The 72,089-nt window shown below is 47.6% G+C and overlaps 2 protein-coding genes, 1 long non-coding RNA gene and 1 other non-coding gene across 4 annotated transcripts in view; 3 read left to right on the top strand and 1 right to left on the bottom strand.

The window, feature by feature from the left end:
• The first annotated feature begins 16,555 nt into the window (after positions 1 to 16,555).
• On the top strand, positions 16,556 to 19,568 carry LOC122372681. The gene is made up of 2 exons (XM_043350193.1): positions 16,556 to 18,698; positions 18,735 to 19,568. The coding sequence occupies exon 1, from the start codon at positions 16,556 to 16,558 to the stop codon at positions 18,695 to 18,697; it is 2,142 nt and encodes a 713-aa protein (XP_043206128.1). The 3' UTR covers position 18,698; positions 18,735 to 19,568.
• Positions 19,569 to 20,380: 812 nt separating this feature from the next.
• LOC122372683 lies at positions 20,381 to 22,008 on the bottom strand. Its single transcript, XR_006254909.1, has 3 exons — positions 21,859 to 22,008; positions 21,441 to 21,551; positions 20,381 to 21,116 (listed from the first exon to the last, which is right to left on the bottom strand). It is a non-coding gene; the product is annotated as an uncharacterized LOC122372683 (long non-coding RNA).
• A 26,946-nt stretch (positions 22,009 to 48,954) lies between these two features.
• Trnak-uuu lies at positions 48,955 to 49,027 on the top strand. Its single transcript has one exon. It is a non-coding gene; the product is annotated as a tRNA-Lys (tRNA).
• Positions 49,028 to 58,307: 9,280 nt separating this feature from the next.
• The window catches only part of LOC122372680 (zinc finger protein 316-like), a 61,647-nt gene continuing 47,865 nt past the window's right edge, over positions 58,308 to 72,089 (top strand). Inside the window, exons 1-2 of the mRNA XM_043350192.1 lie at positions 58,308 to 58,602; positions 70,595 to 70,679. Coding sequence (XP_043206127.1) covers positions 70,598 to 70,679 — 82 coding nt within the window. The 5' untranslated portion in view covers positions 58,308 to 58,602; positions 70,595 to 70,597. The remainder of the gene's footprint in view (positions 58,603 to 70,594; positions 70,680 to 72,089) is intronic.

Here is a 72,089-nt window from a genome sequence, read left to right on the forward strand (position 1 = left end):
ACCGGCGTGAGCGGGCGGCCGATACCGAGCGCGGGCATTGCATTCTCCACCACCCACCTCCCCGCCGCCACCGACTGTACTGTTTCACGTCGTAGTGGGTAATCCATGTTGCATGCACTACTATGTTGCAACTGCTCAATCTTCGCGTACATGCTTCATACCTTGTATATTCCCATATCTTCGGCTATGTATTGTGGGCTTTTCCTCACCCAAAGGCATCGTTGAACTGCACAATACATAGACCCATAATCACAATGACGCCTTTGCGAGCTCGAACGAAGCGTAGAAATATGCGTAAGGGCTTGCTCACCTACCCTGGCCATCCTAGGCAGTTCTCCCCTATGCACCAAACTGTACGGTAGATTCAGAAAAGTGCTTTAGGGAGGGCTTACACTTGATGTTTGTTTCAGGTACTCTTAACAAGATGGATGATGTAATAATATTAAGTGATGATGACTATACTCCACCTGCTGCTCAGCAACACAGGAAAGCCACATCAGACAGCAAGATAGATCAGACTGCTCGCTGTTCGCTGGCTGCCGTGACCAAAGCTGACCAAAGGCCGAACCCCGGAGCCGATGACGCGGAACCGCCCGAACCCCGTGATCGGCACTTGTCGACCGGCAACTGCTCCAAGTCGGTCGCAGATGACCGGACTGCCCGCCCCAGACGACCGGCTGGTGCTGTCGGCGGGGAGGAGGCCAACCCGAAGCCCAAGTGTGCCCGCTTGGACTCCGGGCGTCGCGCTGACCAGAAAACAGAAGAGACATCACAGTCGAAACCGGAACCGGAACCGGAGCAGGAACCAGAGCCGGACCCATGTAAAGATGGTCTGGAGGAGGTGTGCGCTCTGCTCAAGCCGCTGCTGTCCGGGCCCGAGCTGAAGATAGAGGCGAAGGTGCGGCGCCGCCACGCTGCCGTGCTGGCGCTGACTAGCGGACATCCCGGACGAGTCCAGCACCTTATCGGTGTGACTCGGCAGTGTGCCGAACGGCTGCGCGCAGAGCCGGACCTCTGCTTCACCGTGGTGCGCGGCTTCCTAGAGCAGCTCGACCAGTTGAAGATCGCGGCATCTTCGGCGCAGAGCTGCTCCGCGCCGCGAGTGGCGGTAAAAGCAAACGCCGCCGCTGACAACACTGAGACAGCAGCGCTGCTGTCTCATTATTCGTCGACATTCTTCGTCGCTCGACGAATAATGTCGCAAAAACAGCAGACAAAGTTGAGGGAAACACGTCGACATCGACGTCACGTGGCCAAGTTAGAGAAGACGCTGCGCCGGCTGGAGCGCGAAATCGTGCGTCAGGATAAGCTGGAGGTGGACTGGGATGACGCCGCCTGCTCGGCTTACATCGTGGGTGCCCGCCTAAAGCGGCGCTACGTGCAGGTGTACCGCTACTACTGCCGGCTGGTGGGCGCCGCCGATGAGGCTGAGAAACTCGACTGGCGGCCCATCCGCTTCCACGGCACCGGCTACTCGGAGATCAACCGGGGCATCGAGAAGTTCGTCAACCGCACTCGCGAGTTCCCCGACTTCACGGACGTGCTGAGCCTGATCAAGCAGGCCAACCAGCGCTATCGGCTACAGCTCGGCCCGACGGCGCTGCACGACCTGGCCGAGGAGGCGTTTCAGCAGATTGGAACGCTGCTGCAGAAGAGGCGCCGCGCCGCGCTCGCCGAGTCCATGGATGCGCTGACGGGCACCGAAGACTGGCGTGGCCGCGATCCGTCGGCGACCGACCCGATTCTGGCCCAGAAGCTAGCTCAGAGCGGCGCCGAGGGCTCCAAGAGGCTCAATGAGAAGTTTAGTGACTTTGTACAGCGTCAGGAGACGATGGCTGCTGAGCGGCGGATGAAGCGCGCCGAGTCGGACAAGGACGAAGACGGGAGAGAGGAGGAAGAGAACGAGGACGAGGATGAGGATCAGGAGGACGAGGATCAGGAGGACGAGGACACGGAGGAGTCTGAGGTGACGGACGAGGAGCTGGAGGCGAACCGCGAGGAGCCGGCTGGCGCCAATACCTTCGGGCTGGATTATAATGATCAGGAGGGCGTCCCGATGGGTTAGAGTTGTCCGAAACAGTGGCTGTAATGGCGGCAAGAGATGGAAGCAGCGGATGGACCCGGAAATGGAGTGATGATTAACAGTGGGGAAAGACGAGTGATGCGCCTGATTCGCGTAGCGCGGTAAAGGTCGAAAATGGCGCAAAATCTGAGTCGATTGCTGATCTAGTGACTTGTCTTCAGAGTGCAGTGATGACATGGTTCCCGAATTCAAGAAAGTTGAACTGCCTGCTGAGTCTCTGGACTTTCTTCCTGAGCCTGAGCGAGCCAATGTCGATGTGGTGGAAGTGAAGGAGGACGTCAGTTCGTAGTGGAAGTGAAGGAGGACGTCAGTTCCGACGGCCCCGGGAAGAGGGCGTGACGCTGTCCCTGAGTGAGCGAATTTTCGCCGCCGCCGATTCATAGACAGGTCAATAAGAGAGATCGCGACTGTATGCTTCTTGTGCATAATGTGCTAAAAGTGAGGTAACAATAGCCGTTTTCACGACGGCCATCTGGTACACATCTGGTGCACATCTGGTGCAGATCAGGTGCAGATTTGGTCAAATCAGGTTCAGTGTGTCTCTTAGTAGCTATCAGCTAGAATTGCACTAACTGCTTATATGCCTGCTTTGTCATATTATCAGAGAGCATCATCGATTAAAACACTGAAATAAATTCATAAAATAAAGATATTTACTGTAAAAGAGATTAGGTGCAGATTTGGTCAAATCAGGTGCACTCGCCGGATAGCCCGTCGTGAAAACGGCTATTATCTACTTCTGGGTTTTAAGTCGGACGATCCGTCCTGCCCCCCCCCCCCTCCCCCGAGTAAGAAATCCGTGGCGACGCCCTTGTATAAGTGGATTTAACTAAAACTACTGAGCCGAGTGACTTATAACGATAAAGCTCCATCTTAGAAACGACGAAGGCAAAATGTCTTTTGATCTCGAAATACTCGCTCCCCTATCCCGGTCGTCACAATTCATCCATCAGACCCGACATGTCGGCCGACTGGTGACCCCCCCCCCCCCCAACGTTCGCCTAGATCCTCCCTTGCCTCTGTAGAGAGAAGGCCCCCGGGATCCTCCGCCCCCCCCCCCTTGGCCAAATCTTAGGTACGTGCCTGCAATTGTTTCGTGCATTTTGGGAGTATTCGTGTGGCTACACGACCTACAACTTTAAAAATAAAATTATGCTTCCAATGATATGCAGAATGCGGGGGTTTTGCGAAATACTACAACAGATATTGTTCTGTGACGGCCCTGCTTTACCGATCACGATCGCCTACTTTGTCGATACCGCTATCGTGGCCCTAGAGGCCTAGAAGAAGTCGAGGTGGTCCCTGAAACAGCCAAAAGGGAGCCAATAAACAGTCTATAATTTTTACAAAAAAACTTGACCCTTCTGAAATGAAGTGGGTAAAAAATGAGTACCTGGGTTTTCGGAAAGTGAGGCTCCCTCTAAGGAGCGCCTAAAACAGCTTAACAAACTAGGGGATAGGAATCTAAATACAGATTCAATCAAGAAATTGCATCTCTCATCAGCCTTAACCTTCGCCCCAGTGGGGGGCGGGGGCATATGTTACCACCCTGTCGCGTTTTTTGCGTGTAAATAAAAAACCGCGGCGCGTAGCGCCGCGCCGCTTGGAGTAGCTTTGGAGTAGCTAGCATGATGTTATAAGCGCCTACAATGTGTATATCTCGGATTTTTTATATCCGTGACCTAAGGTCAGGTCAGTGGAGTGACCTTTCCATTACAAGTCAATGGAGAAAAAAATGAAAATGCCTCTAGATCCGTGTGTACGCATAGGAACAGTCCAAATATTTCAGAATCACAATGATTCGGACCACCCGTGATAACTAAAGTGTCATTTTTGCTGATAGCCTCTAGAAAGGTCATCCGAAGTCATTTGAGGCTACAAACAGATTTTTGCCAATAACTCGCGATTGAAAAGAGCTAGAACTCTGGGGATGGCCTCATTGTGTTTGTCTTGTTGAGACGCATCGATTGATATGCAACATGACCTTTTCCGGTCAGGTCATGACCTTGACCTGAGGTCAAATTTTCAAATTGACCTTTCAAGGTCAAATTATAGTTCATTCGACGCGTCTCGGCGAGAGGAACACGATTCTGACAATAGAAATGTCGTGGCTTTTTGTAGTCGAAAGTTATTGTCGAAAAACACTTTTCGTAAAACAGCTATTTTTGGAATTTTTGCCCTCTGGAGGCTAAACCGTTGACCTGAGGTCAATTTTGATAATAACCTTATCAAAAGAAGAGTTCAAAAGCTATCGAATGCTTTTCCATGCGTTTTTCTAGCTATTATAGTTCCTGAGATAATGGCATGTTTTCTGAAAAATATAATGACAATTGGCAAATTTTGACCTTTGATGACCTCTGGTGACCCCAATATTGCTCTAAGATGAAAATGACCGTAATACTTTCAAACCACGCATTGAGAGCTATCGACTGCTTTTTACCGCTTCTTTCTAGCCCTCTTAGTTTTTGAGATAGAGGTGGGTGGTAACATATCCCCCCCCCCCTAGGGCGAAGTTGACTGAGACCGCCACTGGGGCGCGGGTTAAGTAAAAGAAGAACATACATATGCCGTTTCAGTGGCATCACTTTGCATTTGAAAAGAGCGGGAACATACACTGCATACATAGGCGGCGGAACGTGGGGGGCACAGGGGCACCGTGCCCCCCCTTGATTCTGGAAAGGGGGCACCAATAGCGAAGTGCCCCCCCTTAAATCTTGTACAATAACAGTCGGAGGTTTGCTCAAAGGTGAAGAACAGGGGTCGGAGGGGCAAGGAAGAAGGGTCACTAGGTAGGTATTAGTGCCTCCAATTGAAGAAAGAGAAGGGGTACTCATAGTGAGTGTCGGGCCTCTTTTTTGTAAGAAAGAAGCGCCCGCTTGAAAAGAGAGAGAGAGAGAGAGAGAGAGAGAGAGAGAGAGAGAGAGAGAGAGGGCACTCACAGTGAGTGCCCCTGTCACTGTCATATCTTACATAAGCCTTTATAATATTTTAGTTGAAACTGAAATAAAAGCAAGGATACTGATATTGTGAACATTCTATTTAATGGATTCTTACGGGTCACACCAGCGTGGAATTTTCGCCAACATTCTGAACATATGGCGATAGCTCGTCCTTTGAAGCATAAGCGGAGGGGGGGGGGGGGCACCTGAGCACCATGTCAATTGATTTATCAAGGAAGGCACCAATAGCGAAGTGCCCCCCCCCCCCCGAGTTTTATAAAAAAAAAATGTCAGATTTTTGGTCAAAGATGTAATGATGTAACCAAACAAACAATCCACAACGTCTTCACGATCACCAACTTTCAGTAGGTGATAGGGTTAATTTAGTATTCTTATATCGTTAGCTTGGGTCCTTTCGGCCTACTGAGTGCAATTCAGATCCGCCAAAGACGAGCGGATGGAGGCCATGGACTTAAAATTGAACACCGACTGACGTTCAAAAGGGACGACATCCATCCGTTTGAGAAAATATATTCCTGCCCGGGGCCGGGATGATTCAATTAATGTCACCGAGGTTTTTTTAGCGAAAACTCCGAGGGCCGTTAGGCCCGAGGTGCTTTTGCTAAAAAAAAGCGAGGTGACATTTATTGAATTCCCAGCCTTAGGGCTGGAAGGTATTTCCCATACCTGCCAAAAAGCTCACAACTATATGACAGTGACGTCAGCAGCCGTGTGGTTCAACGTGTTTATTCACACCCCTTAAACCACACGGCTTGTCATGGTAATATTAAAGCATTGCATTAAACTTTGAAAAGTGTGGTACGGTGCACGTGCCGTTTAAATGCCTGGATGTCTCGATTTAATCATGCAATGTAGAAGGTATGGGAAGAACGCGTCCCGGTGGGTCGTCCTTTCGATCAAACGCTCAACTCGGAGAAGTACACCAGCTTCTCCGTGTAGAGCGTTTGGATTATTCGTTCGTGTAGGCGTGTTCATTCTTTTAGGAGAAAAATAGAATAATTATATGTACTAAAACCGTTTTCGGTCAAATAAGAATATCACACAGCTTTAAGATAAGAGAATCTGTTTGCTTCCAGCGTTTGAGAGATTAATCCTCGCTCTTATTGGGGGGGGGGGGGTCGGATAGACCCACCCATCCCATTGGTTTCTCGAAATACCTCGCGTAAAAAAGTGGCCGATCATGGCAAAACTTTTAGCTTTCTCGGATCTCGAGATAATCAATTTTTCACATCCACATAGACTACTGTATTACGGAGTATGAGTATGGTATGGAGTTTAGTCTATGACATCCATTAAAAATGACATGACCCTGAACCCCATGACCCTTGACCTGTGGCCTGTGTCAAGGTCAAGTGAAGATCAGGTCAAAGTTATTGACCTAAGATGACCTTGGTTCACTTTTCGGAGCCCATCATGTTACTAGGGTATAAAAGTATTTTTGGAGATAATGTCGGATTTGGCAACCATTTGAACATTTGCAGTTTTGGTGCCAATGCAGCTTGTTACGAAGCTGTCAGTGGTGGTTGACACCCACTTTGGATAACCGACTGGACACCTATTGGTCAACCTGACCTGACCTGACCTACCCAAAATACTTAAAAGGGATTAAGATTCACTACAAAATTTTGAGCCGGATAGAATTATTGAAATTGGGTGTTTGTTTTTTTCGAAGTTTTTTTTTAACGTCTGATGAAGCAAGGTGAAGGGCTACAAGCTAGTACAAAAGCATTGGTTGGGTGAGCTACCATTTCTTTTTTTGTGAAAAAAAAATATTCAACGTGTCATGACTTTGACGAAAAATAAGTGGCCTAAATCCGATGAGAAAACAGAAGTTGGGGGTACCCTAGGTTTGACCGCTCGAGGCAGTGAATCCCCCTCCCCCTTGTCTCAAATCGTTCCGCCGCCTATGAATGCATAAATGTGGTTGCAAAACGTTGAGCCGGAATACAAATACCTAAGCCTTATTTTATAAGCCTGAACTTGGATCAAGGGGGAGAGATCAAGTCATATCACTCATAGCCCGCTTTTCACCACCACGGTCCACGCTCCCCTCCCCCCGGTCAACACTTTTTCCACTGCTGGTTCCCCCCCCCCCCCCGGTCAGCACCTTTCGTCGCCGCGCCGCCCCCCCCCCCCACCGGCTTCCAGGGTTCAGCCCCCCCCCCAACCTATTTTGCGGTCCTACACCCCTGATAGAATTACATGAATACTTGCCTGGCGCCCCCTCCCCCTTCCTCCGGGCAGGGGACGCACAATCCTGACCACAAGAGCATAGGTAAATATCAGATACCTCTGGCAACAGCTCCTTATTAAAGATACATTGAATCAGGGATGCGACAACGGCGGGGTAGGTGCCGGGGGGGACTATGGGTCTGTCCCAGTCGCACTCTAGACTAAACTCTAAACTCCTCCAAGAGCAAGATAGAGGAGGTTGGAGCAGGGCCCTCATTGGCTTTGTACGGCTAGAGCTGAAACTGGGACAGGGAAGCAATCTTGGCCGGGAGTTTAGAGGTGTTAGGAAGTGCGACTGGAACAGACCCCATGTAAGCTAGGGCACGCCTTACCTTCGCACCTCCCCCCACCCTCACCCCCACTCCCACTCCCACTCAACTTGGCGCTGGCTCAATCATATCAATTAAGACAGAGTAGGTATATTTTATGAAAAATCCAGGATAAATAGCATGGCTTTTCATGGGCATACACAAAATAACATAAAATAAACGTACGAAAATATAAGCGACCGGTTCCGATGCAGAGTCCCCTCCAACGCAACTCGCTATCGAGGCGTAAATATGCGAATCTGGGCTGAATGTGGACAAACCTCCACTACATGGTTCATAACGTGGCGTGGGTCAAATATTGCACACTCAAACTGCGCCTAGCCGCTCTGTAGCTCGTGATAGGAAGTGGCCTGACAATGATTCAGTCTACCGCCTCGTTCAGATTGGCTATCTGGCTTCACTAATCCGAAGAAAGTGTGGATGTTGGTGTACTCTGTCCTGTGTCACGTGATCTCGACTATCGTCTGGGGGGAGGGTTCAGCTGAGCGCGCCGCCGTGTGCGGACGCGAGCGCTGCTCACTCCTCCCCGTTACTCCCTTTGCCTTTCCCCAGTGTGTGTGTGTGTGTGTGTGAGTTTGCGTGTCAGTGAACAGTTTGTGGTGAGGACCTCGCGATCAGAACTTCACTTAGCTGAAGTCAGTAACAACCCAAGGACGCTGACTCATGTCAGGGGGAGGGGGTACCCGCAGCCGTGTGTGGCGCGCTGACTTGAATTGTCCGTATGTATATAGAGTGAGTGTCCAGTGATTAAATCGTTATGCCTGTGTTCTACTGCCCTTGCATGTTTTTGTTCCAACCCGTCTCAGACTCTGGACTGTAATCGCCACGCCCCGTGTGGATTGTCCATGATTGTAATACATACATACATACATACATACAAGGGGAGCTGTTCGGCTGGTGACTCGAGAAAGGTCCAAACAGCACCAAACTCCAATCATGCAGACCTCAGAGTTGCTGCCACCAAGTTGAAAACAGGGAAGTTCTTCATCTGTGGCTTCATCAGTTATTGTAACAAACTATCCAAAAGCAAGAACACCTACAGTAGATTCTGTAGAAATCAGCTTGTCCCCCCCCCCCCCCACCACCCCTCTTGCATCGCCGGACGCCGGGCATGACCGTTCTGCACGTCCCCGCGTCGTGTATTGATAAGATATTGCGGTGGCACCACTGACCCTATCAACTAAAAGTGCCAAATTACAACAGGTCACAAATTACATCACATCTTTGGTTACATCTTTGGTAGGCATTTACTAGCACAAAATATGAGCGCGAATGACTATACACAGATAACCTAGGGTCGACCCACTGAATGGAAGTGATATTTTCAGTGAGTTGTGATGCATCATTAGTTATAGGATCCATATCAGCTGCCTTATCAGTACTCACCTTTCACCTCTAGTCTCGTGACCGATAGCAGTTTTTCAGTTCTGATAGTGTGTGAAGTGAGCTTGTCAGTGAGGGAGCTCAGCGACGACCGGTAGGACGTGTGTGTTTAGAAACACCTGAGGATCGTACACAGAACGAATAGTGGTAAAAACTGGAGCCGAGGATAACGAGCAGTGATGAAATTTTTACCTGGAAACATGCGATAAAAGTGAAAATTAGCGCTGAGGAAAATAGAGACTAATGAAATTTGCAGCTGAGGACAAACAAATAGTGATGATAGTCAACATGCTGGCAATCAGATATAGTAATGAAAATAAGTGCATAAAGAAAGTGGTAAAAATTATCGCACGACGCCGTTGAAAATATTGGCATTGTTTACCAAGAACAACAGAAATTGATTGGACCAATCGCCGAGGACAGTGAAAAGTGATGCAAATTAGAGCCACAGACAGCTGTTAGTGATGCCAATCAGAGCGATGGACATCAGACCAGGTCACAATGAACGTCCATTCATGACCCGTGAGCGTTCCGTCGGTGGAGTAGATCGGACTGAAATCTCCACCTCGAGCGGTCACATTTCGGTGACGTAAGCCGTGACCGAGCTGCCCGACCTCCACCGCCTGCGGGTGTGACCTGACCGCGACGGAGCACAGCGATGTCTGACCCAGGGAGGACGGCCAGTGGTGGCAGCGGTGAGGGGACGGCTACACCACAGCTCTCAGACGGAGCTCGGGTGATGGCAGCCTGCGGCGAGCACATCGATCTGGTGGTGGACGCATGGGCGTCGCCACCACTACGGACACTACGGACAGTGTCCGTACAAGTTTTGGAAGGCCCGGAAACTTGTACGGAATGTCCGTACAAGTTTGGTCGACCGCAAATGCAGTCTTCGCACATGTTTGAAGCAGCTTAAAGCTTATCAGACCCCTATTTGTGGTTAAAGTTACGATCCAAGGCCGCCCCAAAGTCAATGTCACGCAAGAGTAGGTATATAGGGTGTAACGAAATTATTCGGACATCTATTTTTTATTAGAACAGCCCGGCTGCGACCGCTAAAGCCGCGCTTTGCCAAGTGGTTAGGAGAGTTGCAAGATAGCGACAAGGGAACGACAACAATCAATCTGCAGATTGACTTGTATTCTTGGCAAGGCAGATAATAAGAAGACCCGCATCATGACCCACCACTCCACTATCCACCCCTTAACTTGGTTCTTCTGCCCAACAAACGGAAAAAGACAAAGCAATGGACGGGAAAATAGCTAGTGCACCACCTTTGGCCTTACGCCAAGACACATCCACTGCACTGGTCGAAGGAAGACATGAGCGTTTGGTGGAGTGGGCAGCTATTCGCGCTGTATTGTCCTTTGAACCGTCAAAGCGGCCTTGTGTTGGCTGCCAGTAACTCAAACGTGCCGGCCGTCACCGGCGTCAAACATCCGCCGCCAAGATCGAGATCTGGGACATGTTCAGCTTATGTGCGATGTTCCAGCTGTGCATTGTGTCACAGAAGACCACCTTCAGTGACGAGTATTACCGAACCAGCATCCTGGCAAACAAATAATTGGAGCCGCTTAACCGGACGGCACGGGAGGGCTCGATTGCTAAACGCGCACTGATGTTTGATTCAAGCTTGGCTGCCTTCGTGCAGGCTGGAGCGCTACATGTAAGTCCGTAGGAGAATGAGAAGTGACGCCGAGAGAAGCTCTTATCCTTCTGGACTAACGGACTACGACTTGGAAATAGTGGTCATCCTGATTTAATAGAATCTTAAGGATTTTTGTCCAGCGGGAGGTGAATAAGGGGACACCCGGCACCAGGACCGCCCAACTGTATGTGAGCACATGCTAATACGGCGTCTGTCCACATCAAACCCCGCACTGCTTGAAAACCTATTAGCTGGAATGTTCCAGGCATTTCTAATTATGATCTTATGAAAGGTGGCGATATCTTCATCAAAAGGAAAACCTCAGGCTGTCTTGTTTCTAAATTACAGCAGGAAGAAAGGTGACCGGATAATTTCGTTACACCCTCTATCCTTCTATAGGCTATTCTACTGATGCGTCAGTCATATTACATTTAATTATGTCACTTTTGTCATCCTGAGGCTCTAAATGAATGCTTAGATAAAAAAGAATGACAAAATCGTGGCCAGTGACTTAAAATACAGCAAATGAGACTGATCATGTGTAAACGTCAACCAAAGGCCATTCGAGGTCACATGAGGTCAACATAAAACTTGACCTTTTCAAACAACCTATGTCATTCGACGCGTCTTGACATGACCAATGCGTTGGTACCACTGCTTTAGGTCTAGGACCTTTTTTTGGTGAAGAAATCTGCAAAAAAAAAGCCGCAGCTCGGGGTCGCTAACATAACCTTTGACCTAATGTCGCTAACCCTTTGACCTTGTGTAGGTTGGTATCAAAAAATGTGTTTGTATTTTTTCACGAAACCACTAGGCATTCGGGGGCTATCGCAACTATTCGTCCGAGGTGTGGGGGGGGGGGGAGGGAGGACGAAAAATACCCTATCTGGGTCCGCGTGGGTTAACGCATCTGACGAGTATTACGGCTGACAGAATGTGTCCGTACAAGTTGGGGACCCGTAGCGACGCCCCTGGGTGGACGCGTGGTTTGATTCCTGTGAACTTGGAAATACTTGCTGTCAGGCATTGCACAGCATGATAGTGGAGCGGGACTCAAAAGTCGCCATCTTGTGGAATAGTCCTATCTATCGTGCAATGCAATCCCGTTACGTCAACTGCCAATGTTCACCGTTTAACTCCATTATGATGAGGAACGAGGTAGTCTCCGGTAGCATGGCGGAGCGGCTTCGGTCACCACAGCGACCACCAACATATCAAAGTAGCTCGGATGTGGACTTTATGATTGAGCTGGGTCCGGTGGACTGGGTGTTTCCCGATACTGCCAACAGCAGTTCAGTGGAGAATACCACTACAGGAGCGGCACCAACCGCCGATCTCGGAGGTCCGGACAGCGACCCGCCTCCTCGCCTGGTGATCACCGAGACAGAGAACCCCGGCTTCGTGCTGCTGCTGCAGGAGCGCAGAGACGACTGTCCTCACCAGGAGAGGCTCGTCTTCAAAGCCGAGGACGTGACAAATCTATTCGGTGACTTTCAAAAACTTGAACGTGGACCAAAGCAAAGACAGCAAAAGGCGTCAACGGGCCTGCTATATCTCATTCGGACAATGCTCCAGGCATATTTGAGGTGACAGACTATGACAAAGTCCCCTGTCTGCACGCCGCAATGTGGTTTATCCCTGACGACTTTTTCACCCGTCACCGCCAGCACAACTGGCCACCAGAAGCCGTCAGAGACAATATCAGACAGTTCGGCCTACACCTGGTGCCGGTGGGTGCCCCAGGGAGCAGCTCTGAAAGGTTTCAGTTCAGGATATCCTTCTCAAGGGCAGAGCTATTACTCGCTTCCTTGCTGACTGATCGACAACGACATGCTGTCATTGCTTTCAAGCTGTGCAGAGCTCTCGTACCAAACGGCAAGATGGTGAAGTCGTACTATGCAAAGACAGCGCTCCTGTGGCTGTGCGAGAAAACACCAAAGGATGACTGGACAACTGTCTCTCGGAGTGTCATCAAACTGCTGGACTTCCTGGAAGAGACTCTGTTCACAGGAAACCTTCCATGCTACTTCTGGAGTCAGGTGAACCTACTGCGGTTTACCAGTGAGGATGACCGGGAGGTCATGAGGAAGGCACTGCACGACATCAGGCAAAATCTGAACTCCCATCTTGCGCGTGAGTTCTGTGTTTATAAACCTGGCCTGCAGGAGATGCTGACGCAGACGACCAGGCAACTGACGGAGCGCCAGGTGCGTGTCTGTCTGGCTCGATGGAATATCCTTTGTGGGATAGCCAATGGTCTGGTGGGGTATCTGGCCTTGGCGACCATACCGGAAGTGGGGAAAGTGCTGGCTGTGATGGTACGTTCACAACAGCTGACGTCTTTTGATGTAGACAGGCTGTCTGAGAAATACACTTACCGGCGCAAACTGCAGTTCAATATGTTCAAGGCGCTGACCGTCGCCCCAGCGGACGTGACATTGCAGGCTGACATGCAAAAGTCCATTGGTCCTGGCTTCATCTGGGACGCGGCTCCTCTGTTGGATCTCCTCACTGAAGATGACCTGCGATTCCTACTGGGGGATCCTAACGCGGTGCGAGCCTGGCTGAGACGTCAGCACCAGCTACCGGAAACAGAACGGACGGCTGGTCTGCCCGCTGACCTGAGGTCACCGCGTGACCTCTGTGACCTGCTGCTCAACATCCCACTGCTTAGCCGGGCTCTCGGGGAGAGTGTACCGGACAAGTGGCATGAGTACAGGCAGGATAGTGAGTCGGCCACACGCACGTTCAGGGAGGAACGTGTGGAAGAGTGCGAAAATTACATGAAAAACGCTCTAGATTATGCCTCAATGTATGAGGATCTGGCCTTTGACTTCCACATTCGTCTCGGCATGGACCGTCGGGCGGCGCTGTGGGCGGCCTGTGGTGTCGGTGTGGGACAGTGGTGGCTCTGTGACGACCCGGAGACGGCCAGGGAGCATGAGAGGCGCAGACGCCGCCTGCCGGACCCCTGGGGCGTGCTGCCCTTTCTGCTCCGTAGGTCACTCTGAGGTGTGGACGGGAGAGGTGGTGTTATGCCACTCTGAGGTGTGGACGGGAGAAGTGGTATTATGTCACTCTGTGGTGTGGACGGGAGAGGTGTTATGCCACTCTGAGGTGTGGACAGGAGAAGTGGTGTTATGTCACTCTGAGGTGTGGACGGGAGAGGTGGTATTATGCCACTCTGAGGTGTGGACGGGAGAGATGGTGTTATGTCACTCTGTGGTGTGGACAGGAGAGGTGGTGTTATGTCATTCTGAGGTGTGGACGGGAGAAGTGGTGTTCTGTCACTCTGATATGTGGACAGCTACGGCGATGAGGTACTTTTTATACACCATCAGAGAATGAATATTCCATAAAGATAGTTACGATTACATGCAAGATGACAAACTTGTTTCTATGAAGTAGTTCCGAACGTGAGTCCCTTTGCGACCCACAGTATTGCTAAACATTGCCTTCGTATAATTATTGACGTCTTCTTCAATACACATGTGAAGAATATGATACGTGCTTATTCGTCGATTAAAAATGTTCGTTGGAGAAGTCGTGCTTGTAGTGTCCACAATTAATTACGACTTTGTATTCCATGTTATCAACTATGGGTTCGTGTCTATTGCATTCGTTTTGTATCTGATACACACATGTTTTATAACACGTTTGTTCAGTGTAATATCCATGTGTAAACACATTCTGTAGTAGTTGTATTGTTACTAAATTGCAATCTTCTCAGCGTATTGTGAATACACTGATTAGAACATGTGGTTGGGCCTCTTTTGGTTGACTATCGACGTTATACTTCAGGATCATACACCACATCTATACGGACGAATGGTTACTTCAGGTATGCATATTGGATCAGCTACCTTTACGGGATTCCGGTACAAGACAGCTTTTATGAGGTTTTGATGGCCGTTTCAAAAATATTTCACTTTAGGCAACTTATCACAAACGCAAAAAGCGCCAAACACATTTAGATTTACGTGTTAGGTACTGATAGGGGTGGTATTCGCTATGATGAGAGCTAAATTCACAAGGAGGCATAAAGTAAGGCATGTTTCCTCCAAGTTATACCATCGACGCCTAATGACGTCATTTTGATGCAGTATACCTCCACTGGGAATCAGGAGGCGTGGATCCCAATGCCAAAACGGTGGTCAGGCGCATAGGGTTGCCGCATTTGAGGGTTTTTTGTCGCCCCTTGCTCTTTTGTTATTACCCCCTTCAGTCCTGGACTGGTGTCACAAACATTTTATATGTGCCAACTGATGCCTGTCATAGGAGGGGCCCCCAGACGATAGCCGAGAGCCGACGGTCGATAGCTAATCCGCCGATTGCAGGGAGCCGCATTCCCCGCCGCTTTTCAGAGTGGCGACGCGCCGGTACCTCTTCAGTGCTGTTGACACTGCCAATGGCACAGCCGAGGTGGGCTGGATATAGTTGCATCGATAGTTGCATCAAGTATATGTTGCGTGACGCAAATGGCTCTGCAACGGAAAATTTCCACTGCAATAAGTGGATCGATACTGATACAGCTCAAGCCTCGTGATGGCCAGGCTGCCTTTGCTAATCATCCGAACAAGGTATGGCTGTTTGTGTACTCTGTCCTGTGTCACGTGAACTCGACTGGCGTCTGGGGGGGGGGGGGCGCTGCAGACACGGTACACTGGCGGTCACGGGGCCGACGATACGGCTGACCTCTGACCCTGGTCATGACCCGAGGAGAGGAGCTGTTCGACTGGTGACTCGAGAAAGGTCCAAACAGCACCAAATTCAAGTCATGCAGACTTTACACTACAGCCGTAATCACTGAGTTGAAAACAGGAAAGTTCGTCATCTGAGTGGCATGCCATATGTAATCGTACATATGACTCCTCAAACTGAGCCAAACAATATGACCATTAAGATGCAGATGTTGCAACAAATTATCAAAAAGCAAGAACACCCACCATCAGCTGTGGAGATCAGCTTGCCCCCCCCCCCCCACCCCACCCCACCCCTCTTGCATCGCCGGTCAAGACGACCCTCTCGCCGCTCCGCCGTGTATTGATAAGATATCGCGGCGGTACCACTGGCCCTATCAACTAGAGGTACGAAATTACAACAGGTGTTGCTCTTAGGTAAGGATTTACCAACACAAAATATGGACACGAATGACTATACACATACACGAAAGGTCCAACCATTGAATGGAAGTGATATTTTCAGTGAGTTGTGATGTATCATTAGTTATAGGATCCATGTCAGCTGCCATATCAGTACTCATTTTTCACCTCTAGTCCCGTGACCGATAGCAGTTTTTCAGTTCTGGTAGTGTGTTAAGTGAGTTTGTCAGTGAGGGAGTTTAGCGCCGACCGATGGGACGTGTGTGTTGGAGCACCTGAGGATCGTACACAGAACGAATAGTGGTGAAAACTGGAGCCGAGGATAACGAGCAGTGATGATATTTTTAGCTGGGAACATGCGATAAAAGTGAAAATTAGCGCTGAGCAAAATAGAGACTAATGAAATTTGCAGCTGAGGACAAACAAATAGTGATGATAGTCAACATGCTGGCAATCAGATAGTAATGAAAAAAGTGCATAAAGAAAGAAAGTGGTAAAAATTCTCGCACGACGCCGTTGAAAAAAAAAATGGAATTGTCCACCAAGAACAACAGAAAATGATGGGACCAATCGCCGAGGACAGTGAAAAGTGATGCAAATTAGAGCCGCGGACAGCTATTAGTGATGCCAATCAGAGCGATGGCCATCAGACCAGGTCACAATGAACGTCCATTCATGACCCGTGAGCGATCCGTCGGTGGAGTAGATCGGACTGAAATATCCACCTCGAGCGGCCAGATTTCGGTGACGTAAGCCGTGACCGAGCTGCCCGACCTCCACCGCCTGCGGGTGTGACCTGACCGCGACGGAGCACAGCGATGTCTGACCCAGGGAGGACGGCCAGTGGTGACAGCGGTGAGGGGACGACTACACCGCAGCACTCAGATGGAGCTCGGCTGAAGGCGGCCTGCGGTGAGCACATCGATCTGGTGGTGGACAAGTGGTTTGACTCCTATAATACAAGGGATGATCAGCTACTACACGTGATGATGGCCAGCAGACAAGCCAATGCCAAAGCATTGTTTGATCCTCCACTGGAGCGTGAACTACTCATCACTCATGCAAAATGTCTGTGCTCACTGCTCAACAGTGTTAAGGTAACTAATAGATTTGTGTCCGGTAGCTACGCAGAGGGGCTGAGCGGCTTACTTGAGCCGGAGACATGCCTGTCCACATCTGACGTGGACGTCATGCATGAGCTGGGTCCCGTGAACTGGGTGTTGCCCGATGCTCCCAACAGCAGCTCTTTTGACGACATTGCCTGTTATGAAGCGACAAGAGCTGCCGATCTAGGGGGTCCGGACAGCGACCCGCCTCCTCGCCTGGTGGTCACCGAGGCAGAGAACCCTGGCTTCGTGCTGCTGCTGCAGGAGCGCAGAGACGACTGTCCTCACCAGAAGAAACTAATTTTCAATGCTGAGGATGTCAAAAACGTATTTAATGACCTTCAAAAAATGGGGCTGGGAATAATCGACACAGCAAAAGGTGTCAGTGGACCAGCCATATCCTATTCAGACAATGCAGCAGCACAATTTGATAACGTGGACTATGACGATGTTCCCTGTCTGCACGTCACAGTGTGGTTCATCCCTGACGAGTTTTTCACCCGTCACCGCCAGCACAACTGGCCACCAGAAGCCGTCAGGGACAACATCAGACGGTTCGGCCTACACCTGGTGCCGGTGGGTGCCCCAGGGAGCAGCACGGAAAAGTTTGAGTTCAGGATATCTTTCTCCAGAGCCGAGCTCATACTGGCCTCCTTACTATCTGATCGGCAAAGGCATGCCGTCATCGCCTTCAAAGTCTGCAGGGCAGCGGTAGAAAACGGTAAAACGATAAAATCATACTATGTTAAGACAGCACTTTTGTGGCTGTGCGAACAAACACCAAAGGATGAATGGACGGCCGTCTCTCAGAGTGTCATCAAACTGCTGGACTTTCTGGAAGAGGCTGTCGACACGGGGAACCTTCCGTGCTACTTCTGGAGTCAGGTGAACCTAATTCGGTTTACCAGTCGGGGCGAGCGAAAGGTGATGAAAAGGGTTCTGCACGACATGAAAAGAAACCTGATGACCCTTCTGGCACGTCAGTTGTGTGTGTATCAGCCTCTACTGCAGAAGATGCTGACACAGGCTATCACGAAACTAACGGAGCGCCGGGTGCGTGCCTGTCTGGCTCGATGGTTTATCATAGTGGGCATAAAGGCTGCATTTTTAAATCATCTGCGTTTGTCAACTACACGTGTCGTAGAACTCCTGATGTCTGTGTTGGTGCATTCACGCCAGCTTACGTCATCAACTGTGGCCAGACTGCTCGTACCAGTCAATCATCGGTACAGGATGCAGACTTGTCTGTACAAGGCTCTGATCGTAGCCCCAACGGACGTGACCTTGCAGACCCACCTCACCTCCATGGGTCCTTGCTTCGTCTGGGACGCAGCTTCTCTGTTGGGTCTTCTCACTGAAGATGACCTGAGGAATCTGCTGATGGATCCTGACGCGGTGCGAGCCTGGCTGAGACGTCAGCACCAGCTGCCGGAAACACAACGGCCGGCTGGTCTGCCCGCTGACCTGAGGTCACCGCGTGACCTCTGTGACCTGCTGCTCAACATGCCACTGCTGAGCCGGGCTCTCAGGGAGAGTGTACCGGACATGTGGGAGTACCATCAAAGATTCAGCACAAACCTGATGGAAAAGTACTCGACTTATGATTTGGAGTCATATGAAACTTATCATGAAAAGGTTATGAGCCAGGCCTTAAAGTGGAAGTACATGGCGTTCATTTTCCACACCACGCTCGGCATGGACCGCCAGACGGCGCTGCGGACGGCCTGCCGTTACGGTGTGGAACTGCGGCGGCTCTTGGACGACCCGGAGACGGCCAGGGAGTACGAGAGGCGCAGACGCCGCTTCCCGGACCCTTGGGGCGTGCTGCCCTTTCTGCTTCGTAGGCCACTCTGAGGTGTGGACGGGAGAGGTGGTATTATGTCACTCTGAGGTGTAGACAGGAGAGGTGGTGTTATGCCACTCTGAGGTGTGGACGGGAGAAGTGGTGTTATGCCACTCTGAGGTGTGGACGGGAGAGGTGGTGTTATGCCACTCTGAGGTGTGGACGGGAGAGGTGGTGTTATGTCACTCTGATGTGTGGACAGGAGAGGTGGTGTTATGTCACTCTTATGTGTGGACGGGAGAGGTGGTGTTATATCACTCTGAGTTGTGGACAGGAGAGGTGGTGTTATGCCACTCTGAGGTGTGGACGAGCTAGGTGGTGTTATGTCACTCTGATGTGAGGACGGGAGAGGTGGTGTTATGCCACTCTGAGATGTGGACGGGAGAGGTGGTGTTATGTCACTCTGAGGCGTGGACGAGAGATGTGGTGTTATGTCACTCTGAGGTGTGGACGGGAGAGGTCGTAGTTTTCTTGATATGATTGTCATAGAATAGACAACTAATATAGATACGATTGTATGCAAGATGACAAACTTGCTTCCAAGTACTTAGTTCGGATCGTGACAGCATTGCGGAACATTGGCTTTGTTTGGCTGTTAATGTAGTGTTCAATACCTGCACATGTGAAAAATATTATTTGTGCCTTTTCGTCGATAACGTCGATAACTGAACTGTTTGCTGGTAAAATCCTGCTCGCACGCCTCGCAGTGTCTGCAATTCATTGCGACTCTGTACTCGATGTTATCAACTATACGAGTGTTACTATTGATGCGTTCGTTTTGCTTATGATATGCATTTACCTAGACGATGTGACGTTCGTACAGTGAAATATACACGTGTTAACGCCTTTTATGGATATATGTAGAATTGCCAGTCAATTACACTTTTTTTAGACCCAAAGAGGTGTTTATCTGATGTAGTTTTTCGCGCCAAATCGCATGATGCATTTTTCATTTCTCTACGAGGTCATCATTCGTCCATGAGCGAGAGAGAAAGAGAGAGAGAGAGAGGGGAGAGAGAGGAAGAGAGAGAGAGAGAGAGAGAGAGAGAGAGAGAGAGAGAGAGAGAGAGAGAGAGAGAGAGAGATTCAAAAAGCTAGATGACAGCATCGCCTGTAATGATATGCCATAAAATTTCCCAAATACTGTCTAAGATCCTTTGGATTATCTAGAGCTAGGTACACCATTATTATTAAAACCAACATAGACAACAGTAGTTCTACTGTTATCTATGAAACCAATTAAATCAAGGACAGTACAACACGTCATAGGCGCTTTGTGACCATCCCACCTTAATAAAATATTTGAGTTGAGATAGCCAAATTAGGGTCTGTGACTCACAGTCACCGGTTTCAACACTCGCAATATAGAGAAATGCCTTAAATCGAAAATGTATTTAATTTCAAAGTTTGCAGAGTGGGAATAGCTTAGTCACTATCTCTTAACAACTAACGGACTCTGATGACGTCATTAGCCCATTGAACGCGCCTGATGCTTCCAAGCCAAAATAAAAGTCTTATATCTCAAAACGGGTGAATATTTTGCGGTGAAATTTGGTATATGTTCATTTTCGCTCTTTCTTATTCGCGGTACATCACTTTTATGACAATGCATTAACTTTTTTGAAGGTGGGAGAGTCACTTTAATTGATGTCTGTGAAACCAATTTCATGAAAGAATTGGCAGAAGTACACAAATTTAACTTGGCAGCAATTATATTCACCGCACGTTCATGATTCTGTCAGAAGATATCGTCATCGGAATAAATGTGTATTAAACAAGCCCAACAAAACGATATTGCCATCAACATGCCGCTATTTCTTCATGTCACACTAGCGTCTTGCGACTATCCTGCATATTAAAAAGAAAAATCCATGAAGCTCCCTATGCTTGACAGAACATCATAACGATACACAAAATCCGTGAACAATTCCACCCTATAGGATAACACACACATATGACTTAACCATCCTGTCACCATTGTAACACTAACGGCCTCACAAGTTAAACACAGCTATGAGCTTCAACGGAAGCTCTTGCCTTGCCACCTTTCTAAGGTCACATCGCATCTTTTACTCATGCACGATTGCGTACTGCATTACTGCAACTATATGCCACCCCTAGCCTCTTTTCCCGCCTCGCTCATCGTACGCATATCTGTTTCCACGTCCGTTGTCCTGACGACCGTTGCCATGACGACCGTCACCATGGCGACGATTGCTATGGCTACCAGTGTCCCGTTGATTTTCGTAATTGTAGTCGGGTTGTTTTCTGGTTGGGTTTCTAGGAGGATATTCACTGCAGTCGTAGTTGTAATAATAATCGTTCGTTGGACTTGGATAGTTGGTTTCTTGGCGACCAGCGCTGTCATATTCGTCATAAACATAGTCAGTAGTAGCCTTGTTGTAACCTTCGAGTTTTCTTTTGAGGTATCTGTGAATAAAGATCAGTGCAAATGTAGTCAGGATAAGAACCGCCTATATCGAACGCACAGCAGCATGGAGAAATCTGGTTAGGCAGACGTCCGGCATGTTTGAGTAGTTTGTTTGAAGGATTGCTCATTTTTCGGATATTTTCATCTGATTTGGTGATTTTTACGCTACTCTTTGGGACAAAAAAAAAATGATTGACAGTGACCATGAGCCAAAATTGTTAGCAACCATTGTAGGTTACTGATGGTGTTGAATGCTGACGCAAAACAATGATCTATTACAACCTTTCCCCGTTGGTCACATGACCATATGACCCCGTTCTCACCTTTGACCCGGTGCTGACCCGTAGAGGTCATGTTGTATGTGCTCCTGTCTGGCTGCTCCTATATTTTCTGCGCCTCCGTGGTAGTGCTGAATGTCCTCCCTTGGGGCGTACCTATGAACACATGTGTTGGGCTTGTTTAAGTAGGTAAACAAGATAGAAGTGTTTAAACTTATGAACACGGGTAGAAAACAATATGGAACACATGACCAATAGTTTGTGAATTTAAATCTAACACACTTGTAAAATGACCAGCGAACATGCTACGGATAGACATGAGATTTTTAACAGTTGTTTTTAAATTACAGTTATTTCCATATGACTTATCGCCTAAAAAATAATGTCAATGTTTATAGTGATAGGTAACTATAAAAAGAGCCGGTTTATGTCAAACTCTCAACCCTGTAGGTAGAAGACTCACCTGAAATAGGGATCATTGTCGTCTTCTCGTGGTAGATACCGTTCATAGGGATCCCGTTCCTTCTCGACATTCTGCCTTCCCTGTTGACGTTCGTAGTTTGAGTAGTACGGCTGGTAGGCTGGAAGATGGCGTGACTCCGCTGGTTGAAGGTCATCTTCTGAGGTCAACGGGTCATCAGAGGTCACGGACTTTTCAGAGGTCGCAGCCTCATCAGAGGTCACTGAACCTTCAGAGATTGCAGGCCCACCTGAGGCTACCAGGTCACCAGAAGTCACCGGACGGAGAAAAGCATCCTCAATTTTGGTCGAGAAATCTTCATCGCTAAAGCGGGAGCTAGAATGTTGGGAGTTATTTTCAGCTAGCCTCTGAACCTCACCATGTGACTGGTCCTCGGCTAGCGCAAACACATCCGACGGATCTTCTTTGGGTGTTGGGTGAAACAGTGAGCGTTTGTTGATCCGGTGTGGAGTTTTGGTGATCGGTACAAAACCATTTTGAATCACGCCGGGAGTAAATTTCTGAGGACCTGTTGGAGTTTCAGGAGCTTTAGAAGCCAAAGGATTTTCGCCCAACTGTTTGCTCTTTTTGGGATCGGTTTCGTCAGCAATTCTATCGTTTTTGTCGTCTTGGTAGTCATTGAAGAAATCGTAATCGTAATCGTCATTGATCGGATCAACATTCCGGTGCCCATTTCTGCGCGGGTTGCCATGGTGATCGTTGCCATGGCGACCGTTGCCAGGGCGACCGTTGTGTCGCAAGCCGTCTTGTTCTTGAGGGTGACGCCGTCTTGAATTGTTTTCAGTAGGAGATGATGGATATTCCTCTTCGTACTCATCATAGGAAGGATATCCAATTCCATCTTGGCTGTTACGATCATAATCGTCTTCGTAGTCATAGTCATGATAGTCTTCGGTCACTTGTGGCCTTCTTCCTTGGCTGTAAAAAACGAAACGAAAGGTAATGTAAGTTAATTCTATAATTTGATTGTGTAACTGGTGATTGAAGGGCACAAATTAGAGCTAAAGGTCTTATACGAGAGCCCAATATAAACCTTGCGTATTGCAATGCAACTGTTTCATTGGCTCACATATCATCAATTTCCAATGAACTATGGTGGTTCCGTCGCCATCAGTGAAAGACTGCCCCTTATTAGCCTAGATAGCTTATGTCTGTGACTTTGGTGGCACAATTGAGCCATCATCATCATCTTCAGTAACTAAGTGGCGTGGTTAGTATCCAGTGGACATCAATGATCTTCGACCAGGGACCGGCGATTTCTCATTAGATAATTTCCTTGTCTTCCCATAACCCGCATTGTCCTTGGTGACATCTGGGACTTGCTTATCATTTGAAACGGTTAGTGATTATCAGTAGCCCTCACTTACCCTCAGTAACAACTCACTGATCTATAGCTGAACTTGTTAACCCTCAGTGACTCAAACTGACCTCCCAGCAGCCTTCACTGACCCCAAACATACCTCTATTGACCTTCCGTTGACCCTGACACACCTGCTTTGCCTCGGACGTCCATAGATATCGTACTGTTCGTGGACGACATCGCCAACTCTTCCTGCCTGCTCCAAGCTGTGAGAATGCTGAATATCCTCCCTGGGGGCGTACCTGAACGAAAAAGCACACGAATGTTTCGAAATCAGTCCATGCACAGCTGAAACAATAGCCACAATGTTATGTTGATCGAGAACGAATTAAAAAGACTAGATTAGTTAAATGGTAGATTCTAGGTTTAAGCTTTCTTATTTCCACGTTAAATCAAGGATAAACGGATGAATATAACGCTACATTTTACAACAGTAGAAAGACTGCCATGACGGTGAGTGAAGCGCATGAGATGATCAAACCCAGTTTATATTCTTTATAGAATTGACTAAATTCGAGCTGCAACACAATCCATACATTTTAAAAACCCTTGGAAGAAAGATAAAAGTAAAGACTACGCCCAAAACTCACCTAAAATACGGATCATTGTCGTCTTCTCGTGGTAGATACCGCTCATAGGGATCCTGTTCCCTCTCAACATTTTGTCTGCCCTGTTGACTCTCGTAGTCTGAGTAGTAAGGCTGGTAGGCTGGAAGCTGACGTGACTCCGCAGGTTGGAGGTCATCTGAGGTCGCCGGGTCACCAGAGGTCACCAAGTCACTGGAAGTCACCAGGGATCTTCTACTAATATGATGATTAGACACAATAGGAACAAACCCAGTATGAATAACACCAGGCGCGAAGGCGGCCATCTTGCTATGACCATCGTCACCAAACCGCCTCACTTGATCTGTTTTTAGTTGAGAGTGTATTTGCCCAGACGATGCTGGACTCTTGAGTTTCGTTTTCTTGCCTTCTGCAGCAACACTGCCTTCGCGGGGAGGTTTGGAGAGTCGCGCTAGGAAGTAATTGAAGGGGATGTCTCCTCTGAATATTGTCATTCCGGGACTAGATTTGCGGGATGACGAAGCAGGTGATTCGATGTTCTCCACTTGAGAAAGAGGATGTTTTACTCCAGAAAGATAATTACTTTGTTTTGAGTGAGGGTGCTGAATTTCAGATAGAAGTTCCGTTTCTTCGTGGTGGGACTGCCTGACTCCAAAAGGTTTTCCCACTTCAAAGGGCTTCCCCTTAACCGATGTAGGACTTCCAGCTCCCGTTGACTTCCCAACAACAGAGCTTACGGGTGTCGGCGTAGTAACTGGAACACCTTTAAAGTGGCGATGTATCACAGGATGAACACTTCGCGGCTCTTCTAAAGTGGAACTTTGTGAGCCAGAGCCTTCAAGGTCTCTTCTATAACGTTGGGGAAGGCTTTTCATGGTGCTCTTACGGCTGAGGATTTCACTAATCCCTTGATGATAGCTATGTTGATCATTAAGTCCAGCATTGTGCTCGCCAAAGTAGCGGCTCTTGACATTATCGTTGTCATGGTTACCACGTTGGTTAAAATCATAGTCACCATGACCTCTGCGAGTATCTTCTTCGTTGCCATAGTAACTAACATGCTGGTTGTCATGACGACCATTCCGAGCATCAACCTCGTTGCCATAGTAACCACGTCTCTCAGCGTCGAGTCGCTGTCCCTCAGGTCTACTACCTTCATTCTTGTAGCCATCCTGGTAGCCATTTTGATAGCCATAATCACCCTGGTCGTATAGGTACTCACTATTGGTACGATCCATCGCCGTTTCCTCGTATCTACTAGGATACGGTTTTCTACGATGTCCAGGATCCCTTCCCCTGCTGTACTCTCCAAACTGATCTGTCTCTTTCTCCACGGCTCGGAAAGCTTCTTCCTCACGAGCAGCCTCTTTGTAGGGGTCGAAGGCATCGTAACCGTCTTCGTAACCATGCCCAACGACATTTGAATCTTCGTAATTCGCGTTGGCGTGCTGTGGTTCTGGATATTCACCGTTACGGAAACTATTACGTGTACCGCTGTGTCCATGAGCTTCAGCATCGTTTTCGCTGTAGTCTCCCCCAGGGTGTGGTCCATTTCTGTAGTCATGATCGTCATTTCGCTGTCCTTCGTAGTCTCCTTGGTATCTGTAGTCATCCTTGTCACCACTCGGTTGGCTCGCGTAGTCTCCATCGTATTGAGTCGGACCAGATAGACCACTAGTTTGTCTGTAGTCTCTGTTATCGTCAGGCTGAAGAGGAGCTGGCCGTTGACTCGGGTCCGGTCGAGGATCAGGTTGTCGCGAAGGCGCCTCATAAACAGGTTTGTACCCGGTAGGTTTCGTTGGAACATCTTCTCCGGGCGAGATTCCGAAATTAAGTGAGGTGTCTTGGCTAAATCCGTCAAAGGCATGGGATGAAACTTCACGAATTTTCGCCATCAGGCTTTGATGCATGTCGTCTCCCATGAAGCCCGTAGCGGTGGCCTCGTCGCGGCTCTCGCCTTGACTAAAGGTGGCGCTTTCGTCACTCTTAAAGGTGGCGCTGCGGTCGTTGTTATAGACGGCAGCACCTGTAGCATCTTGTGGGTGTTTTGAATCCGTAGCTCTTTCACGACTGGTTCCTCTCGGCAAGGAGAAATCGGTGATGTCTAACTCTGCCGCTCTTCCTTCAATGGTGGCATGACCATGGTGTTGTTGATTATCAATGGTTATTCCAGCAGGACTCAGCTGGTCAGCAGCCGGTGATACGGGCCTCCTGAAGTACCCACGGGCAGTCTTCTCCGCAAGGCTGCAAAAAAAAAAAAGAAAGAAATATGGAATGTGTTACTCTGGTGTCAAGCAGTTTAAGGATGCTATAAAATATATCGTACATAACAGAAGACTTGGAAATGTGTTGTTCATATTCGTTAGCCAGTGTTATATTCTACTGAGAGCATTCAAAAAAATTTGTGTGTAATGTATTTTCGGGGAAAATAACAATTACTTCATACATTTCACAACTTTCTTTGTTACAACTTCGAGTGAATCATTGCATCTTCTTGTTTATTTCAAGAGCTGCTTTAAAAAACTTCACCTATATGCACGTGTTTTACTTTTTTCCTCGCCCACAAAATCATGAACTCAAAGGAAGATTCAAAGCGAATCAAATAATTTACCTGTGCGATTCTCACCTTTCTTCGTCCGCCTCTTTTCCAGGATGATTTTTCAGGAATTCTTCGAACGACTCATCTCCCGGTGAAAGCTGTACCAGCCGGGAGTGTTCAGCTGACAGGTCACCGTCCTCGACCAGGTCACCAGGCGCACTCTGCGACACACGATCAGCAGTGACGTCATAAAAACCGAGCCAGTGACGTCATAAACAAGGAGCCAGTGACGTCCAAGTAAGTCATCTTGAGATGGTGTGATAAGTTGTAACGAGGTTATCATGGACACGATATACATGACGTTATTTCCAAAGGCCCGGAATAAATCAGCAAGTAAAAACGAAGCGCAGCATATTTTCTAAATCACTGAGCATTATACTCCATTTGTAATGCGCATTTACTCTCCTTATGCATCTCCAGTCAATGAACTAGGTACGTAAACGATAAAGACTGGCAAACCTAAGAAAGAATGGTGTTCAGGGGCCTGAATCACTTTGCACGTGTTCGATGGCTGCAATTGTTTGGTTGGGAGAAAAGCTGCATGAAAAGCCGTGGGAGAAATGTTCTCAGAGATACGGGAGGCAATACAAAGACACCCGCACCAATGGTGGTTGCGCTTCAAATCCGTTATATTTAGGTTTGCTAGACTACTCGTATAGCTGCTGTTTCATTTCACAAACTGTACTACTTAATATATTGAGACGGGTTACACAGCCATAGCACATTCGGGTGGACGCGTTCCGTCTTAATGACTTTATCGACACACTCGGAAATTAAAACAATGCCTGCAAACACACAAGAATGCTGTGCTTGTATTCCACGAATCCAGCCGAATGTGTTGTGTAACCAGTCTCAATATATATTTGTCTATGCTATTATAGCCGTTTTCACGACGGGCTATCCGGCGAGTGCACCTAATTTGACCAAATCTGCACCTAATCTCTTTTACAGCAAATATCTTTATTTTATGAATTTATTTCAGTGTTTTAATCGATGATACTCTCTGATAATATGACAAAGCAGGCATATAAGCAGCTGATAGCTACTAAGAGACACACTGAACCTAATTTGACCAAATCTGCACCTAATCCGCACCAGATGTGCACCAAATGTGTATCAGATGGCCGTCGTGAAAACCGTTTTTGCTACTCAACTTGTACATACTACTTAATTAAGATTGTATTTTCTGTTTCGCGGACCGCTTTAGGTGACGTTAAGTTCCGACTTTACCACCAGCATTACGTTCACTGCACTTACGTCACTAAACGCCTCTAGCTGATTGGACGGAGCTGGATGCAAGCTGACCGATGATTGGTGCTTGTCCAGAGACGCGCACAGTGATTGGTCGCCTTGCAGGATCACAAGGAGGAGCGGCAAAATAGAGAACGTCTGAAATGATGGACAATCGTTAAAACATCAACAGTCTCTAGAAAGCATTGTTTGCCGTCGAGAAGTCCTCAGTGACGAAGTAACTCATCTTTTACAATCGGAAACAGCTTTGTTTATTTTTTTTACAATAAAACGAAAAAGCAGGTAGGTATGCAAGCTATATAAGCGTGCATGCAACTTTAAAATAAATGTCACCAAAGTGGCAACGAATGAAAGAAAACCTTCATTGAATGAAAACTACTTTAAAATGGTCACCAGCAGGCAGCAACTGATATCTACTATTATCTATACATCAGTGACTCACACTTTAACGGTTACTGATAGTAAATAGATGTCCTATCATATACTCAGGAGCGTTAAAACGCAGATAATATCAGCCTCACCTTCAATCTTTCTCCTCGCATTTTCAGCGCATTCGACGAGCTTCGTTAATAAAACTATGTGACGGTACCGATTCTGTTTTCACTTTTTCACCGGCCAAAAATGCGATCACCTCCCACTATTGTGAGCTCAGGCTGATTGACTCACTCACTGAATGTTACTGATCTTCAACAAAAAGACGACAAAAATCAACCTTGGCACCGATCCTTTTGCACCGCGGCGTATATTTTTTCAGCTTCGTTCGTCGTCGTCTTTTCTGCTCCTTTCTTCGCGTTAACCCTTGCCTTTGCCTTCATTCACTCCTTTTCTTCGTCTTGCACCTATCCCTTCTTTCCTTTTTTACTTCACAGTCATAGTCTCTCTATTCGCCCTCTCAACTTCCGTTCAGTTTTAGCTTCAACTTGATCAGCAGTGCCTTGAGTGTTCACTGTAGCACAGTTGAGTTAAATGTGCTGCCATGCACGGCAGTGGTCCGTTTTAAAGGCATGTTCACACGAGGCGTTTCAGTCGTGCTTCGTTGTCAGCCACGAATCCCGACGGTGACGTCATAAGATGTGACGTCATGAGCAGGTCACGTCCGGCGTGCGCTCCGTTTTCTCTAAGGGAGGAAGGGAGAGAGAGAGAGAGAGAGAGAGAGAGAGAGAGAGAGAGAGAGAGAGAGAGAGAGAGAGAGAGAAAGAGAGAGAGAGAAAGAGAGAGAGAGAGAGAAAGAGAGAGAGAGAGAGAGAGAGAGAGAGAGAGAGAGAGAGAGAGAGAGAGAGAGAGAGAGAGAGAGAGAGAGAGAGAGGAGAGAGAGAGAGAGAGAGAAGGAGAGGGAAGATGGATAAAACATTTTTGCATTGGTGTATAAATTTTTGAAGCTGAATATATTTTAAACAATTTACGAATAGAAAATTGCAGAAGCCAAACAGAAGTTAAGCTTTATACTACGACATGAATTTTTTTCTTCGAACATGGAATGTTCCTGCCTGAAATGCTTCTGACAAGTTACGCTTTAGTTACGGAGCGAGCGAAGCGAGCGCAGTCTTTCCTTAGATTAACCCGCGCGGGGCTGGGGGGGGGGGAATGTTACCCCCCCCCCGTCGCGAATTTTTGTAATATCTCAAAAAACAAACTTTCAGTACCTTTTCTTACATCAATTTGACACGTTCTCTGAAAATTTGAGCGAAATCCGTCGGAAAATTTTTGAGAAATTGACGTTTTAGTGACGTCATGTTCGCCATTTTCGCTTCAAAAACGGCAAAATTTCAAACGCCGCTAACATCTTCATTTTCAAAGGAATCAAGACGTAACAAAAAAGGTTATACGTAATTTTTCCTTGTCTATCAACTGGTTATCTCGGTTTTTGAAAATTCTGGATTTTGGCCCAAATTTGTTCAAAAAACTGACTTTTTTGGGAAAATAATTATAAAATCCAAAATTTTGATCGTATCGAAAAAAAACGGAATATATGTCGGAGACGTGGTCTATGTGCACCTACATACCAATTTTTAGAAGAATCGGTTAAAAAATGTGGGAGTTATTCAAAATTTTAGGACGTCACGACACACAAATTTTTTGAAAAATGATTTTTTTTGGAAATTTTAGACCTCGCACGGAAACAAAAATAGCACCATTCGATTCGCCTTGAAAAACTGCATCAGATAGACACCTTTTCAGGCCTTAACAACCAACTTCAAAATTTGACCTCACTTGACCTGACCTTGACCTGACCTCGACCTGAAATTCATCCAGAGGTGGTCCATATCACTTATTGAGTGTGCCTATTGAATTCTATGAGTAAAATGACCCATAAAACATGTGTCGCACATGCCCTTTTCTATATTTTGTTTTTGGTGACCTGACCTGACCTGACCTGACCTGACCTTGACCTTGACCTCTGAATGATATTGTATGCAACGAATATTGTCTTGGTAGCCTAAGAACACGTTTTGGGCAATCAGTCTCAGTCGATGACTCCATTCTTCGGCAACTACGGTGCAAGGCCGATACTGTAGACACTTGCAATTTTTACCCTTGACCTGACCTTGACCTTGACCTCAAACTTTAAATGAAGGTACATGTTTTTAGTTGTTCGTGATGAGATCTTCCGATTGGCGTTTGAATTTTCCAAATCGGACCATTAGTTCGGGAGATAACAGGGGGGTAAAATTTACCCCCCCCCCCAGCCCCGCGCGTTCGGCTGGAGACCCCAGCCCCGCGCGGGTTAACGGAAATTTCCGAGTATGAGCGGCCGGCCGGCCGTGCGGATGCTTTTGCGAGGCTTATATCTCAGCAGCCACTTGACCGATTTACATGCGGTAATTTCTGTAGGCACTGGCGGATCCAGACTTGCGTTTTGGGGGGGGGCCAACTCCTGCAAGTAACCAAACCTAGGGTACCCCCAAATCCTGTTTTCTCATCGGATTTAGGCCACTTATTTTTTCGTCACAGCCCTGAAACGATATTTTTTAAAACTAAAAATAAAAAAATATAGAAATGGTAGCCCACCCAACCCGAGCCTAAATATTACTTTGAAAACACTTCAAATTGCTTTTGTCGACCAATTAGCCCGCTCCGGGTCGGTGCGTGGCGCAGCCTTCGCGGGCTGGGAGGTGTCGGTTGGACCCCCTGCCGTTCGGCCCCTGATTAAGCTAGAGCTCGCGGAAAAAAAACAGGCGTGTTGCCCGTGAGTGACGAGACGAAGCCGATGATACCCGATTTTAAGGTCCTTGGTCATTGGTTGACCTTCCAGGGCGGTGTTTCACGGTCGTGCTGACAGCCGCTGACAGCGCATTCCGCGAGCTAAGGTCAGCCTTCGGTAGTGTTGTGGGTATAGGCTTGTTGATGTCTCCATTGAAACCAAAAGTGCCATCAGCGCTGGCAGCGGCTGGCAGCGTGCCGTGAAACACCGCCCAGGTCAGGTCACAGACCCAAAAGACGGAAAAATCAGGACCTGTCAGAACCTCCTAAAGTAAGACTGTAATACGTTTTTTTTGTGCTGATCACAAATTTCATGTTAGTTTGGATCATAGATAATGTCTTCATGCGTTTAGACCATGTCGGGGCAGGTCAGGTCAGATCAACCAGTAGGGGTACTTATGGGCGTCCGTATAGCAGGTGTCCACTACCACTGGCAGCTACGTAACATGATACGAAGGCATCAAAACTACTTCGTAAATGTTCAAATGGCTGCAAAATGCTAAATTCAAAATCAGCTAAACGAAACTATCCTAGAAACATGTTAAACTCGGAAAAGTGCACCGAGGTCATCAAAGGTCAATGACCTGACTTGACCGTAAGGTGACATTGGCATCCGCCCTAATGCGTGGGAGCAACATCATATCACATGTTTGAGCGTTTTAAACCACGAAAAGACTATGAAAGCGCGGATAATGTGAGCCGACATACGCCGAATCGCTATTCCGGCCAAACATGGCCTCCAACATGGCCAAACATATGGTGCGTTCGGAGAGGCACATTCCACGTGGAATCCGTTGAATATTCCATGCGCGCGGAATATTTCCGGAGATTAGCCGTCCAGAGAGATACGCCTCCGAACGCGGCACGGGGAATATTCCTGGGGACGGTGAATATTCCATGCTCTCCGAACGCACGGATAGTCTCGAGAAATAGGCCACAAGTCAAAGTTCACTTGGGTCAGGGTCATGAAATTTTCAGACTTTGTCACCATGAGGGTACTAAAGTTTCGTCGCGATCGGCTTCATGATACCTTACACGATAACTTCACACGTCGATCGAGAGTTAAAGCATGGATGAAGGAGAACCAGGGGATGAAGGTTCTTTCATCCATGGTTAAAGTGTGCAATAAGAACTTCTTGGGTGAAGACAAGACCAACACTTTTATCAAGCTCACAGATTTTTAATGATACGGTATTTTCTCTCTACCTACTACGCCCTTCTCACATTCATTTTTCTTAAGTGTTTTTGGGGACAAAAAATATATGTTGTTCCCCTTTCAGGCTTGGGGGCATGACCCCGTGGCCCCCCTGGATCCGCTAGGCCGAAACTAACTAGGTCGTTTTCAAACGGTCTGATATTTCAGGTCATAGTTTGCAAACGGCCGGTGTTTTCAGGTAGTTTCATATGGCCTGACTGGGCCAGGCCGTTTGCAAACGGACCGAATTTTCATACGGCCTGTAACATATATTCAGATTTCGACATCTGTCGTAGCATCAAATGCTGATGTGGCGCACTCAAAAGCCAGAATTGGTCCTTGGATGCCGTAAGGACCCTTTTAAGAAATAAGTGACCCGACTGACCCTTAGAGATTGGCCTGAGCTGTGACCGAAATAAGTCTTTTACCGTTTCGCAGGAAGGGACAAAAAGGTCCCTCATATGCTTCTTGTACAATTACGAAACAAAACAAGTTTTTTTTCAACGAAAACTCAGGGAGTTTTCCTAAAAAATTTATTGCGCATATTCCGTGAATGAAAAGTTGCCGGGTCATGTCAGGTCAGGCTGCCACAGCAAGTTTGTTAACTTGACAGCTCAATCGATATTTATGCAATAAGACCTTCTCGGGTGACGATAAGACATGACGACACTTTATGAAGGAAGCTAGTAAACCCGGTAGTTTCTCCATAGGCGCGGGAACCGGGGGGAGGGGGCAGTGGTGGCAGCTTGCCCCCCCCCCCCAACTCTGGGGCCGTGCGGGCGGTGCCCCCACAACTTTCAGACAGAATACCGCTCCTTTTTGCAAATGTTTTCTTTTTTTGTTGAAAAAGCCAAGGGATGAAAAATAAGTGGCCTAAAACCGGCGACAAAACTATATTTGGAGGATCCTAGGTTGATCTCTATCATGGTGTGACCTCCCCCCCCCCCCCCCCCCGTCTAAAAGTAGTTCCCGCGCCCCTGGGTTTCTCTACGCTATTGAATCACGCTGCTGATTCTAGTAAGTATCTACTACACAACCTTCTCACATTAATTTTTCTTCGAGCGTTTTGGGGGGCCAAAAGATTGTTGGCCCCCTCTTTCAGGCTTTTTGGGCCCATGGCCCCGGTGGCCCCCTTGAATCCGCCAGTGGGGGCGGTGCCCCCACAACTTTCAAACGGAATACCGTCCTTTTTTGCAATTGTTTTCTTTTTTTGTTGTTGAAAAAGCCAAGGGATGAAAAATAAGTGGCCTAAAACCGGTGAGAAAACTAGATTTGGGGGGACCCTAGGTTGATCTCTATTATGGTGTGCTCCCCCAGTCTGAAAGTAGTTCCCGCGCCCCTGACTTTCTCTACGCTATTGAATCACGCTGCTGATTATGGTATCTACTACGCAACCTTCTCACATTAATTTTTCTTCAAGCGTTTTGGGGGACCAAAAGATATGTTGGCCCCCTCTTTCAGGCTTTTGGGGGGTCATGGCCCCGGTGGCCCCCCTGGATCCGCCAGTGGGGGCGGTGCCCCCACAACTTTCAGACGGAATACCGTCCTTTTTTGCAACTGTTTCTTTTTTTTTTTGTTGAAAAAGCCAAGGGATGAAAAATAAGTGGCCTAAAACCGGTGAGAAAACTAGATTTGGGGGGACCCTAGGTTGATCTCTATTATGGTGTGCTCCCCCAGTCTGAAAGTAGTTCCCGCGCCCCTGACTTTCTCTACGCTATTGAATCATGCTGCTGATTCTAGTAGGTATCTACTACGCAACCTTCTCACATTAATTTTTCTCCAAGCGTTTTTGGGGGGGGGGGCCAAAAGATATGTTGGCCCCCCCTTTCAGGCTTTTGGGGGGGGGCCATGGCCCCGGTGGCCCCCCCCCCCCTGGATCCGCCAGTGTCTGTAGGGTAGCTTCATTCCTTCTACCAAGTATTGGACTATTCCTGATGCATGTGGGTGACCCCTTATGCACGTGCCACCAGGGGCGCGGGAACTACTTTCCGACTGGGGGGCACACCATAATAGAGATTAACCTAGGGTACCCCCAAATATAGTTTTCTCACCGGTTTTAGGCCACTTATTTTTCACCCCTCGGCTTTTTCAACAAAAAAAGAAAACATTTGCAAAAAAGTATGGTATTTCGTCTCAAAGCTGTGGGGGCACCGCCCCCACGCCCCCAGAGTTGGGGGGGGGGGGCAAGCTGCCCCCACTGCCCCCCCCCCCGGCTCCCGCGCCTATGCGTGCCACGTGCAAAACGAAGAGGTGTCAGTTTTGCAATTGTTCCAATATCTCGGTAACTACTTGGCCGATTGCACTGAAAGTTGGCATGTAGGTAGGCACCCACTAGGCACTGCATATCCATGTGCCAGTGTTGGGGTGCTGCTGCACGTGCGCACGTGCAGGGGTCGTTCCCAGATCTCGAGAACGGCTTGACCGATTGCGCTCAAATTTGGTACACAGTTAGGGACCGGTAAGTAGGGTGCCGTGCACAAGTCAGTTGGAACCCATTTTGCACGTGCGCACGTGCAGGGTGCCGCTTCCAGATCTCGAGAACGGTTGGGCCGATTGTGCCCAAATTTGACGCATCGCTAGAGGCCGGTTAGTAGGGTGCCGTGCACAAGTCAGTTGGAGGTACTAGTGATGTCAATTACGGAAAATCGGAATACCGATACCAAACCAAATAACAACCAAAACCATGGGGAAATACCGAAACCAAACCAACTTGGAAACATGAGTGAAATACCAACTTTTTACCAATTTCTCATCCTCTTATACATTAGTGAGGGTTCATAATACCAACAAAATACCAAGCATATTGGGATTTAAATACCAAATACCAAGTTGGTATCGGTTTGGTATCGGTATACCAAAAAGTTGGTATCCGATTGACATCTCTAGGAGGTACCCCATCACAATTTCGCACGTGCAAGGCCCACCCTCTCGATCGCTCCGTTAGTCGCCCCAAAAGGCGTTATACTGGTAGGTATGTACATGTTATTTTTAATTTTCTGAAACGAAATTATTTAGACAGGTAGGTTTTATGTAGTTAGTATATGAAGTGTTATTGAAGCATGCTGATCCAAATTGCATTCTTTAACCCGCGCCCCACTGGGGGGGGGCTATTCATAGCCCCCCCCCCCGCTCCCGTTTTTCTGCAATAACTTCTGAATTGCTTGACGTATCGCCCCCAAACTTTTAGTACCTTCGGCTGCATCAATTTGACACCTTGTGTCAAATTTTCAATTTCGTAGCTACCATAGGTCGGCCGGAAATGACGTCAGAGTGACGTCATGTTCGGCCGATTTCAACGCTTAACATTGAAGCACGGGAATCGCTCCCAAGAGCTCAGTTTTAGAGCTAGATCCAATTTATTTGCATGAGTTGACTCAGAATGAACTGCGCTATCAAACTGCTATCTCGGATTTGAAAATGGCCTCAAATGACACAGGCGACACCGAATTCGAGATCTATGGCCTAAATGGACCATAAAACATGTGTCCCGTGACCGACTTATGATATAAGATTTCTGTGACCTGTGATGACCTGACCCTGACCTGAAAATCAAAGTACAAGTTTGGTACCCTCAGGGTGTCTAAAGCATCTGTTCACGAGTGTGTAAACCAAAAATCAGCCTGATCTGACTTGTAAGCCGGCAGCCAGAGCCCAAAATGTGAACAAGCCAAACATCGATAATTTTTACTTTGACCTGACCTGTGACGTCATCGGTGACCTCGAGGTCAATGAAATTAGGTTTCGTTCGACAGTTTTTCCGGGGCTATCAGATGCCGTTTGAATTTTGACGATCGACCCATTAGTTTCGGAGTTAGGAGGGGGCTATGAATACCCCCCCCCCCCCAGTAGGGCGCGTTATACACAGACCCGTGGGGCGCGGGTTAAACGACACTATCTTGTTATTTTGACGCAAAACATTATCGCAACTGAATTTTGCGTGCCACCAGCGATGATTCCCAATATGGATTGGCCGATGATGGAAAAAACACACACACATTTGTATTTCCGGAATGGGGTGTTTGTAAATACAAATTTTGTGCTGTTTTAGAGTCATATTTTTCCCAGGTTTATGTTTGTAGATATAAAACTTTATCGGAATTCCCAGTGAATTCCGATAAAGTTTTGTATCTACAAATACAAATTTTGCCCGAGAGAAGATTATCTCTGTCATAATATCATGAATGTTTTCAGCATAAAGTACTCATGTTGTCTAGAAACCTACCATTCTGTTACGAGGAACTTTTGTGATGAGATATTGCTGTCAGGAATTGTTCTCATCACGAGCTATTTCTATTCCGATACATTTTTCTGACGATTCATTTCAGTTGCGACTTGCGAGGTATTTCTTTCAAGCATTTCTTTATCGAGGTATTGCTGTCATTTTGTATTTATGTAACCTAGGAAAGCATTCGTAGCCGCATTTTACGAAACATTCTATCACGGTAGGTATATGCAGGTCACAAAGGAATTCTGTTGAAAAAATGCCACATGCTATTTCCCTCATACGACATTTCTACGACGGGATAATTTCACAAGTTATTAGAAGTGCAAGGACGATTCATAACAACGTATGTCTCAAAATTGTATTTCTATCACAAGGCGGTCCTATCCTAGCACATGGTATTACGTGGTATTACAAAAATATATGGCCTTCTTTCAAGTGATATCACAAAGTATTTTCGTAACGGAGCATACCTGTCGCGAAAAGCTGACTATCCCTTCGGCCACTGTTGTCACATCACGCCCAGTCTCTCGCCGCGATTCGTGATTCGTGATCTCTCACGCAGTTCGTGATCAGGAAGCTAAAACGAGACGCGTGACGCACGCGCAGAATCCGTGACGTGTCACCGTTCACTGGTCTGTCGATATGCTGCGGTCGTGCCGCTGATGGTGACGTCATTGGTGAACAAAGTGACGTCACTGGCTGTCTTCTCCAGCAAGCAGTTACAATCCCTAAATAAGAACACATAGGCCGTTTTCACGACGGAATAGCAGGCATCTATTTAATCCCCATTTGATCCTTTGGTTCCTCAGGAATTTTAGTAGTTCTTTTTAGTAGGTTCCCCAGCTTTCGAATGAATGGTGCGTTAGTTTGCTATTTTTCTATTAAATATCACATCGATTTACTTTATCTAAGGATTTATCACTAATATCAACATAAAGCGTAAGCACAATTATAAAATTATGAAATTATTAAATACTAGTACAATAGTTAAAAAAAGATACTGAGTTGCCAGGCTACAAAGAATATATTCATTTATGGCGCACGACAGACATTTAGAAAGCAGCGCCCTGTTTTTATTGCACGCTGCTAGCCGCTTCCATTGGGTTTTGCAGGCCGTCGTCATTGGTCGTTACACGTATGATGTCACGCGACTTGTGGCCTGTCACGGCTCTTTAATGATCTCCACTAAATGAATGCAACAATGGCCTTTTAAGTTGATCTCTGTGGCCATCTGTCTATGGAGCGACCAATATGAAAGTTGGGTGAATTTACCGGGGTTACATGACTATGAGCAAGCAAATGTGTATCAGGAATGGATTTAGGTGGAGAATTGCGCTGGACCATGAGTGCTCGAACGCTCCCAATTCCACGCCGGTTTGGCTTTGGAGCCGAGACAGACGATGCGGGTCAAGGTCACCGCTGGGGTAACGGTGGATTGGGTGCGCCCGAGCACCCGTAACGCGGCACAATTCTCCATCTATGGATTTTCCTATTCGCTCAGCATTGTGATAGGCGTTCGTAATAGCATTTACTCTGCTCATGTACCTATCCCCGGTTATTTAAAAGAAGTTTTTGTGGGGGAATATCACGGCTTTAGGTACTCGGTGGCCCTATTCACGACTTTCAAAGAATGCTCCGATAACTAAACACCGCACAGACCTACTGCATTAGTGAATCTGACAGAATGTCTGAGGAATTACATCCCCCCTCACCACACCCCTAAAAACTCATCCAGTGTCCAAAACCACTTTTATCGACTCGCCCAAAAAAAAAACACACACACACACACACACATACACACACAAAGCATGGGGCATGTCAGCTCTCAGTTCATTTATTATTGTCTTTACCATGGTTCAATTGCATTGCGCGATTTAAAGCACGTGAGTGCCTATATAGTATATATGTAGAAAATAATATCTACAGCAAAACATCCAAAATTAGGTACAAAGGCTACAATGCTTAAAAAGTAGGTTCATCAAGGAAGCCCATTTTTACTTGCGTTGTGTTCCCAACCATGCGATTCCAACGCGGGCTATTCGCAACGTCTGTTAAGGCACGTTAACAACTGACAAGCCGCCACCGCTGCCACTTATTCATAGATGGTTGATATCGCAGCTTGGGCGTCAGCAGCGCGGCCCACAACGCGTCGGCGCCAGCGCACGCAGCTGTTGGCACTCGGCAGCCGGTGTTGCGACTTAACGGCCGGCCGGCCCCATGAAGGAGAAGCTCTTGGTGAAGCTTTGTGATCGCCTCATAGCCGCCTTGGATGTCATCTTTCTTGGCAGATCCATCCGTTCAGATGGTACGGTGCAGTCTGGATAAAGGACGAAGTCCAACGCCGCTAACCCCGCGACCGCCACCCCACAACGTGGCCGCAGACCGAACGGGCGTGAGGGCCGTAAGGGCCACCCCGCCATCCGGTAGGTGGCTGAGCAGCCGGGCGCAGCGGCGCCTGGGCGGCGGCCGCGCTGAGATGAAGTCCCAAACCGCCATGTCGCCATCACCGCCATCACCATTGCTGCAGCTGTTCCCAACCGCCTCAATCGCCGCCGTTTTGCCAGCAGTCGCGCCGCGGAATGGCAGAAGCTCCAGAGTAGCCTCCAGCGCCCCTCTCCGCACGTGTGCAGGTGCACTGCGGCCGCCGGGTCCGACGTCCAGGCAGAACATGATATTTCCATGCTGCTCCGACGGTGGGCTGGTCTTGTTTGGGCGTTCCTCCACTGTGACGTCGGTCACGCCTGCCCCGGCCAGGGCGCAGAGGCCGACGTGTCACCATCCGGTTGCAGTCCTCAGTCGGGTCGCAACGTGTACCTCTTCCGCAGCGTGCAGCGCGCTCCCGCTGGGCAGCGATACAGCCAAAAGTAGCATAGCATGCGGGCGGCCAGCGCTGCGCCGGACAGCGGACCCATGCCGGGGGTATGCCGGTCTCGGCCATTAGCGGGGTCGTCGGGGCCGAGGCTGTACATACAGCTGGTGACCGCGTGAGCCGCCAATCGAAGCTCACGGCTTATAAGCTCGACGCGGGCATCACACGCCGTCCCGATGGGAGCTCCACGACGCCGCCGCGAACTCCAGCGCGGCTCGCAGCGCGAAGACCAGTACGGACGGCCGGGGCAAACGGCGTGCGGGAGTCGCAGGCGACGTTCTGCGGACAGAAAGGGTTGGGCATAAGCTGGTCGGCAGGACACTCTTGAGCCGAGCCTTTGATGTAATTACAGATGATCCAGAAGCATGCACAAAAATTCATGACACACTATTCTCATTTATGTATTTGCTACATATGATATGATATACCAGCTCATGATCAGTGACGCATTCTGGGCAATATGTTCTAAAGTGAAGTAACTGAAGTTACAGCTTAAAAGCTTAAAAAAAACAGCTTAAAAAACACACACACATTCGATAGCTTATGAGAATAACATGCCTTGTGTGCTTAATGCAGGAAAATATTTTTTTTCACTTTTTTAGAAACAGCAAAAGAGTTGTCAACAAGCCATGTCAACTATCTAAACAATTTTTATGGAAACTGCTCTAGCTAGCTTAAAGTTCCACAACGTTTCCGGAGCACCGTACCCAAACTCAGTTCATGTTACAAGAAAAAACAGTAATAATGCCTCCTAATTTTGAATGAAATATAGGTATGAGTAATTTGATTTGGAAAGCAACAAATTTCCGCACATCATTTTAGCAGAATTACTATTTTCTTCAGCCATCAGGTTACACAAAACTATAGTAAACTTTATGATCTAGTTTACAAAAAAAAACCAAAGCCCCGATTTTAACAAATGTAGATAAAATTTAAACAATTTTAAAAAATGTAACGTGGAGAAAATGAAAAGTGTAGATTTGTAAAGCCGGGATATTTCAATTTCACGGATTAGGCACTTAAATTTAAGTGAAGGCTGGTGGCTCAAAGAAAGGTGAAGATATTTCTTATAAGAAATATCTTCACCTTTCTTTGAGCCACCAGCCTTCACCCAAGTTTTACACGAATGTAGTGAAGCAGACAATGTGGCAACTCAAAATTGTGATGGTTTGAGATAATTATGACGGTAAAAGAAAAAGCAACACAAGGTTCCTTACCCTCGTTTTTTCACATGGGTTCAGATGAGGCTTCAACTGTTGCCGACCTGAGGAGCTATAGGGACTTGAGCTTTCCAAAACTCAATTTCTAAGGGCACTGAGCAGTGTTTGGCTTTCACACGAATGCGATAGTAAGTTATATGAAGTTGACAAAGCAAGCAAAGCAAAGCATGATGCCCCGCGCGTCCGCCCGCGACCACGCCCGCGTCCGACTCCCGACCGCCGCGTGACCCGAGGCGCCCGGCGGTCACGTGACCTACCGGCCGGGACTGCAAACGGCCTTCACCACCATTCTTTTATGACGTCATATCCTACTGAGGTGCTGATTGGTCGGAATTAGATACCTGAAGGTAATTATCTGCCGTAGTTATTTTTGTTTCATTGTTTTGCGTGTTTTCTTATATGAAATGTAATTAAAAAATTTGTCATATTTTAATCACCATTAAAACATAACTGAATAGGTATAAAAGAGAACTCGATATATACTTTCCTTGTTTTTAAGAATTCCGGAATTAGATACCCGAGGGAGCAAAGAGGGAGCAAGTTGCCACGCTGATTTAATACCTCATAGTCGAAAGGTGGGCTACTAGAACCAAAAATTGCTGTGTTTGTAAATAAATAAGTGATTTGAGGGCAAAAAATGCCCAGATTTAAACTTCTAAAATTATTTTGAACATAAAATATTTCAGTTTGAGGGATGTTAAGGCCTCTAAGGGTAGGTACTTTTTAGGTATCAAATAAGTTCCTCTGCGAAAGTTCCGTCGTGAAAACGGCCATAATGTTCTGTCATTTCTATTCATATGAAGTGATATATCGTCGGGCTATAGAATGCCTAGGCATTCTATAGAATGCCTGACCGACCAGGCATTCTATAGAATCCCTAGGTAGGTATTCTATAGAAGTCAACAATAATCATGTTCAGAATAACTGCGTATCCCCAACCGCTTACGTAGGAACGCAAGTCACAGAGAAGGCGGAAGGTAATTTGAGATGGGAGGCGGGGGGGGGGGGGGGGGCACAGTGCCTCCCAGTCCAGTTCAAATACGTGTTGGCATATACTAGCATATACATACATTGGGGGCGCCATTCCTGCGCCTTTTCGACTTGTGTCCTTTGAACCAATGACGTCATTAAAGTTAGCCAATTATTGCAAACCTTTTTGGTTGGTCACACTTGCAGTTTGCACTGCAAAATGCTAACGAATAAGTGATCAAAACATGTACGACATTGCCAAGAATATAAATCCAAATTACTGGCTCTATCAACTTAAGAAAAAGGTATTCAGCCAAACTGGCATAAGTTCATGACGTTGTATGGAAGTATTGTAGTATTTCATCGATAACAATTTTGCGGGGGCAAAAAGATATGTTTGCCCCCCGGAAAATGGGGAAGCGCCGTGCCCCCGCTGCCCCCCACCCCCTCCCCCGCTTCCGCCACCACTGACGTACGATGAAGAAACATATGTCACGTGCCGCATTTAATCTTAGCTACCTATACCTAGCATCTCTAAAAGCAATGCCTAAATGTCAAAAGTAGGCCACCTCCTACAGGCACGACTTTCCAGCACACCTTTTTAATAGAGGAATAGGCACACACAATATTCTACGCATGTGTATTGAGCAAGATGTCAATAATCAAACGAAGCCGATGATCAGCGGTACTGTCGGTCCCAAAACCACTCGCGTCTTTAACTACTCTAAATCAAGTTTGTCATCTTGCATATATGTATGTCATCTTGCATACAACATAACACCACCTCTCCCGTCCACACCCCAGAGTGACATAACACCATCTCTCCTGTCCACACCTCAGAGTGACATAACACCACCTCTACCGTACACACCTCAGAGTGGCCTACGAAGCAGGAAGGGCAGCACGCCCCATGGGTCCGGAACACGGCGTTTGCGTCTCTCGAACTCCCTAGCCGTCTCCGGGTCGTCCAAGAGCCGCCGCAGCTCCACACTTATCGGGGTTACATGAGCACAGTAAATACGTATTTAGCCGCTAATTCGAATTAGGAACGCATTACCGACTCATGTAGCCACCTGCTAGTACGAATCGGCGATCCGATCCGCGGTTACATGAGCAAAGCAAATACGTATCACGATCGGATTCACCGCTAATGCGAATCAGGAGCGTACTACCGACTCATGTATCCACCTGCTAATACGAATCGGCGGTCCGAACAAAATCCGCTGAGAAACAGGCTAAGGAGCGAATAGGACCAAGATACGTATTACAGGAACTATTTCTTCCCAAAAAGAAACATTAAAATGCAAAATTATAGGTACCTTTTTCATTTTCTTCTTTTGAAATAATTATTAAAAAATTATGTCGGTATTTTGTCAAGTTTTCAAAAATAAATATCGTGAAAACCAAAAAGTAAAAATCTAAGTACTTTCAGTTGAAACATTTTTCTGACAGCACTACAGACGAATCAAGAGAGGCAAGTGCCCAATGAGTCAAAGCAAGACAACTTTATGTTCAACTTTTTTTTGTTAAGTTAATTGAGAATGATCTGAGCAGATTAAATACAAAAAAGACATAAGATAATAAATTTTTAATTCAGTCACCTCTATTGCTACGGAAATGCGCCACATTTGTATGCTATTCCGTTTGTACTGCGCATCGGGCCGAGAGCCAAACTAGATCCGTTTGACGTCACTAAAACGAATTTGCTCATGTAGTCGGTGCCGTGAATAAGTTCTAGGGGAGCTGATGCGAATTAGCGTAGTACGTATTTGGAACGGATCGCTCATGTAGCCGAGTTGTACGACTCGGACCGGAACTGGACGTATTTCACAAGAACTATTCTTTGCTGAATGGAAGCGTCAAAATGCAAAATAACAAGCATTGAATGCTTCGTAGAAAATAGCAAAAAAAAATTGTTGATATTTTTGTTTAGTCTTTGAAGGTGAATTCGGTAAATAGCAAAAATTAAATGAATGAAATATTTTGATGGATAAATTTATTCTGACCACCCTGCTGTCGCTGCATGGCTAATCAGTGCTCAGTGATTTAAAACACGAAAACTTTGTTTTCAATTTTTGATTTCATGTTTATTTTTAATGTTTTTGAGCATATCAAATGATGTTATATCGTGCAATAATAAAAATTTAGTTCGGTCGTCCCTGTAAATGCCGCAACTGCGCCATGACTGTACGCTAATCCTATTCCGTTTGTGATGCGAATTACCGGCCGTCGCGGAGTCAGCCCGGGTGAGCCAAACAAGATCCGTTTGACGTAGATAAAACGAATTAGTCTCATGTAACCGGTGCCGTAGATACGTTTGTGGGGAGCTGATGCGCATTAGCGTAGTGCGTATTTGGAACGGATCGCTCATGTAACCCCGGTAACTGTAACGGCAGGCTGTACTCAGCGCTGCCAGGGGGTCCAGGTTGAGCTTTGTGCAAAAGATATAGACCAGGATTTCCAATTTTGATGCAGGAAACTCCAATTCCCGCTTCTCAGATTCAAACGTCTTCACGAGAATGTTTGTGAGCCCTCTATGCTCATCCTTAATGTCCATGTGGTACCTTTGCCACAATATGTCTGGTACACTCTCCCTGAGAGCCCGGCTCAGCAGTGGGATGTTGAGCAGCAGGTCACAGAGGTCACGCGGTGACCTCAGGTCAGCGGGCAGACCAGCCGGCCGCTCTGCTTTCGGCAGCTGGTGCTGACGCCACAACCAGGCTCGCACCGCGTCAGGATCCCCAAGAAGGTACCGCAGGTCCTCTTCAGTGACGAGATCCAACAGAGGAGCCGCGTCCCAGACAAAGCCAGGACCCATGGAGGTGGGGTGGGTCTGCAAGGTCACGTCCGCTGGTGCCACGGTCAGCGCCTTGTACAGACCAGTCCGCAAGACGCACATGTGACTGAATGGTCTCAGCAGTATGGCTAGAGTTGATGGAGTAAACTGCTGTGAGTGTAATATTAGGGACAGGAAGCTTCTCACAGCAGGTAATGTGTCCATCGCCAGATGATAGCCATACAGGCCTTTTATTACACCAGCTAGGATGTGCCATCGAGCCAGACAGACACGCACCTGGCGCTCCGTCAGTTGCGTAGTCCTTTGTGTCAGCATCTTCATTATGTCAGGCACACGTAACTCACGTGCCAGAAGAGTGTTCAGATTTTGCCTGATGTCGTGCAGAGCCTTCTTCATGACCTCCCGATCTCCCTGACTGGTAAGCCGGAGTAGGTTCACCTCACTCCAGAAGTAGCACGGAAGGTTTCCTGTGTCCACAGCTTGTTCCAGAAAGTCCAGCAGTTTGATGACACCCTGAGAGACGGTCGTCCAGTCATCCTTTGGCGTTTCCTCGCACAGCCACAGGAGCGCTGTCTTTGCATAGTACGACTTTACCATCTTGCCGTTTGGCACAAGAGCTCTGCACAGTTTGAAGGCAATGACAGCATGTCGTTGTCGATCAGTTAATAAGGAGCTGAGTAATATCTCCGCTCTTGAGAAGGAGATCCTGAACTCAAGCCCTTCAGTGCTGCTCCCTTTGGCACCCACCGGCACCAGGTGTAGGCCGAACTGTCTGATGTTGTCCCTGGCGACTTCTGGTGGCCAGTTGTGCTGGCGGTGACGAGTGAAAAACTCGTCAGGGATGAACCATACCGCGACGTGCAGACAGGGAACAGCGTCATAGTCGGTGATCAGAAACTTGTACGGTAAATCAGCAGAGTGGGATATGGCGGGCCCGATGACACCTTTTGCTGTCCTATGTGGATCCAGTATCAGGTGTCGATACTCTTTAAAAAGTTGTGTCACGTCCTCAGCTTTGAAGATGAGCCTCTCCTGGTGAGGACAGTCGTCTCTGCGCTCCTGCAGCAGCAGCACGAAGCCGGGGTTCTCCGTCTCGGTGAGCACCAGGCGAGGAGGTGGGTCGCTGTCCGGACCCCCGATATCGGCAGTTGGTGCCGCTCCTGTAGTGGTACCCTCCGCTAAACTGCCGTTCGCAGTAACGGGAAACACCCAGTCAACCGGACCCAGCTCAATCATGACGTCCATGTCCGAGCCACCTTGAAATGTTGGTGGTCGTTGTGGGTTAGATATCCCCTCTGCCATGCTTCCGGAAACCACTTCGTTCCTCACCGTAATGGAGTTAAACGGTGAACATTGGCGACAGTTGACGTAACGGGATCGTAATGTACAAAAGCTAGCACGGGACATCAGGGTATCAACATTGCTCCTCCTCTCAGTCATCATGTTGTTAATTAAATTGTAGTTGTTTCCAATGTCATTGGCATCAAACCACGCGTCCACCATCAGATCGATGTGCTCGCCGCAGGCTGCCATCAGCCGAGCTCCGTCTGAGTGCTGCGGTGTAGCCGTCCCCTCACCGCTGCCACCACTGGCCGTCCTCCCTGGGTCAGACATTGCTGTGCTCCGTCGCGGTCAGGTCACACCCGCAGGCGGTGGAGGTAGGGCAGCTCGGTCACGGCTTACGTCACCGAAATGTGACCGCTGAAGGTGGAGATTTCAGTCCGATCTACTCCACCGATGGAACGCTCACGGGTCAAGAAGGCTGAGACCTGATTTGGTGTCCACCGAGGCTGATTTGCATCACTAATAGCTGTCTGTGACTCTAATTTACATCACTTTCAATCGTTCTGTGCGATAATTTTTGCCACTTTGTATTGTAGGCACTCCTCACTATCATTCACGAACCATGACGTTGGATATGATCACTGTTTTCGTCCTCAGCCGCTACTTTCACCACTGGGCGTTGTCCTCAGCTGCAAGCTCCACCTCCATCACACGAGTTTTCAGCTCCAATTTTCATCTCTTTTCCATGTCCCCAGCTGCAATTTTCACCACAATTTCATGTCCTCCAAGATGTCCTCAGCTCCAGTTGTCACCACTAGGTAGGTATTCGTTTGAGGTGTGCGATACTCAGGTGTTTCTACACAACACACACACGTCCTCCTATCGGTTGACGTTGAACTACCCACAATGACCAAGGCCGACTCGGACTGACGCTCCCCCACTGACCAAACAAACTGCATGCACTTCCAGACACTTCCAGAACAATCTCACAGTGCAGGGACGAAACAAGAGGTGCAAGATTCACAGGTATTAATATTATGTTCCTCGCATTCAGAGATTTCAATGCTTTTAAACCTTTTTTCCGTGTTTATGTAGGTATTTGTTACCCTTATGTTTAACTTCTTTTATGGAACTGTTAAAGTGAGTGAGTGTGTAATAATGTTCAAGGGTGTGTCTATATATAGGTATATACTAGGGTTACCCGCGTGCTCTGCAACGCGAAGGGGGGATTTTTTGATCCGTGGGTTGGTCTGTGTCGATTTGGTTGGTAGATATCCATTTCGTTCGATTGCTTTTTGACGGCCAAACATTTTGTAAGAAAACAAAAAGATACATCGCATCGAGGTGCCCGTGTCGTATTATCATGCGTTCTACTTTAGAATGATTCGAAAACTGGCGTGAAGTCTTTTGAGGGCCATCGATGAATTTCGCTAAAAATGACAATGTAATGGTTTGGAACATTTACATTTTTAAGGATACTGTTGCTAATCATGCAAAAATGAAGAGTGAATATTGGACAGAATTGAATGCTCTATTCAATGGTACCATATTCAATTGCCAAAGGTATCAGGTTATGCAGCAAACCCCGTGTGATTAATAAAGTGGCACAAAATTGACAAACACCATTTTCTCCTGTGATTTGCACCACCTTGATTTGGATCAATCAGCTTTTCACAATTTTTATATGAGAGGCGGTACCTTTCTCTTGCAAATAGGCGTTGATTCAACTCGCTCAATTTAACGGTCACCTAAAAATAAAATTAATTCCAAAATCCCTCAAAAACCGCAATTTTTCAAATAAAAGTGCCCTCTCCGGTGCACGTGGCGCGTGCTATCCTCTGCATTGCACACCATTCAATAGCCCGTTCAATTCTGTACACGATGCTGTTTTCCCCGTGCCGGTCGGACCCCTGGTCACCAAGATATTGCACGGGAACTGGACCCGTGTCGGCCAAAATTAGCCGTTTTCGCCCGATTTCGCACGCCGATTTATACATGTAAAGTCTATGACGCGAATTTGCACTTTTTGAGCACGCGCCACGCGCTCCCTATCAATCCGATCGAGCCCAGACCCCTCAAAGGCACGTTGCGCATCCTTGATCTATGAGTTGTGCAAATTTCACCGGGCTAGGTGCAACGGTCTGGCCTGCAGTCCACGCAAAGCACCACCAAGTCGGGACCTCGGTAACGGACAGACGCACCCTCCTCAAATAGTATAGTAGACTAGGGTTACCCGCGTGCTCCGCAACGCGAAGAAGGGTTATTTTTTACCCGTGGGTATTGGGTTGGTCTCTGTCGATTTCGCTGGTATCCATTTCGTTCGATTGCTTTTTGACGGCCAAGCATTTTGTAATAAAAAAGATACATCGCATCGAGGTGCCCGTGTCGTATTATCATGCGTTCTACTTTAGAATGATTCGAAAACTGGCGTGAAGTCTGAGGGCCATCGATGAATTTCGCTAAAAATGACGATGCAATGGTTTGGAAAATTTACATTTTTTAGAATACTGTTGCTCATCATGCAAAAATGAAGACTGAACCTTGGACAGAATTGAATGCTCTTTCCAACAGTGCCATTTTTAATTGCTAGAGAGATCAGATCATTGAGCAAAACCCGTGTGATTAATAAAGTGGCACAAAATTGACAAACACCATTTTCTCCCGTGATTTGTACCACCTTGACTTGGATCAATCAGCTTTTCACAATTTTTCCATGAGAGGCGGTACATTCCTCTTGCCAATAGGCGTTGTTTCAACTCGCTCCGTCTGACGGTCACCTAAAAATAACATGAATTCCCAAATCCGTCCAAAACGTCAATTTTTCAAATAAAAGTGCCCTCCCCGGTGCACGTGGCGCGTGCTATCCTCTGCAACGCACACCATCCGATAGCCCGTTCGATTCTCTACACGATGTTGTTTTCCCCGTGCCGGTCGGACCCCTGGTCACCAAGGTATTGCACCGGGACCGGACCCGTGTCGGGCAAATTTAGCCATTTTCGCCCGATTTTGCAAGCCGATTTATACATGTGACTATGACGCGAATTTGCACTTTTTGGGCACGCGCCACGCGCTCCCTACCAATCCGATCGAGCCCAGACCCCTCATAGGCACGTCGCGCATCCTTGATCTATAAGTTGTGCAAATTTCAGCGCGCTAGGTGCAACGGTCTGGCCTGTAGTCCACGCAAAGCACGACCAAGTCGGGACCTCGGTAACGGACAGACGCACCCTCCTCAAATAGTAATATAGATCAAGGCCGTATATAGAATATAGATGACCTATGAAAATTTGGTCTGAAATTAGACCTCGCCTGTCAGTGCCAGTGGGCGATGCCTACTGGATTACTTTGGCCTGCCGGTTCACGATCTTTTTGATTAAATAAATGAATGTATGAAATTATAACCTATGTTGAAAAGGGAGCGTGCACGGAATAATACTGAAATGATTACAAACCAAGTTACATAATATTTTTTAGACGTACAATATAGAACAATAACAAGTCATCAAGAGTCAATTTAACCTCTAGCCATCATCCCACCAGGAGCCCGGGTAGCTCAGTTGGTAGAGCGTTAGGCTTTTAACCTAACGGTCCAGGGTTCGAGTCCCTGTCCGGGCGTGGTTTTGTGCGGATGTTCAGCGTTGTGTTGCTTCTGTGAGAATACCTGTTGTCTAAAGGCATTAGTTTGAAATTCGCAATATTAATTTGCTACTATTTTACCATTCACATTTGTTCCAGACTTTACAGGACCTAAGTACGACATCAAGTTAGGAAAAACAAATTTGAGTGTCGATTAGTCCCACCCAATTCAGCTAAGACGTTCCGGTTGACTGTTCAGCTATTCACCCTCCGTGACAGTTTTATAGGTGTTCACATCAAGACCATCTCTGTTACTCAAAGCAGCCAGTAACCCATGCAAAATGATCACGAGTATTCCACATTTACAAAAAAAGCATCAAAGCACCACGGGAGTAAAATGAGCCAGCTTCAAACTATTGCCGTTAGGTGGCAGGGTAGTCGTCCGCCAGATGGCAGGAGCGGCTGTTCGAGGACGCGAGCGACAGCTCATTACCATGCGGCCTGGACTTCTACAATCGTGACCAGTAGCGGCGGAACACCTTCAATTAAGGGGGAGGGGGGCACTGCCGAATTTTGATCCCATTCTTTCCATGCAACGCCCATAGGGCTAATGTTAAAATGTCAAATTTGAAGGGGGCACGGTGCCCCGGTGCCCTCCCCGTTCCGCCGCCTATGAATTCGTGACAAGGAGAACTTTTAATTGAAACAGGGGCTTTGTCATATTCTTAGGATTGTGGGTGGAGGTTCTGACCCAAAAATGTATTCTTTTACACAATGAGTGGCATAACGGAAGTGAAATGATTGGAGGGGGGGGGGAGGGTCCCGAGTCCCGACTCCCGCGGGCCGCGACTCCCGGTGACGGGGGGGGGGGGGGGGGGGGGGGCACTGCCGACTTATGGTCCCAGTCTTCCCATGCAACCCAAAATGCCAAAATCTAAGGGGGCGCGGTGACCCAGTGCCCCCTCCCCGTCCAGCGGCCTATGATAGGGACGTCATAAAGTTTTAACGTTTTTCGATATGGAGCGTTTCTGATGTCGCTGACCATGAAACGCAGCGGTAAATGAACTAAACAGCACCTGCTGTCATTCTGACACATCTAAGTACACTGTTAACCATATCCTGACCAGTGATCGGTCCTAACATATACTCCGTCTCATATGTCGGATATAACATATCGTGAGGAAGCTAAGAGACGCCGATCTATAATTGGGCTTCTGACGTCCCTGTGACGTCATTTCAAATGGGATCGACACCAAATGTGGACACAACCTTGGCTAGATATTCAGGAATATGTGAGCAAAGTTTCGTTTCTCTATCTCTTCACATTTGGACGATATCTTCGGAGAAGTAAAGGGGGGACAATTATATGCCCCCCCCCCCCGGCGGCTGGTGGGTGGCGCGGAGGCCCAGCCGCCGCCGGGTTAAACATTCAGGAAATTGGAAATAATTTTGGCGCTATTGTAATGCGTGACGAAGCTGTCAGTGGTTTGACTCCTACTATGGATAGACGGGAAGACGACTACTGGTTGACCTGACCTAACCTAACCTGGCCTACACCAAATGCATCAATACATATTTAACCAAAACAAACAAGAAATTCGTATCAGTATCCCGAAACAAACAACAGTCCCACTTTACGAAGCCCTAGCAAGTTCCGATTTTCCCGACTTTTGGGTCATTGACCTGCCATAGAAGTTCAATCCTAAGATCCTAAAATTGGATATCATCGGCTTCCTTTCGTCACGGGCAATACTTCGTTTTTCCTCGAAGCTCTAGCTCGATCAGGGGCCGCGCGGTAGGACACAGGTGGTCCTACGGAGCGACTCTCCCTTCATGGTGTTAATTTAAAAGTTAAAATGCCAGTCATAAGCGTTATTAAAGGGAGATAATGAGCTTTCTTTTTTCTTAAATAAAAATTACTCGACATCTATACTATTTCTACTGTAGTTTCTATAAAATATGAAAATTTCCTAGCACATTTTCGTATGTGAAAAAGGTTTGTATTTTTTGCAAAAAAGAAGCAGTACTTGCAGTACTTGTAACACCCACCGAAATGCGTTGTCCTTCTCTATAAAAAAAGTCGCAGTATATGGCGCTTTTGTTTCAAACAGCGACGCTTTCGTTTTTGTTTATGTTATCGCCTTGTCGTTGCTTGGTTGTAAGGATTCTAATTTGAATTAGAGTCAATTCGGTTTAGAATTAATTAGATTCTAATTCGGGGGTACATAGTGCCTACTCTTCTTTGTTTCCAAGTATTATTTTGCGCCACAAATGAACGGCATGCGCCAGAAACGCAGCCAAATCTTGCGATTGCGACTACGAAATTCATTATTTTGGCGTCAGAGCCTGAAGCGAAAAACACAAGCATATTTATTTCAAAAAGACTTCAGGTTTGTCGAACGGTGTTATGAGAATTTTGATAACAGTACTGCATAAGTTTTTCAGTGATGCCGCAAAAGTGTTGTATCTATCTTCTTGTATTGTGCAGTCGGCGGGACCGATTCAAAATTGAGTCGTTGCTACTAAAATAGCAGCATATGGCGTCAGATGATGAACAGGAAAAATAGTTGCGTAAATTTAGACATAAACCACCCCCAAACCATGAATATCTTTTGAAGGCACTATAGACGACCATTAACTAACTAGATGTGATGAAGATCAAATGTAAGGAATACGCTCATTTTACAAAATTACATGCAAGTACCAAAAAGTGATGTAAGTACTTATTCAACGGTCATTTTCAGCGCTCCCCGCTAACGTGACTTCAAGTTGAGATATTTGCGGCAAGGTACCGAATTGAGCAAAATGGTTTTAATTTACATTATAACTTGTTGTGTTTTGTCAGAAAATGGTCCTAACTCAGATTTTGTGGAAAAAGGTCATTATCTCCCTTTAAATCGTAATCGTAAGCTATTCATAATTTAATTGTGGGGCCTATTGTTTATCAAGTTAAATTAGATAAATCAACCTAATAACATAAAAAAGCAATGATTGAACAACTAAAGATTTACGACTCATGAAGGCGTAGTGTCCTCTAATACTATTTATACTGCTCCTCTTATAGGTTATACCGCACAATGATACGGAGACAAGCCGTTTCACAGGTGCCCAGGGGGTCAACGACCTCTCCCCCTCCCCGGGGTCATCGCCCTGCGTTTTCCTCACGCACGACACACGCATCGTGCGCGCTCTTGCGTGCACGCATTGTGCAAATCTGCAACGCGGCGGCATGACCGATTAGAGCTGGCGGATTGACCCCGGACAAACCCGTTAAGCCCGACACACAGAGAGCGTGCGTGAAAAAAAGCGAAAACCGTTAGGTTTTATCTGGGGATTGCACGGGTGGGACAGGGCAATGGCTGAAAAGCTGAGATTTAGTGCATGACAAAGTGTTGAGATTTATACATGTTACGGGTCATATGCTAACTTGGGCAGTATGCAAACTACCCGGGTAGTATGCACTATGCATACTACCCAACAGCCCGGGCAGTATGCATACCGCCCGGGTAGTATGCATACTACCCTACCCCTTGGGCAGTATGCATACCGCCCGGGCAGTATGCATACCTCCCGGGTAGTATGCATACTACCCACCTTTCTTCTCACGGGCAAGATGTTTACTCGGGCAGTATGTTGACTACACTTCGTGAGGCTTGTTAATGCAATAACTCGCGTATATATGCGAATGACAAACGTTTTAACCTTCCAGGTGGTGGGGTGGGACATTTTTTGCCCCCTCCTTAGTTTTTTCGATATATCTCCATTCTCCAGAACCGCTGCGCCGATCGCCACCAAACTTTCAGTACCCTCCCGGGATCGTAGCTATTACACATTGTGACCAAAAATTTGTTCAAAGGCTTTGATAGGTTGGCCGCTAATGACGTCGGAGTGACGTCATTTCTGCTATTTTCGACCCAAAAAAGGTTTCGCGGGAAGAGCTGTCAGGCCTATAAATTTAGAGATATAGAAAAATGTTTAAGACATAAACGGTGTCGAATTAGACATAGGCGTAGGAACAGGGGGGGGGGGCAGGTGGGCAAGTGCCCACCCACTTTTTAAGGTGGGGGGCCAACCATGTGTTTTGGCCCACCCACTTTTTACTCGAGGCCCCTGGTCTCGATTTGAGAGGACGTCGTCACCTTCCAGAATAAACAAACTCGGTAAAAATAAGTTCCACGAATCCCCACGCACGGACTCCAAGGGGCCGTGATGGATCCAAGGAGGCCCTCTGTTCATACTTGTCAGTCGAAGCCCCTGAGACTGATGGCCTGAGAGGCCCTAGTGGATCTGAGGAGGCCCTAATATCCACACTGGTCTGGGGAGGCCCCTGACACTGGCGGTCTGGTAGGCCCCTCTATCCACACTAGTCAGAGGTCTGAGACTGGTGGTCTGGGAGGCCCCTCCATCCACACTAGTCAGAATAGGCCCCTGACACTGGCGGTCTAGCCGAGGCCCCCTACCCTCACTAGTCAGAGGAGGCCTATCCATCTACACTGTAGTCAGAGGAGGCCCCTGAGACTGATGACCTGAGAGGCCCTTATGATCACACCAGGCAGAAGAGGCTCATGAGACTGATGGACTGAGAGGCCCTTCTATTCATACTGGCCACAGGAGACCCCAAAACTTTCGGTCTGGGAGGTCCCTCAATCCGGCACCAGTCAGAAGAGTCCCCTGAGACTGATGGCCTGGGAAGCCCTTATATTCACACAAGGCAGAGGAGGCCCCTGAGACTGATGGTATGAGAGGTCCTCATATTCACACCAGTCAGAAGAGGCCCCCGAAGCGGATGGCTGTGAGGCCCTTCTGTTCATATAACTGGCCACTGGAGGCCCCTGAAACCGGTGGTCTGGGAGGGCCCTCTATCCACACGAGTCAGAAGAGGCCCCTGAGACTGATGGTCTGAGAGGCTCTTATATTCATACTGGCCACAAGAGGCCCCTGAGACTGATAGTCAGAGAGGTCCACTCCTAATGAATCTGAGGGGCCCTCTATCCACATTTACACTTTTCTAGGGAGGCCCCCGAGACTGATGGTCTGAATGGCCCTTTTATTTATACTGTCCACAGAAGCCCCCTGAGATTAATGGTCTGAGAGGCTCTTCTATTTATACTAACCAGAGGAGGCCCCTAGGATTGATGGTCTAACAGGCCCTTCTATTTATACTAGCCAGAGGAGGCCCATGAGACTGATGGTCTGAGAGGCCCTTCTATTCAAACTAGGCAGATGAGGCCCCTGAGAGAGCCATGCGGCGTCAACTGGCCGTGGCCATATTTCGGCTCGGTAGGGCCCCACAGAGCTCATGAGAGCACCTCAAGGGCTCCTAAGTAGACACATCCCCATAAGGGTGCCACGCCGGCTTCTGAAGGCTCCTTGTAGGCATCTAACGGCTTTTTCCGGCCTCTAACGGCTCTACATCCGCCTGTGATGGCTCCACACCAGTGTTTATGAGCGCCGCACAGCGGCGCCTTTGAGGGTCATACGTGTCTCATAGGGCCCTATATCGGTGGCTCTGGGTGCCCCACACCGGCGCCTCTGTGTGCCACCACACCTGTGCATCTCAAGGCTCTATAGGTACATCTGAAGGACTCACACCGACACCTCTGAGGGCCCCACACCAGTATCTCGGAGCTCTGAAGGCCCCACACCGGTGACTCTGAGGACTCACCGGCTCCTGAGAGCACCATGTTGATGTCTAACGGCTCCACAAGGCCACTGAAGGCACCACACAAGCTCCCACTGAGCTCTAATGTCCATGTACCGGCCTCTGAGGGATTTAAGCCAGCGCATTCATAGCTCCACACCAGCAATTGTAAGGGCTTCACACTGAAGTATCTGAGGGTTCCACACCGGTGTCTCTAAGGGTCACATACCGGCATCTCTGAGGGCCCCATACCGGCGTCTCCGAGGGTCCACATCTGGCGGGCACCCATCAGCGACTGAAGGTCCCACACTGTCGACTCCGAGAGCCCCATCTGCGTCTGGGAGCACCATGCCGTCTCTAAGAACCACAGCGGCTCCTCCGTACGAAAGATGGGCGTCTGCATGCCAAAGGGGAGCGGTTCTGAGACAGGAGGGCACCTACGTGCAATAGAGGGGCGCCTATGAAGCCCATAGGGGCGCCTCAATGCGAAAGAGGGGCGCCTCTGCGGCCTACATATATGGGCGTCCACATGCAATAGAGGTCTGCAGACTGCAATTGATCAATGCCATGGGGGTGCATTCATAAGAAACAGGGGCACTGGCATGGCAAAGAGAGGCGCCTTCAAGTGTCCAGAAAAGAGAGACGCCTATGATAAGCGCACATTGTATGCGACAACGGGGGGGGGGATACAGAGACATATAGGGATGTCTCTGATGACTATACATAGGGCGCTTATATGCCAAAGAGGGCGCCTATGAAGCTAATGGGGGCACCTGGGAAACAAGGAAGACATTTGTGTAAGGGCTTTCAGGGGTCATGCGCCGTTTGCGGCAAATAGATTCTAAAAAAAAATCGGAGGGGGATAAGTTTTAAAAATGGTGCGGACTTTCCGCACTGTTCGCTTAAGCGGTTACGCCCCTGGCCTCTGGGTACATCTGCCCGATCTCAGAAGCTAGATTTGGAGGTCATACTTGAAAGCAGCCAGCAGGACGAGGCAAAAGTTGGAGGCCCCTGAAAATAGGAGGCCCCCTGGAAAAGGAGGCCCCTTGACAGAGTGGCCCACCCACTTTTCATGACGTTCCTACGCCCGTGGAATTAGAGGGCTACAAAACTGCTTTTTAGGATTTTTAAAAATTTTGGATTTTGATCCCCAAAAATCAAGAAGTATTTTTTAAATATAATAGGCAAAAAATCCAAAAAGTTTTTTTGAATTTCGAAAACCCCGGAACGTATGTGATAGTCCCTACCACCTTCTATCCACATACCAAATTTGAGATCGATACCTCTTTTTTGGCCAAGTTATAACGAAAAAAAGAACTGTTCGAAATTGATGACATCAAATTTTCAAGCTCAATTTTTTTAAAAATTCTAGACCACGTTATATTTAGATTTATTTAGGTTTAGACGAGTCTAAATCTAATCTAACGTTAGATTAGATTTAGACAAAGACCTCCATTAGACTCGTCGTGACGAGCTGCATCGGTTCAATACCCATTTTATGCAAAACTATCAACTTTGAAGTTTGACCTTTTTGACCTGACATTGACCTGACCTCCACCAAAAAGTGACCTAAACCATACCTGATGGTCTTATAACCAGCGGGAAATACCCCAAATCTCCCTCGCTAGTCCCATGGAATCGACTCCGCATCACCCATCGCGGCGCGCGCGGACGGCTCGCGGTGGAGCGTCTCTCAATGCTGCAGCGGCGGCGGCCCGCGTTGCACAGTGCAGTTGCAACACCAGTCTGCAGTCCGGCCCGGCAACACGCATCTGGGTACACTGGGTGCGGCCTGCCCTACACTGGGTGCGCCGTGCCCAGCCGCTCATGGCTGCGGTCTGCGCCTGGCGGCAATGGGGCGGGGGGGGGGGGCGGGGTGGAGCGGGGGGAGAGGTGGGTCCAGTAGCGGCGGAACACCTTCAATTAAGGGGGGGGGGTCACTGCCGACTTTTGGTCCTATTCTTTCCGTGCAACGCCCATAGGGCTAGTGTAAAAATGCTAAAATCAAAGGGGGGCACGGTGCCCCGGTGCCCTCCCCGTTCCGCCGCCTATGGGTGGGTCTATGATGGTTTGTTGATTTTTTTACCGGTCTATGGTGAGATAATGTAGTCTGTGGTGGTTTGTATTGGTTTATCGTAGTTTTTGGTGGTCTGTAGCAGTCTTTGCTGATCTATGGTGGTCTTATTTGGTCTGTAGCAGTCTTTGCTGATCTATGGTGGTCTTATGTGGTCTGTAGCAGTCTTTGCTGATCTATGGTGGTCTTATGTGGTCTGTAGCAGTCTTTGCTGATCTATGGTGGTCTTATGTGGTCTGTAGCAGTCTTTGCTGATCTATGGTGGTCTTATGTGGTCTGTAGCAGTTTTTGCTGATCTATAGTCGTCTAATGTGGTCTGTAGCAGTGACGCAGTCTTTGATGATCTATGGTGGTCTTATGTAGCCTGTAACAGGCTGATGCTCTATGGTGTCTCATGTGGTCTGAAACAGTCTTTATTGATCTATGGCAGTCTTATCCGGTCTTTGCTGGTCAGTGGTCTATGCTGGTCTTATGTGGTTTGTAGGTCGGGAATTGTTCGTGGATACCCTGTGAATGTCTGTGAGTGGTACGTCATATTCTCTGTGTGGAAAAGTATTTGTTTTGGGTCGTTTTGGTATGAAGGGAACTATGAGCTGGGGTTCCACCAGATCCTCAGGACTGGGAGGTCTGACCGAAAAAAAAATGCATCACTTTACATATACATTGGGTGGCATCAAGGAAGCGAAATTATTGGGAAGACGGCTGACGGATCCCTACGACCCCCCCCCCTCCTCCCCCCCCCCCACCGATGGCTGCGGAGACCCTGGCTTTGGCTTGTGCTAGCATACAGGGCGTGATGATCCCAGTTTCTTACATGGAATTTGGGAAAGTCCTGATTAACTTTTACGTAAAAATTGTACCTTTATTGAATTCACATACCACATTAAATTCACATATTTCTTGAATTCCACAAGAAGTCAAACCGAACAGGAAGGTCCCATATGAAGCCTTGAACAGATTATTTCAACGCTATACCAGTAAGTAGCAAGTACTAGGTTGGGAAAAATTTTACGTACGTATAGGAGGATATAAAAAGAAATATCTATTATTATATCTCAACAATGCATGCCTCATTGTAAAACACGAGGAGACATCATAAATAGTTAACAGTTAACTAGAAAGTCTTGTTAATTAATAGTGTGACATTTTTTACTTTTTATTGTCTCCTACAGTTTATGAAGTACTATGATATCTAAAGCCAAATGCCAAAGGGTAAAACGCTTGCTAATAAAGCTGCGTAGCTAACACTTAAATGTTATAGCTCCAGTTCTTCCAAAACATTACTTTGATTTTATCTCATCTCAATTACCTCTATCACGCCTCTATTTGTCTTGCATAGCTGTTATTCTATCATGGAATATTTTATTCGTAAGTATTTCTACATATCTTTTCAACCGCGCCCCTCACCTATCTCCCGCCATCCACAAATCCACCCCATTCGCCCTCACGCAACCCACTCCCTCCCCCACCCACCCCTCCCCACCCGGCGACCATGAGAGCCCCCCTCCCCCCTCCCCGCCCGCACTCGCGCACCATGGGGGCTCAGCTCGGCCTCTGATTGGTCGCACGCACGCCCCTCCCCGTCGCGTGCTGGCCATGGACGCAGCAGCGGCGGCGGCGGCGGCGGCGGGCGCTAGTCGCATGGCCGCTCGGACTGAGTAACGGTGTTACACGCCGAAAACGGGTTACGTCGACTCCCGAAAATGGTGTGCGTTTGAATACGTGAAATCCCGGTGTACTCTGAGTGTTTCGGGAAGAGTTCGTGAGTGTTTTCGGGAGTGTTTTATGCGGCTGTGAGTTGGCGTATTTGGGGGACGAGTTTCTCCACGTTGCGCGCGGGAGTGAGAGTGCGTGCGAGTTTTTTACGGAGTTAGCGGACCACCCGCTGGATGACATGAGGTGAGTTTCACTCCGGAGTTTTCGCCTTAATCACTCGCATGCCACATGGTGAGTTAGTTGAACTAAGTTTGTGAGTTTGTGAGTTGGTATGTCCCATGAGTTGGCATGGGACAGCGTGTAGGCGTTCCTGACCCGGATAGTTCCTGACTTGGGGATTCTCTTTACTTGAGGTTTTGATTTCTGAGTCGATGATATTAAATCTCATGAGTTTCATACTCGGCACAACGTTCATTTCATGACTTCTCATCTCTGAATCCCCAAACCGCCGCCCAACTAATCCTCCCCCCCCCATCAGTCTCCCCCACTAACCCACCAACCCTCTCCCACACTCCACCACCAACTCACTCTAACTCTAACTCATCACAGCGCCACAACTCGTAGTTGCCATGCGCGCATCTGGCCATGAACTTGGCTACCACGCCGGCGGCGGCGGCGGCAGCGGCGGCGGCGGCGGCAGCTAACCTTGGGCTCGCTCTACCTTTGTTCGTTCGTCAGTTGGGGCCTGTTGGGCCGACCGACGCGCGCACGCGTGGTCGTCGCAAAACTCGGCCCCGAGACGGACGACGTCCGACGGCCGACGCGACTCCGACGCCGACGGCGAGAGGGTTTTGGTTGGATTTAGGAAGGTTATATGGGGTCAGGAAATGTGTTGGGATCCACAAGGAAATGTTTGATCATCTAGGGCTGGGAACAGAAAGGCAGTATTGGATTCAGAGAGATTGCATTGGATCCACAAACATAGTCATGGGCAGTATTGGGCCCAACAGGGTGATATTAGATCCAAAAAGGTTTATCCGAAATTAGATACCAATTTTCGGCGTCCCATGCTTGGCACATTGGTCCACCTCATGACAATTTTTTTTAAGTTAGCCCCTTCGTTGAATATCGCCAGGGAGAACCTGAAGATGATCTAAAGAAAAGACCTTCTTTATAGCATACCTGGAAGGTAGAGCACCCCAAGGGAATCATTTTGCTGCCATGCACCCCTGTGATATTGGTAGCTCTTCCCTCCCTCCCTCTCTCTCTCTCTCTCTCCTCTCTCTCTCTCTCTCTCTCTCTCTCTCTCTCTCTCTCTCTCTCTCTCTCTCTCTCTCTCTCCGCCCTTCCCCCCACGTCGCTTCCGGAGGGGGGGGGGGGGGAGGGGAGGTAGTACGATGGGGCGACTGAAAAACGCCACGGTCACCACAAGTCCCCGTAGTTTTTGTTGACGTGACGATCGAGACAAGCGCGTTACGGCCGCGAGGACTAAACGACCTGGTTTAACTGGTTAAATGACGGGTTAAACGATAGGTTTGTAACGTGGTTGTTAAACGGGATTGAATTATAAACAATATAAGCAATTGGAAAACAATGGGAACGTTTTTGGGTTATATTACTTTAAACTTTAAACGGGATTGGGTTATATTCCTTTACTTTATGCTTTAACTTTAAACGGGATTGTTTGAATGGGAAATACTGATATTGTGGAAAGGTTGTGATTAGGGAGCACTGATCATTGAGAGCATGAAAGTCATGAGAATGTGTCGCAGCGTTGACCTTCAAATGCAATTGCATAGGCATATGGTCGGAGGTACATACAGGGAGAAGCCATTAGAATCCAACGGAAAAAAGCTAGTCGACAGACGTTATTGCAGTGTTCTCAGTCGTCTGCTCCATCTAATTACCTCCAACTCTTACTCTGACTGTTTACGGCAACGATACACCTCCAACATCGAAACCTACAACTTCCATTTTCCAACCTTCAAACTCCAGCGACCAGCCTGAAGATCACGCACTCATCGCTTAAAACTCCAGCTTCGAATTTCTTTCGCCAAGATCTTTGGTCCAACATCCAACAATTAAATGCACCGAACAACAATAAAACCGCTGAACATCAAACTTCAATGACGTGCCCCAGGGGTAACAACTGTCAATTTCAAATGAACAACATCGTTAACGGCATGGGCAAATGGCAAGCCTTGACTCCTGCAACGTCATGAAATCGAACAAACAACATTCAGGTTCTTACTCCAACCTCCAACCTTCCACTTCAAGGAACAACATCAACGGGAACAGTTCTTTACACAGAAAAATGTCAATTTGTCGTCTATTAACGATCACAGCTATAACAATGCGTTTATTATAGTAATGGCTAACGCCTTCAATGACAAGCACTCCGCGGGCGATCGTGCAAAAAAACTCCCCCTCCCAGCCATCAATGAATGGGCGAGGCGATAAAAATCGGGTAATTGAATTCCCCGGTCCACGTGTGTACTACATTTATCGCCTACTGTTCAGTTCACGTGTACTCTATTAGTTGTCTACTATACAGTTCAAGTGTACGGTATTGCTTGTCTTCAATACGGTGCAGGTGTACTATATTTTATTGATTGCTGTATCGGTGCAAGTGTACTATATTTATTGTCTACCGTTCAGTTCAGTTCAGTTCAGTTCATTCAATTCAGCTATTTATTGTCTGCAGTTGAGAAAATTGTGTTTGAAGCGGGCGCCGTGCAGATAACCTAAAGGAACCTAAAGGTTCTCTGTCACCCCCCCCCCCCCTGCTCCCTCCCTCCAAATTGCAAGGGAGAAGAGGGGAACCTGGGACTAACTGGGAACTGGGTAGAAATGTTAATAGTATAGTAGAGAATAGAGATTGGCACATCAGTTGCATCAGTTTCAAACCGTTATTACTCGTATGCTGGTAGCTACTAGAAACCCTTTAACCATTCTACATTTTTACAAGTGTTCATTGCTGCTTTCCCATACCTGCTACATTGCATGATTAAATCGAGACATCCAGGCATTTTAATGGCACGTGCACTGTACCACACTTTTCAAAGTTTAATGCAGTGCCTTAATATTGCCAGCCGTGTGGTTCAAGGGGTGTGGTTAAACGCGTTGAACCACACGGCTGCTGACGTCACTATCAATTATAGTTGTGAGCTTTTTGGCAGGTATGGGAAACACCTTCCAGCCCTAAGGCCGGGAATTCAATAAATGTCACCTCGCTTTTTTAGCGAAAAGCACCTCGGGCCTAACGGCCCTCGGAGTTTTCGCTAAAAAACCTCGGTGACATTTATTGAATCATCCCGGCCCCGGGCAGGAATATATTTTCACAAATGTCTCATTGGTGGCCTGAATGTTCTGAAGTTGGTGAGAAATTGGTTCGCGAGAATTACCAATTATTATTATTGTAATACCCTTAGACATATCGTAAGGGTATTACTTACGATATGTCGGGAAGACTCTACAATAGTTATGTCAATTACGGAAATACCGATACGAAACCAAATACCAACAATACACAATGGAAAAATATTGAAACCGAACCGACTTGGGAATATGAGGGAAATACCAGCATTTTACCAAGTTCTCAGGCTCTTTTACATTAGTGAGGATGCATAATACCAACAAAATACCAAATACATTCGCCCTGAAATACCAAATACCAAGTTGGTATCGGTTTGGAATCGGTATACCAAAAAGTTGGTATCCGATTGACATCTCTACTCTACACCGCGCCGAGTCCCAGGAAGTGCCCGTTAGGCACTCGATGTCAATGCTGTTTTGTTACGATAATATAATGATAATGGGGGAAGCATGGTATGCGAGCACTCGGTGAATCTGGGGGCGGGGAAGGGAACAGAGGAGGGTTGCAGTGTTTGAATTGGAAAGGTTTGCAGTAGATAAGCGATTAACGGCGAAAGCGAGCATTTAGGTGGGCCGATAACTTAGCATTTAGCATTTTGATTTGCTATTGCATAGCAAATGTATGCAATGTCATGTTATTGACATATTATGCTATGCTATTTCATAGCATAGCATTGAGCTTTTAGGTGGGTACTGGGCACTGTACAGTCAAGAAAGGATGGATTTCCATGGGTTTCATGCGACCGTCGTCTGCTCTGCATTACCTACATCTGTTATTGAGCCTAACACATAACACATAACGCATGACACATAACACATATCACATACCTAACACATGACACACAAGTGTCTCCCAAAAATAAGCCACGCCTTCTTTTGAACACTCCATGACATCACACCCAGACTGCACTATTGATTGGTCCGCGTGCTCCAGACGACCCCTGACGTCATTGGCGACCTCTGACGTCACTGGAGTGTATGATCGATGCTCGCGTGTGCGTGTTTTTTTCTGGTGATGAATACACTCGCGCTGAATTTCCGGGTCCGTCTGATAAATTATGGTAACGGATGTGCCCATCACGTTAGGGGACGGTTGGGTAGAGGCTATTGTCGGTGGGAACCCAGCAAGGGCGAGGCTATGTTGTGTTATTTAGGGTGGTGGTCTGCGGGAAGAGAGAGAGAGAGAGAGAGAGAGAGAGAGAGAGAGAGAGAGAGAGAGAGAGAGAGAGAGAGAGGGAGAGAGAGAGAGGGAGAGAGAGAGAGAGAGGGAGAGAGAGAGAGAGAGAGAGAGAGAGAGAGAGAGAGAGAGAGAGAGAGAGAGAGAGAGAGAGAGAGAGAGAGAGAGACAGACAGAGACAGAGACAGAGACAGAGACAGAGACAGAGACAGACAGAGAGTAAGAAAGAAAGAAAGAACGAGAATGAGAAAGAAAGAGAAAGGCTGAGAGTGAGGAGGGAAGGGTCTGATGTGATTATTTAGGTACTTATGTAGGTTTTGTGACGTTGTGGAAGACAAAATAATGCTGACGTGGTTCGTCCCTTCAGTCGCTGTTATTAATGTATTATTCTTAGTTATTCTGCTCATAAGTCAACATTGAAAGGAGGAAGAAAAAAGGCGGAAATGTTGCGTGTTATTCATGTTTTCTGCTGACGTGAAAAACATGCATTGTGCATTGTGAATGAAATGAATTGTAATAAACGTATCAGGTGTATCGTGGTTTCAGGTGTATCCGATAGTTTCAATGGATCCGATTTACGACACAAACTATTTCGGATGTTGACTCTCCCCACGTCACCTGGCCTATCATTAAGCGCTTCGCTATTCCACGGTAAATGCCTCGTCACGTTTAACCCTCGCCCGTATTGGTGTTTTTCCAGCCGCGAACGTATAAGGGGGGGGGGGTCCATTGGACCCCCCCCCTTGCCGTTTCGCCCCTGATTGAGCTAGAGCTTCGCGGAAAAAAAACGAGCGTGTTGCCCGATGAGAGGAAGCCGATGATACCTAATTTTAAGGTCCTAGGTCATTGGTTGACCTTGCAGGTCAGGTCAATGACCCAAAAGTCTGGAAAATCGGGACCTGTTAGAACGTCGTAAAATGTGGCTGCTGTGGGTTTTTTCGAGGCGCTGATCACGAATATCATGTTAGTTTTGATCACAGATGATGTCTTTATGCATTTAGTCCAGGTCGGGTCAGGTCAGGTCAGGTCAACCAGTAGGGGTCCTGCCGGGTATTCCTAGTAGGTGTCAACCGCCTCTGACAGCTTCGTAACATGTTACGAAGGCACCAAAACTACTTCGTAAATGTTCATATGGTTGCTAAATTCGAATTCAGCTCCAAAACCTGGCCTAGAAACATGTAAAACTCGAAAAAGTGAACCGAGGTCACCAAAGGTCAATGACCTGACCTGACCTTCAGGTGACCTTGACACCCACCCTTATGCATGGGGGCAACATCATATCACATGTTTGAACGCTTGAAACCACGAAAAGACTGCAAACGCGTGGCTAATGCGAGCCGACATACGCCGAATCGCGATTCCGGCCAAACATGGCCTCGAAAAGTAGGTCACAGGTCAAAGGTCATTGGGGTCAGGGTCATGAAATTTTCAGGGTAGGTGTAAAATTGATTAACGCGAGGGTACTTAAAGTTTCGTCGCGATCGGCCGCTTTTTACGCGAGTTATTCGCGAAAAACCATGGGGGGGGGGTCCGTTCGACCCCCCCCCCCCTATACGGGCGAGGGTTAAAAAGGGGCAGGGTCCATGGCATTTTCCCGGGTTGGATTTTTGTCCTTATGGCATTTAACAACTCCATGTCTTTTGATTTGTTGTTTCCCCCTTCAAATTATCAATATCTAATCAGCCTTTGATAATCCATAGCATAACTATTCCTTGCCTCGTTACGTATTTAAATCACCGTTCCACCTTCCTCTAAAACTAGTCAGCTATTACTAAGCAACTAAGGAAAACGCTCCATCCTGGTCAGTTAATCTACCTAACGATTTCTAGGAATTTTAGTCACAACTGAACCCGAGTTCATGGAAATGGAAGAACAAAAAAGCGAAACAGACACGTGTGTCGTATATCCTATGACTTGTGAGTGACTCGTAAAAGCGATGAGCATGAAAGCTTAAGTGTTCAAAATTAGGTACTCTTTGCATCGTCTGAAGTTTTAGTATCCTGGGGGAGTGAAGCGGCGTTAAATGTGTATGTTTTTGTATCGCTGAGATAGCGATTAAAATGACTTTGAACATCACAGTCATAGGCATATAATGATACTAATGCCCATCACAATGACGACAACAGAGGCGTCAATGCATACATACCTACGCTTAAACAGGGGACCACTGTTATTTGACGTATGCGAGTGAAGATGACAACAAATTCCTAAACGTGAAGTCGGCATACAAAGCCGTCATTTTCACTCGGATGCATCAAATCATGTAGTTGTGATTCTTCAATAATTCAGTCACCACCAACAGTGCGCAGTGGGGTATTCACAAACGAGATGAGCTCATAACATTCAGGGAGGGGACTGTTTGTAATTGTATCGAGGTCAAGAGGTGAAGGGGGGATCACCGGAGGGATATACTTATCGGGTGTTACATCCCCCGGGGGGGGGTTAAATATACCAATTTGGTACCCTCCAATGGGTGGCTGCAAGAAGGTACGGTACATACGTCGTTCGGGTAAAGATCAATTGGTAGATGATTCTGGATCTTATTTCTTTCTTTAAATCGTTTTTTTTTTCAATCGAAGTATTCAAATTTTGATCTCAGCATTAATGTGCCTATCAACTTGATTACAGTGTTCAGTTTTCTCATATCAGCTTACCTACTTGTAAACCTTTGGGTTGTTGACTTGTACATCGTTTAATATCTTTGTTCTATTTTGTCCCCCCCCCCAAAAAAAAATCAAATTCATCTTCGGCACTGCCAAATTGTGGATGAGTTTAGTTTTCTTTCCTTTTATTTTTGTAAAAAGAACTTATAACAATCATGACAAAGACGACTGTCCCACATAGAACGCACGCCAAATGTGCGCACTGCGCCTACTAAAACCACCCATCCAACATATAACAAGACACATCCACTGTTATAAAAGCTCACACGCAATCAATCCGCCCGGGCGGGTACGTAATAAACCGGCGCAGCGGGTCATCACCAAACCTGACTACGCTCAGCGACGCACAAACCGCCTAAAATCCTCCCCCTCCCTCCAATACCCCTTCCCCCTCCCCCCGGCCCGCCGCCGCGCCGGCCCAAACGAGTTGTCATGAGGTCGTACACTCTCCAACATCGCCCCCGCGTGCTTTCGCGTGAGGTACAGTCTCTGACAGCGTGTCGGGACAGGAGGCCTCACGCGTGGGCCGTCCCCTGGCCACGTGACGTCATTAAAGTGGGCGGGGTTTACACTCACGACGCGCAATAGGACCCAGTGTGCGGCGGGGGCCTGGTTAGGGGCAGGGAAGGGTTGTTTACGCGTTGATTTCTGATTCAAAATGGCCAAACAGTGAGGAGCGGAGGGAGCCCAGACGCCATATTGAAGATGCGTTCGTGACATCCGGGAACCTATGTGTGAAATGAGGTTAACTAGTTTTATGTCTACGCAACGGGCTGATTAAATTACAATTAATTGATGATATCGACACTTATCCCTTGTCCGGAGTCACCGGCGGTAGTGTATTGAAATAAATCATCGATTATTGAATTGTTTTCATGTGCATACATAGGCGGCGGAACGATTTGAGACAAGGGGGGGCACCAGCTCAAGGAGCCAAACCTAGGGTACCCCCAAATCCTGTTTTCTCATCGGATTTAGGCCACTTATTTTTCGTCACAGCCCTGACATGATAATTTTTTCTTTTTTTTTTCTTTTTTTTTACTAAACGAAAATGGCAGAACACCCCCGTATGTGTGGTTAACTTTAAGCTGATCCTCAAGTAACTATGTGTTTGTCTCTTCCTTATTCTCGTTTGATAAATTCCATTAACCCTCGCCCGACGAGGGGGGGTTGATGCAACCCCCCCTAAGGTTTTTCGCAAATAACGTAAAAACGGCGCTTTTGACATACCCTCTGGGGCAACATTTTCGCACCTTTCCTGAAAATTTGAAGTCCCAGTCTTTTCAGGTCAGGTCACCAGGTCACAAAAACCGGTACAAGGTCAGGGGAAAATTGGGCTAGCTTAGCGGCAACTGAATTCCAAAGTTCACTAAAATTGGTAACAAAGTACACCATTCGATGCGCACTGACGTCCTGAGTTCACTGGTGCTTTTATTGTTGCTCTATCTTTGCTAGGTAAAAAGTTATAAGCGAAAAACTTTTAACATGTTTAAGCAAAATTTTTGCATTCATACCCCCAAAAACCCCCTAAATATTGACTTAGAGTCACCAAACTTTCACAGGGGCGAGATCTCCCATGGACCCACCTACCCTGTAAATTTGTCGTTTCTAAGTGCCATAGGAGCCAATCGCGAGGGGGGTCGTACCAACCCCCCCCCCCCTCGCCGTCCGTGTTACGGAAAAGGCCATCGCCTGGCGAGGGTTAATCCTACATGTATCAAATTACCAAGAAGCCATCGCAGTACTAATCAGTGGCGAATCCCAGGGGGGAGGTCACATGGGTCATGACTTTGGGCCTGGGGTCACCACATGCCTGCCAGGAGCACCACAGGCCTGACAGCCGACAGGGGCACCACAGGCCCGCCAGGGGTACCACAGGCCTAGCAGGGGCACCACGGGCCTGTCAGTGGCACCACAGGCCTGTCAGTGGCACCACAGGCCTGTCAGGAGCACCATCGGCCTAGCAAAAGCACTACAGGTCTTCCAGGGGCACCACAGACCTGCCAGGGGCACCAGAGGCCTGCCAGGGGTACTATCGGCTTCGCAGGGGAACCACCAGCCTCGCAAGGGCACCATGGGCCTGTCAAGGGCACCACAAGCCTGTCGTTGGCACTTTAGGATTGTCAGGGGCACTACAAACCTGTCAAGGGCACCTGCGTTCTAACAGGGGCACCACAGGCTCGCCAGGGGCACTACAGACCTGCCAAGGCCCAGGGACACCACAGGCCTAGCAAGGACACCACAGGCCTGTCAGGGGCACCACGGACCTGTCAGGGCCCATGGGCACCTAAGTCATGTGCAGGGCCCACCGTGGGCTTGTCAGGGGGCAGGGTAGGTAGGTACCACAGCCTTTCCAGGGGCACCAGCGGCCTAGCAGGGGCACCAGTCATCACACGACTAACCAAAAATAAAGAAAATAGAAAACTGAAAATAGGGCACCACCAAAATTAAGTGGCCGAAATCCGTTGAGGTTTTAATTTTGGGTATAGGTAGGGGCACCACTTCGATTCATGACCCTCCCCTTGGAGTTTTCCCGAATCCGCTCCTGGTACTAATACATCAAATTTAAGGGGGGCACCTTGCTATTGGTGCCCCCCTTGCAGAATTCAAGGGGGGCACGGTGCCCCGGTGCCCCCCCCCCCCCCGTTCCGCCGCCTATGTGTGCATATGCAAATATACATACTCGTACATATACTGCTCGGTGGCACCGTCAAGCAGGGATGGTTTGGAAAAGGATTCGCAAGTTAGTATTGTTAGAATGAGGACACTTATAACAATAAAAAGACGGTTTTAAAACGGCAGCGGTATTTCGGCGCCGGGTAGCGGAGTGAACGAAAGTTCCGCGGAGTTTCAATGCAACAAATACAAAAATGCAGAAAAACTGTAAGCTTTCGTGACATACCTCCCACAGCAATGTTCATGAGAAAAGCTCCACAGTCCACTGCACTAGCGTGAGCTGCTTACAGTTTACTGAAATTGTTTGTTCCTGCTACCACCTGATCACTGTTCCCCAGTAAACATGACGACGTCGGCCCGACGTCGGGCCGAGGCTCGGCCCGACGTCGGCCCAACGTCGGTTCAACCTCGGCCCGACATCGGCTGGACGTCGGATATGCCCGCATGTTCCGACGTCCAGCCGAAGTCCAGCCGACGTTGAGCCGACGTCGGGCCGAGATCGTTTGCCGAGGTTGACGAGATCGTTTGTCGTTGGACCGACGGGGCCGACGTCGGCATGTTTATTAGGACAACGCGCCAAAAATATCAACCGGCGGCGGGATTCGAGCCCCCCAGTCGCCGACGTCGGCATGTTTACTGGGACAACACGCCGAAAGCATCAGCCGGTGATGGGATTCGAACCCATTATCATTCGAACGCGAGGACAGTGCGCTAACCACTGCACCACGCAGCCAGCTAGCGAATTTGGTTTGTTTTGTTGGGTTATGCCCTTTCGGTCTGACAAGACCATTTCAGAGCCGGAAGGATCATAGGATGGAGACATTGGTCTTCTTGGCGAGCACCCTGGGTCCAGTTCATATAGAGTCCCTGGTCCCATTGCTGTTACGTGACACTTATTGGAAAGGGCGACCCCACAATGGATTCATATAGCCACTCTTACACACCTGCGCCAACGTTTCCCAAAGTGTCCCTTTGATAAGTGGCACTTTGGCAAAGTGACACTTGCCGACTGGCCTTTCTATATGAACTGGGCCCGGCCCTGGTGAGTTGCCGGGGCTGAGCCTGACCAAAGGATAGGCCGAGCAGCCCCCAAGCACTCACCGCACCCGGCTACGGGCGAGCTCGGCTTACGGGCAATCCCAAATGGGATAAAGTTTCCCGTCCAGTCCGGATCAGGGGGTTGCGGCGTGGAGGAAGATTTGAGTTTCCTGAGGATATTTTGAATACAGAAGCTCTTTATGAAACATGAAACATGTATTTTATATTATTTTAACGGTCAAAACAGCGGCCGATGTCGGTCCGACGTCGGCCCGACGTCGGCTGGACCTCAGCAATTGATCTCGGTCCGACGTCGGCCCGACGTCGGCTGGACCTCGGCTGGACGTCGGAACATGCGGGCATATCCGACATCCAGCCGACGTCGTGCCGAGGTTGGACCGACGTCGGGCCGACGTCGGCATGCCGATGCCGAGTTGCCGACGTCACCCCGACGTCGGCCGACTTCGGGCCGACGTCGGCATGTTTACTGGGTCCTTATCAACCAATGGTGGAACAGCACACTAATATGTGCTGTTCTGTCCACTGATATGTGCTGTTCTGTTTACTAGTATGTATGCGCTGTTCTGTTCACTGCCGTGTCCTGTTCTGTTTACTGCTCGATGACACGGTATGTTCTGCGTTCACGAACTGAAACTGTTCAGTGTTCACTGTCAAGCGTTCACTATCAATTGTCACGGACAGGCATCGTTCTGTTGACAAACTAGTTGTTTAATAGTTAGTTACAAGCTACAGGCATTTACTTTACCGTTAATTGACGTCAATTGCATTTTTTGCATGATCGATTGATTGATAGCTCAGTGCTGGCGTAATTAATGAATGACGGTGTGTCGTATTCAGTGTCCACCAGTAAACACATAAGTATAGGGAATGTATGTCGCCCGTTCAGTGAGCGGTTTTCAACTGATTTAGCTTTTCACTGACCCATATCTTAAGTTAAGTGTTATCTGTTACCCAAGGCTGGGGAGTCAATGGATTTTCGGTGACTTCGACTCCGACTCTATCTTCCAAAAATCAACTCTGCCTCCGGGAAAAACTGTCGAAACCAAACGACCCCGATTCCGACTCCGACTCAGACTCCGCAGCCATGACACGTCTGCGGGGTCGATGGATTTTCGGTGACTCCGACTCCGACTCCGGCTTCCAAAAGTCAGCTCCGACTCCGACTACGACTCCGAAGCCCTCTTGTCGCCCATCGTGAACCACCTTGTTCACACTGTTCACTGGTTCCTTTACCGTCCGTCCAAGCTTGTTTCACTAATTCGCGCTATTTTCTCCCTTTTTCCAGATAATGGGGACGGAACAGTTTAGTTTGAAATGGAACAACCACACCAACCACCTGGTGGACGTCTTCGGAAACCTGCTCCAGGCCGGTAAGTAGCCCACTGTGACGTCATTTTGACGTCACTAATACATACATGGTCGAATGCTCTTTGATTACTCTCGGCTGGTAAGTAGCCCACTGTGACGTCATTTTGACGTCACTTTAATGCGTTGTCGACATGCTGTTATACTGCTTCAGGCTGGTGAGTAGCCCACTGTGACGTCATTTTGACGACATATAAATCACCTGGTGGATGTGTTTTGGAAACCTGTTCCAGGCTGCAGTGAGTGACATATACTTCCACCGCTGACGTCATTGTAAATTTGTTAGAGAATCGAAATGTTTTTTATGTCGCGCCAAGCGCGTATATTGAGATTAACCAACCTGACCATTTTTTATTCCATTTCACTGGAGCATACTCTTTTCATGCTGGATTTCATAGGTGCTCTAAATTGGAGAGCATTATCCAAGACTGACGTCATTTTGACGTGAATTATTAGCATGGTCGACATGTTCTTATGTTGCTTGTAATTATATAACGGTAACTGTAAACCCTATGTAACTAACTTCCTCCCCATGCATGTATGATGTAACAGAATTCTGGTCAGTGATGTCAAGAACAGATAATTTGGAAACCGATACCGAACCAAATACCAACCGAGACGATAGAAAAATACCGAACTCCAAACCAAATTGTAAAATTGATAGAAATATCAACTTTTTACCAAATACGGAGCATCGTATACCTACAATACACCTACAATGGTGATCTTTATAATACCAACAACATACCAAATGCATTAGGTTTGAAATACCAAATACCTGAATACCTACCCAAGTTATCTGTTTGGTTGTATTGGTATACCAAAAAGTTGGTATCCGACAGACATCACTGCAAGTTCTGTCCCCCTATATATATATATATATATATATATATATATATATATATATATATATATATATATATATATATATATTAGGGTGGCACTTAAAAATCAATTTTTGATTTTTAATGCGTGCGGGTGGTTTTCCGGTTCCATCCCCGTAAAAAATAAGGGAGGCAAATTTTTATGGGAAAATATTGATGTTTAGAGGTCGCGAATCAAGGTCAAAATTGAGATTTTGGTAGCAGATTTCAACATCATTAAAATCGTTTCTGACTTTCCTATTACGCTGTAATCGGATGATAATAAGGCATTTCTTAGTCATTTTCATATTGTTTATTGATATTTCATGCAGCTTCGGTCACGCCAGAACGCTGGTCTATGTACTCCACTACTCCAGTTCCTCCTCTTTAGTAGATTATTGGCGCCTCATTGGAGGGAGGGGTATCATGGGCAACGGGCACCCAGATCACTTTGTGTGTAGCCTGGTTAGCAATTGCAGTCGATCTTCGGGTGTCAGGTTAGCGTTTTCTGTGATCTATTCAACGAAATGGAGGAAGAACTGGCGCTAATCT

The sequence above is a fragment of the Amphibalanus amphitrite genome, unplaced genomic scaffold (assembly GCF_019059575.1).
Source record: "Amphibalanus amphitrite isolate SeventyFive unplaced genomic scaffold, NRLGWU_Aamphi_draft 001386F_arrow, whole genome shotgun sequence".
In the NCBI taxonomy this organism is placed as follows: domain Eukaryota; kingdom Metazoa; phylum Arthropoda; class Thecostraca; order Balanomorpha; family Balanidae; genus Amphibalanus; species Amphibalanus amphitrite.

What these genes read in the sequence shown, in the direction of transcription:
- LOC122372681 (XM_043350193.1), top strand. Translation starts at nt 16,556, where the DNA reads ATGTCTGACCCAGGGAGGACGGCCAGTGGTGACAGCGGTGAGGGGACG.